The 66,883-nt window shown below is 46.9% G+C and overlaps 1 protein-coding gene across 1 annotated transcript; it reads right to left on the bottom strand.

Annotated features, from left to right (window-relative positions):
• Positions 1 to 15,262: 15,262 nt before the first annotated feature.
• LKAAEAR1 (LKAAEAR motif containing 1) lies at positions 15,263 to 30,411 on the bottom strand. Its single transcript, XM_054979194.1, has 4 exons — positions 30,348 to 30,411; positions 21,793 to 22,121; positions 17,182 to 17,304; positions 15,263 to 15,436 (listed from the first exon to the last, which is right to left on the bottom strand). The coding sequence occupies exons 2-4, from the start codon at positions 22,087 to 22,089 to the stop codon at positions 15,374 to 15,376; spliced, it is 483 nt and encodes a 160-aa protein (XP_054835169.1). The 5' UTR covers positions 22,090 to 22,121; positions 30,348 to 30,411; the 3' UTR covers positions 15,263 to 15,373.
• Positions 30,412 to 66,883: the final 36,472 nt, after the last annotated feature.

Raw genomic sequence — 66,883 nt, 5'->3', positions numbered from 1 at the left:
TTAGGTGTGAGGAAATGACTGCTGCACATGTGTAATTGCATTAGAGTTGCCAGCTCCAGGTTGGGAAATTTCTGGAGATTTGGGGGGTGGAGCCTGGAGAGGGTGGGGCTTGGGGAGGGTAGGGGCCTCAGCAGGGGAGGGAAGGGCTCTCTGCAGCCCTTCTGGTGACCCAGAAGTGACATTTTCATGAACTGAACCAACCGGTTTGCAAAATGGGACAAGTTCGTGAAAGTTTGTGGTTCGTGAAATGCGATGAATTTCTGGAGATTTGGGGGGTGGAGCCGGGAGAGGGTGGAGCTTGGGGAGGGGAGGGGCCTCACCAGGGTAGGGATGGGCTCTCTGCAGCCCTTCTGGTGACCCAGAAGTGACATTTTCACGAACTGAACAAACCAGTTTGCGAACCGGGGTAAATTTGTGAAAGTTCATGGTTCGTGAAATGTGACGAACCACAAACCACATGGTTCAGAATTTTCCCAGTTCGTGTCCATCTCTAGTTGGCAATCCTTCATAGCATACTGCTTTGCTAACTCCTCTGCATCTGCTCTTCACCATATTATTAAAAGAACACAAACCCGTTTTCACATCTCGCAACTTATTGCACCTTTCTGCATTCCTTATGCCAATACCACATAGTGATTCCTTAATGGCTGCCTCACTGTCCAGCTCTGCATAAACTCACACATGTGCATTCTTGCATTTCCTCATGAGATCTTTTGCCGAAGTCCGATCTTTTGCCGAAGTCCAATCTTTTGCCGAAGTCTGAAGTCCAAACTTGTTTGACAGATGTAAGATATCTCGAGGCTTGTTTGTTGATCACTTTTCCTCACAGCTCAATGTGACTTGGAAGGCATAGTTAAAGTGTTTTAGCTTAAAACCAATAAAATATATCCCGATGAGCCAAGCCATTTCCTGCATTGTGAAGGGTTGGTCTAGATGACACTGGAGGTGCCAGCCCTATGATTCTATGATGCTAGGATCCATTACACATATTGCCTAGAGTGCTGGAAGCAGAGGGGCACCCAAATCAGGCCTGTTGCTAATCGGCAGCATTGGGTCTGGCACAGCAAGTGGCAGTGAGTGGTGCCCCATGATGTCTAGGGTTGCCAGCCTCCAGGTAGTGGCTGGAGAACTCCTGGAATTACAACTGGTCTCCAGGCCACAGAGATCAGTTCATCTGGAGAAATTGGCTACTTTGGGGGGTGGACTCTATGGAATTATGACATGCCAAGGTCCTTTCCCTCCCCAAACCCCTCTTTCTCCAGGTTTCACTCCCCAGATCTCCAGGAATTTCCCAGCTTGGAGCTGGCAACCCTAATGATGCCAGCAGACTGGTACATTAGTGAAAGAGCAAGCGCTATTCCCCGAGTAACATACATGTTGTTAATGTGGAAGTAATTGAAGTAGTGGACTGTGCCAATGCTCCTGAGGAAGTCCGTTGGATGAAATCTGCGTCATCTGATAGCCGACCCTAGATAGGGCTTGGAATTCAGGTCGGCGTCCATTACGACATCTGTAAAAGAAAATAAAGGTGTGATAATAGTCGAATAAGGATTTCACCACTTCAAGAAGATTTACCTGTTGGGTTTATCTATTCCAGAACTGTTTCTCTGCTACCCCTGTGGAAAGACTGTGTACAGGGCGGCTCAGTGTCGGGTCTGAACCTATTTTGTATTCCAAATTTTTTTTGTATTTTTGTACTTGATGATTACTGTATGAAGCACTTTAATATTTGATCACATTAACTTGTGCAATAAGAAGTTCACTTGATTGGAATATATTGGAAAGTTTTTTTCTCCTGGTGGGGGTTTCCTCACGTGTTTTCTTAGTAGACTGGTATCTGGTGTCCATTTGGAGAAAGAGGAGAGAGTTAAGCGATGGTGAATAGCACAACTATTATTATTATGCACTCTTGAAAAAGATTCCCGAAACAAGAAATCAGCGTGCGTCCTGTTGAGCGCGGAGCGGCTTCCCCCCTTCCCCTTTGATTGCATCTGGTCTGCGGGTCCTCCCGGCTGGGGAGTGAGCTCCGGAGTGCTTCTGCTGACGGACCGTTGCAGCTCTAAGAGAAGAGAGAAATGCAATTGTCTTTTGAATTGGGAAACCTCATTTTGGACTTTATTGACTTTGGGGAAGGTGGTCCTCTCCATTCCGGTTTGTGGTTGTGCTTTCTGTTATCTATCATGTAAAAATATGTTTGTGTTTCAAATACTGACGAGTGATGGATTACTATTGTGCAGATAAAATTTATTATTGCTTTTGTAACAACGTGTCTGTACCTGCGATTATCATTCTGAGCTGTGGGTTTCTTTTCTCTGCTGTCAGGGGCCGAGGCAGGCCCCTTTACTCTTTCTCCCCTCCTTCTGTTGTGGGGGCATGAGAGGGCTGACTGGCAGAGCCTTTTCCAGGTCCAGTTTTTGCCTCCCGACCCACCACTTTTGGGAGGTGTGGCACAGTGGCAAGCCATAGCCCTGGCCCCAGTGAGAGAAGCAGGGAAGGATGGCAGCCTCTGGCTTCGCTACGGGGCACCCAGAATCCTTGGGCCAGCCTTAAACTCCCAAATACCCCTTCCCCCAGGCAAACCAGTGCTCCTGTTAAATCATGCCCGAATGCTTTAAACTACATAGGCCAACTGCCCTGATCTCGGTCAGTTCTTGCATAGAATCGTAGGGTGAGAAGGCACCTCCAGGGTCATCTAGTCCAACCCCCTGCATAGTGCAGGAAATTCACAACTATGTCCCCCCCCACTCCACACCCCAGTGCCCCCTGCTCCATGCCCAGAAGATGGCAAAACACCATCAGGATCCCCAGCCAAAAACGCCTGGAGGAAATTGCTTCCTGTCCCCAAAGTGGTGATTGGCATTACCCTGGGCAAGTAAGAAGGGGCCATGTGAACCAAGCACCGATGCAACCCTTCCTGCCCTGGGATTCCTGGGATTAGGTGCGCTGCTGCCACACATGGTGAGCCCTAAGACTCGAAAATTTGTTCTAAGGTCTGTAAGAGGATCTGTGGTCCAATGACTTCCTGAAGCAGGAAGCAGCAATGAAACCCTAAGAGATACTGGGAATGATGGCCGGGTCATCAGTCCTTACTGCTGGTACCCGTTTTCTGTTCATCAGAGTATTGCCTGTCGGATGTTTTCCCCAAGTTCATGTCGCTGGAGGTTCCAGGGATTGAACCTTCTGCATGCAAATTGTTCCACACAACCGGTGGACTGAGTGTCCCTCGGCCAATTGAAGAAGAGACACGCAAGGAGTCCTGTGAGTGAGAGCAAAACTACGACGTTTATTTAAACATGGAGGAGGACAGTAACACAGAAAGTAAAGACCCCTCTGTGCCCGTCGCTTATCGAGGCTCCAGTGGTTGTGCAAGACATTTGGTACCCTTTGGCTCATTCGCACAGATTACAATCTTGCTTCAGCTCTCGATATCAGTAGAGCTTCAAGGTTTCTGAAGTCCTCCCATGACCGTTGGGCGCCAGAAATGGGGTGCTGGGATCGCATCAAATGCATTTCAGAAGAGGGGAAATTGCTCCCACAATATGCACAAATGGGAGAGTGTTTGCTTAATAATCGCAAAAGCGCCCTTGTCAAGCGATACACTCTCAATAGGGCAGGAACTGATAACAACTCTATGGATGGGAAAGTAACAAGGGAAGAAGATGTTCTTTGAAATTATAAACAACATCTCTGAAGTGATAAGTGATGTTATTTTTTTATTTATTTAATTTTATTTTTAACCCGCCCTCCCCGCAAGTGGGCTCAGGGCGAGGTACAACATTGGTTAAAATACAACTTAAAATCAATTTAAAAACAGATAAAATACTGTGCCCCTTTTGGGGCAAACAGCGGGAGTGGACTCTCCGTACCCCTTGTAGAGGGACACCGGTGAAAGGCTCGGCTGATGGGCTAAAAATTAGCCTCCACCATATGCCTGGTGGAACATCTCTGTCTTACAGGCCTGCCTAAATGATACAAGATCCTGGCAGGCCCGAGTGTCCTCAGACAGAGAGTTCCACCAGGTTGGGGCCAGGACCGAAAAGGCCCTGGCCCTGGTAGAGGCCAGCCGAGCCCCCCTACTGTAGATGTTTCCCAGTTGAACAAAGTGCTCTCTGGGGCACATACAGGGAGACACGGTCCCTTAGGTATGCTGGTCCCAGTCTGTTTAGGGCTGTTAATTGAGAAGTATGCATGGCTAATGAGGACCAGAATTGTTCTTCCAACGTGAGACCACCAAATCATCGGGGTGGTCACTTGTACAGACGAATGTGGACCCCCAAGATGGTAATCTGTGCTAATGAGCCAAAGAGTACAAACTGTCTTGCGTGACCACTGGAAGACTGGAACCTCGACGAGCTACGGGCACAAAGGGGTCTTTACTTTCCGTGTCACTGTCCTCCTCCACGTTTAAATAAATGGCGTAGTTTCGTTGATTGTCTCTTCTTCAATTGGCTGAGGGACACTCGGTCCTCCTGTTGTGTGGAACAAAATCAAGATCTATAATAACTGACCTCAAAGGTAAATATTGATGTGTGCAGGGGAAAGGGGATGTGAGTGTATTTGGAAGTTCTCGCTCATGAACCCCAACTTGACAGATGAGTTACCAGTCACCTGGACCAACAGCTGTGTTAGGAAAGAACATGCAGTGTGATGTATTGAACACAGAAGATTTTCAGCACAAGCACTATTGATTTTGGCTACGGCCATTTGTTTCCTTCTGGAATTTCTCTGTGTTTCTTAGTAACTCATTTCTTATTTTAATCGGCCTGTTCCTGGGAGAAGTACTGGTGTACATCAAGTTCCCTTTAGCATCTCAGGACCTGCCTTTCTTGCTAACATTGATGTAGACATCTGTTTGCCAGACAGGTCCCCGGTGCAAGTGGCAAGAGGCAGAGCTCCCTTCTTCAGATACTTTGCACACTCTCAGAGGCACTGTGGGATTTGAGGCCCGTGGCATCTTAGAGACCCGCAAGATTTTCAGCATGTAAGCTTTCAAGAGTCAAAGCATCCTTCTTTAGATAGTCTGAATAAAGGAGCTTTGACTCTCAAAAGCTTATATCCTGAAAATCTTGTTGATCTCTAAGGTGCCACTGGACACAAATCTTGCTGTTTATGGAGGGATATACAAATTCAGCGTTTGGGGAACAGAGACTCCCAAGGCAGGCAGCGCGATCATGCACCAAATTAACAGCTGGGCTTAAGCGCTGCCAACGTAACACCCTTCCCTCCCATGGTCTGTTCTCTGACGAAATCCAGACTGCAAAAACTCCTTCTGGCTGTTTCTCTCTCCCTCCCCGCAAGTCAAGTGAGTGTTACATTCCAAGGGCTGGAGAAAGATTCCAGGACACAGAGCTATAAGTAGCTAATTTCGCACCCAGGGCAAGAATATAAAGTTGTGTCTCCCCCTTTTCCGTTACATTTTGACAGCAGCAAGAATGCTATATGCAGCGAAATGGAAAACAGATATATGCCCTGATGTATCAGAGTGGATAGATAAGAATTATGAATATGCCACATTAATTACTTATGAACATAGCTGAATTTTGGGGAAAATGGAAGGACTTCTTTGACTACTTAGTCAAAATTAACATTAATTAAGGTGACTTAGTATAAAGATAAGAAGATAAAACACAGGGAAATGACTAACCAATAAAGCTGATATCAGAGTTTGTATAAGTAACCAAGGAGAGGGAAGGAGAGTCAACTCATTACACAATTAAGTTCAGTTATGACCAATTCTGAATGGGGTTTTCTATTAGTTTAATTTAATTTTAAATGCAGTGCTTGTATACGTTTCGAACAAATTTCAGAAGTAGTGTTTATATAAGTTTGTATAAGTCTCAATTTAATTTCAAATGTAGTGACTGTATAAGTTTTTTTATGTACTTTCTGTTGTTATATCTTTTCTTTTAAAATAACATTTCTACTTTTTTTAAAAAGTTGTGTCTCCCTATACTTTCATAGTAGATGTTTTGGTATAAAGGCAGGGCTCATTTCGAGGGGGAACACGCAGGAACGCAGTTCCAGCAGTTTCCCAAAGAGGTTACATGTCAGGTGGCCCCACCCACCTGACTCTCAGCCATTTTGGGCCCATTTCAGCCTGGATTGGGGCCGAAACGGCCTGGATCAGGCCTCTGATGGGTGGTGGATCACTCTCCCACTCAGCAGTGGCCCGATCCTGACCATTTTGGGCCCCTTTTCGGCCATTTTCAGCCCCTTTTTGCCGTTTTGGGCCCAATTTCAGCCGTGGCCCGGATTGGGTCCAAAACAGCCAGAATAGGTGATGTCAGGGGGTGTGGCATATGCAAATCAGTTATGCTAATGACACACTTCTGGCAATACCAAGGGGCGTGGCATATGCTAATGAGTTTTGCTAATGAGTTCCTCCAGCTCTTTTTCTACGAAATGACCCCTGTATAAAGGTAACTACATAAACAACCAGAAACCAGAACAACAACAAGAAACCAGAACAACAACAAATTTATTTTAGTCACTGAGATCTGCATACGTAATCAACTAATGCTTAAATGAGTGTTTAAATTGCTATTTAAAAAAATGCAAACTTGAACTACATCAGTCTGAGCAAGTGTGATAATGACAGGGCATTTTGGAGATCTTTCATTCATAGGGTCACACCATTGGTTGGAGGAGACTTGATGGTACATAAAATACACACAAACTACATCAGATACAACCATTTTTTTAACTCTTGCACCTTTTTTGCTTTCAATGAGACAAATTCATCAATAATGGTATCAAAATTCATATTATTACCTACCTTGAGTTCTATTGACAAGATCGGCAAGTTTGTCCCATTCCCTCTGTATTCCTTACCAGATAGCATAGCAAACACCCCTGCCAGGCCAGGCCTCACCCGAGCTGCAAAATGCAGCGAAATCCCCACCCATTGACTTCACTTCCTTTCCACCACTAAAATTGGAAATTGAGTGACAGGTTCTGCTATCCTTGCAAGTCTCTGATTGGTCAATAAATTTGATAAGAGTCCGTTGACTATTGTAATGCACTATACATTGGTCTCCCATCTAAATTAACTAGGAGGCTCCAATTGATGCAAAATGCTGCCGCTCAACTGTTAGCAGGAGCGAGCAGGAGCATGAACATCACTCCCGTCCTACAGTCACTCCATTGGCTACCTATCAGTTACCATGCTCAGTTCAAGGTATTCGTTATTACATACAAAGCTCTTCATGGCCTTGGCCCAGCATACCTACGGGACCGCCTCCCTCCCTATGTCCCTCCACAGCAGCTTTGCTCATCTGAACGGGGTCTCTTGAGGCGCCAGCCTGCACATGGGCGAAATCAACAGTAGCCCGTACACGGGCTTTTTCTGTGGTGGCCCCTACCCTGTGGAACGTCCTGCCTGGGGAGGTCAGGAGAGCCCCCGCTCTCCTGGCTTTCCACAAACAATGCAAAACCAAATTATTCAAAAAGGCTTTTTACTCAGATATGAGGGAAGTATTGTAGGGAGGGGGTCTCAGATGCTTCACTAATGAGTTAAGGACCGTAGACTTCACCACTATGTTGCTCTGCATATTACTTGTTGCTTTGAATATGTACTCCTATATACTACCTGTGCTTCATGTTATCTAATGTCAGCTCTAGAATTGATTATGTTCTGTTTCAGCATTTCTTCAGCTTTGTATTGGATCCTTGCTAATGCTATATTTTTGTAAAATCCTATGACATTGTTTATGGAAATGTCCTTGACACTGTATGGAAATGTCCTGATACTGATTATACTAATTTCACACGATGCAATCCACCTTGAGTCTCAGTGAGAAAGGTGGACTATAAATGACATAAATAAAATAAAATAAATCGATCAAGCCTGCCAATCTTTCCTGATTTTAATATTCCTCTCTTTCTATAAAGATTCGGGTCCAGTAGCACCTTACAGACCGACTAGATTTCCAAGGTGGTCTCTAAGGTGCTACTAGACCTGAATCTTGATCTTCTACTGCAGACCAACTCGGCTACCTACCTGAAATGGTCTCTTTCTATAGCTTTGCATTTGTGACCAGTCAGTCCAGCTTCTGATGCGCTTGAATCTTGAATCTAATGCGCTTTAATTTGCGTTAGCAAACCAGCCGGCTGAGCAAAGCATTGCCGGATCCTACCCAGGAGAATGAGACATGAATGGAATGTGAATGCAAGCCAAGTGACTGGGCGTGATTGGCTCCTGCCTCCCCACACTGCAGAATGTCCCATGCTTGACAATAGAGGTGCTCGTGAATAACCACCTTGAACATTCCAAACTCCCCTCTTCCCACTGATTAGATCCTGTCCTGCAATAGAGGGCCATCAATCAGCTCTGATAAGTTTGCAGTTCTTCCTGGGAACATTTAATTAACCGCAGTTTCTTTGCGAAGCATCAGGAACAACCAATCTGATTTCTTTGTCACACCCTGGTAGCACAAATCAAAGGTACTCAAACCTTTCCCAGGAGGTGACCTTTAAGGTCCTTTGTCTTTATTGCCAAAGTAGTCTCCAGCCCCAGGTCCTGATTTGCCCTATAAGAAGCTGGGCTTTGTCCCATTCAAATTTTGCATTCTTATTTGGATCCAAGCGCTGTACCCGTAGAGTCTCCCTGTCATGGGCCAGTCTGGTCTCACTGAGAGTAAAGTCTCCTCAGGAGAGGAGCCTCGCGTAGCCAGTCTTGACTCCTCAGGAGAAGAGGAGCTCCGTGTAGCCAGCCCTGACTCAGCAGAAGCCGGTGATCAGGAAGAACAGCTGCTGGCTAATCAGAGTCCACAGCCGGCAGGTGAGCCAGCTCCAACACCACACCACCACCATCCTCCAGCTCCAACACCACTGGTGAAGCCCAGCCTCCAGTTGCCCAAAGTCCTCAGTCAGCAGCTGAGTCAGAGGCCCCAATGCCCTCCAGCTCCAATGCCACTGGTAAAGCACAGCCAAGGATGCCCAAACCTCCAGCCTCATCCAGAGAGCGCTGCAGACAAAAGCAGTGTGTGGAGCTGCAGGAGAGGCGGCAAAGGGCATGGCTTCTGGCCAGACGCCAGCTGCTTGTTGAGAGCGCAGAGGAGTGAACACAGGATAGCTCCCCAGCAGCTGGCTGCAAGCCCAGCCTGTCTATAAAGCCCAGCCACAGAAAACCAGGTGGTGTGGAAGCAACACATCAGAATTCTGCTCTGACCACTCTGGTGGATCTCGCCTTGCTGTGTGACCGCTGGACTGCGCCTTGACCTTGTTTTTGGATCACCCTTGCTCTTATTGGTAACTGACCTATGGACCTCTTGACTTGGCTCTTGGATTCTGGACTTTGAACTTGGTACTCACTCCTGGCTTTGGACCTGTGCTGTAACCTCAGATTGGACTTGGACAACTCTGCTTGGCCCATGACACTCCCTCTCTGAGCCTCTTCTGGTCGAGAATCCTGGCCGTTTGAAGTCCTCTTCTTCCGTGGACTACTCTGCTCACTGGATAGGTAATTATTGCCCCCCAAATCCCTGAAATCTATTCCAATTTTCACCACTGCTTTCCTAGGAATCTTGTGTGTTTGTGAGTTACCTCTTGTATGTGTGAGTTTTCCCCTTTAAATAATAATTACCCTTTGTTTTCGAAGAACACCCGTCTCAACAAGGAGCCCATAAAAATTGGTGGAGTATCTTGCTTGTTACCCTGCTCACATAGCCTTCTCCTTGTTGCTAATTCCCCCTAGTTGCAAAGAGACCATTGAACAGCCATGGACTTTGGCCCAGAAAAGAGCCTGTGCATTTAAGAAGCTCTCTCTTGCTTGAGTGTAGGGAGGAAATTGGCTTAGGTCCAGAAAAGGGTTGCCAGCCTCCAGGTGGTGGCTGGAGCTCTCCCATGACATAACTGTTGGGCTCTGGCCTTACAGAGTAACACCTGCTATCCCTGGGAGCTGTCTGTGGTGCTGAAGAACCCAACCCAGGAAATTTGCTTATGGCTGTTGCATACCTGCTTCCCTCTGCATCTCCCCTCCCCTCCATCTTTGATTCCACAGTTCTTCCCTTGTACTATGCTCAATACCTGTGGATTTTCAGCCTAATTGAAACAGGACTGATTGTTCCCTATGTACCTCTGCTATCCGCATTACAAAAAACAGTAAATCAGTGGAAAATAAGACATTTCCTGAGGTGGCTGTTACCTTTATTGGAATATAAATTTCTACAGGGTAATATCTTCACATATGCAAAAGCAACCTTTGCAAGCTAGAGATGCTGCAGATGACTGAACACTACAATTGCCTTAGTTCACTCAAGGCCGATGGCTTATCAAAAAGGGCACAGTCTACTGCTGAGGAAACATGGAGATATTGCAGAAGAGCAGCTGTACTAAACTGAAGCGACAGAAAAGGCACTGAATTCTTTGAGATGTTGGAGATGAGAAGTTGCTTTACATATTACATTGGAAAATGAGTAACTATTAAAAATCCAGCATGTACTGACATCTGTATCCTAGAAATGATGATATGCTTTTATGCATTTTGTTTCATGCGCACACTGGAAAAACACAGAGGCAGGGTGAAATCTGCCTTTCTACAAAAGGATTGCAGATTGTAAATAGAAAGAAAACAGATATGTAGGCAGTCACACCTTATGGATCCCACAAGGACAGCCAGTTTAGTGTGAGAGCCAGTTTGGTGTAGTGGTTAACAGCGGCAGGACTCTAATCTGGAGAGCCAGGTTTGATTCTTCACTCCTCCGCTTAAAGCCAGCTGAGTGACCTTGGGTCAGTCCCTGCTCTCTTAGAGCTCTCTCACCCCCACCCACCTCACAGAGTGATTTTCGTGAGGATAATAACACACTTTGTAAACCACTCTGAGTGGGCATTAAGTTGTCCTTAAATTGAATGTTAAAAAGTGTGTGGGGGGGGATGAATATACCAGTTTCAGCTGGAATGAACAGCACAGCCTCACCTGGCATAAATTTAGCTTGACATGAAACAACCAAGAAAGCATCCTTGAACATTTCAGACATGTACTGAATATAAGCAGCTGTCTTATACCATGTTAGAACGTGGGGCCAAGATGCTCAGTAATGCCAGCAGTTCTCAAGGGTCTCCAGCAGAGAAAACCTGCTATGCACGGCTTTTTTTCTGGGAAAAGAGGTGGTGTGGGTTGCCAGCACACAGGACAACTCTTGGCAGAAGGTAGTGCCCCTGGTACCACATGCGCATGCGCAAAGTACGCACATGCTCGCAGGACTGTACAATGATGTCACTTTGGGTCAGCTGGAACAAGGAGGAGTTTTAAAAGTTTAAATCACCCTTGGTGAAAATGTTCACATGGCTGATGGCCCCGCCCCCTGATCTTCAGACAGAGGGGAATTTAGATTTCCCTCCATGCCACTGGTCACATGGCTGGGGGTGGGGCCACCAACCATGTGACCATTTTTAAGCAGTGCCGGAACTCCATTCCACCGTGTTCCAGCTGAAAAAAAGCCCTGCTTAAAGGGTATTAAACTAATAATTCACCACTTTCCATATTACATGTCCTGGCATAGCATCCATTTCTATAAAGCTGACTTAGACTGCATTGCCCAGTGGTCCATTTAGCCTAGTTCTGACAATACGTTTTTCCCAGCTGGCCACTGAGCTCCTTTCTACCAGCCTTTCTTTCTCCCAAAGAATGGGCTGCCCTGCTTTGGACTCTGTGCTCACAATCGATAACATGAACTAGAAGCTCGATCACCTTCTAAGCGTGCCTTCAAAGGGGAGAAAAAGGCAATTCTTTAATTTCCATAGTGCTCAAAGAGTGTTAAAGGGTAACAAATGCTAATAAGAATATTGTCGCCTTAACCCCTAGATTAATCCCCGAGGAACTACACAATTTTAAAGTTGGCAATGAGGAAATTGAAGTTGTTCAAGATTCCTTGGCTCAATCATCAACCAACAGGGAGACTGCAATGAAGAAATCAGAAGAAGATTGAGACTTGGAAGAGCAGCTGTGAGGGAGCTGGAGAAGATCCTTAAAGATAAAGATGTCTCTCTGGGAACCAAGGTCAAGATAATCCAAACTACGGTATTTCCCATTACTATGAATGGATGTGAAAGTTGGACGGTAAAGAAAGCTGACAGGAAAAAAATTGATTCATTTGAATTGTGGTGCTGGAGGAGAGTTTTGCAGATACCACGGACAGCCAAAAAGGCAAATAAGTGGGTTCTAGATCAAATCAAGCCTGAATTCTCCCTAGAAGCTAAAATGACAAAACTGAGGCTATCATACTTTGGTCACATCCCGAGAAAACAAGATTCTCTGGAAAAGTGAATAATGCTAGGAAAAGTGGAAGGCAGCAGGAAAAGAGGAAGGCCTAAAATGAGATGGCTTGACTCAATAAAAGAAGCCACGTCCTCCAGTTTGCAGGATCTGAGCAAGTCTCTTAAAGAGAGGCCATTTTGGAGGTCATTCATAGAAATGACTTGATGGCACATAACACACACACAACCCCTAGACAGAAATTGCCAAACAGTGAACAGATTCTGTGTCTGTAGGACCATGAATTGACTGGCAGCTGTGATTTTGGATGTGAACAGGGGCCTGTAGATTCCAATCCCCTTAGGTTGCCAACACCAGCTTTGGAAATTCCTGGAGACTTGAGGATGGAGCCAGGGAAGGGCGAGATTTGGGGAGGGGACGGACCTCAGCAGGTTATAATGCCGTAGAGTCCACCCTCCAAAGCAGACATTTTCTCCAGGGGAACTGATCTCTGTCGTCTGGAGATCAGTTTTAATTCTGGGGGATTGCCAAGCCCCACCTGGAGGCTGGCAACCACACAATCTTCCTCCCAGAGTTGTGTTGCTGTGGTGGTGATGGTGGTGGGAACAGTATCACAACAGGAGATTCTGAGATTTCTAGATGTAAAGGCAGAGTCAAATAAAGGAAGGAGGGAGTGTCTGGAATAACACGAAGAATGAAGGCGAGCTCCAAAGCAGGACCTCACTGGTACTTCTGTCATTTGGGAAGACGTGGCTAAGAGTGCCGGCATGCTGTCATGGGTCAAGTTTGTCTTTCCATTGTGACACCTTGAATATTTCTGAGTCCAGTAGCACCTTTAAGACTGACCAACTTTATTGTAGCATAAGCTTTCGAGTACCACAGCTCTCTTCGTCAGATGCGTCTGAAGAAGAGAGCTGTGTTTCTTATGCTATAATAAAGCTGATTAGTCCTAAAGGTGCTACTGGACTCGACTATTTTGCAACTACAGACTAACATGGCTAACTCCTCTGGATCTTGAATATTTCTGGTTTTCATGTAGGGCTTGGCTGTTCCTTTTTATATTGCCCCCTCCCCGCTAATTTATGTATTTTTGATTATTTAATGGCATGTTGACCTATGTGCCACAATAAACCACTGGCCCTTGTGTTTTACTCCATTTCAGTCAAGCCAATGAGCATGCATATTTCTTACTAGTTCATAGATCCAGAGGAGTTAGCTATGTTAGTCTGTAGTAGCAAAATAGTAGAGTCCTAAGACCAGAGGTCATTTTGTAAAAAAAGAGCTGGAGGAACTCATTAGCACAGCTCATTAGCATATGCCACGCCCCTTGCCATCATCAGAAGTGTGTCATTAGCATAACTGATTTGCATATGCCACACCCCCTGACATCACCTATCCTGGCTGTCTTGGACCCAATCCTGGCCATTCAGGGCCGAAATTGGGCCCAAAATGGCAAAAAGGGGCTGAAAATGGCCGAAAAGGGGCCCAAAATGGTCAGGATCGGGCTGCTGCTGAGTGGGAGAGTGATCCACTATCCATCAGAGTCCTGATCCAGGCTGTTTCGGCCCCAATCCAGGCTGAAACGGGCCCAAATGGCCAAGAGTCAGGTGGGGGGGGCACCTGACATGTGACCTCTTTGGGGAACTGCTGGAACTGCGTTCCTGCGCATTCCCCCTCAAAATGAGCCCTGTTTAAGACTAACCAACTTTATTGTAGCATAAGCTTTCAAGAACCACAGCTCTCTTCGTCAGATGCATCTGACGAAGAGAGCTGTGGCTCTCGAAAGCTTATGCTACAATAAAGTTGGTTAGTCTTAAAGGTGTTACTGGACTCTTTATTATTTTCCTTCCTAGTTCAGCATCTTCCACTATGCCCAACGGGGCACCAATTAACATGAAACAAACATGAAGCTGCCTTATGCTGAATCAGTTCATGAAGCTCCGTATTTTCTAAGACCGGCATCGGCTTTTCAGGGTCTCAGGCAGAAGTCTTTCACATCCCCTATTATCTGGTTCTTTTAACTGGAGATGGTTGGAATTGAACCAAGGACCTTTTGCATTCCAAGTAGATGCTCTAACACTGAGCCACAACCCCTCCTTGAGTATGAATAGGCAGGGATGCTTGTGTGCAGCAAGAGCCACTGAGCATGTGGGCAAACACCTGCTACAGCTCCTAGAGGTAGTGAGAGACAGCTCCCTTGGTCCATGCAGGTGAGCCAGAGGCAAGGGGGACTCAGAGCAGCGCTGGCGATGTGCTTGCCTGGCCTCTCTACCTAGTGCACAAGAAGAGCAGCAAAGTCCCTTTCTACACGAGACATCTGACATATGAAGAACATGTGTTGTTGGGAGATGCAATGTTAGCTGTAAAGGGTAGTTTAAAAAGACAGAGCCAGTGGCAGAGCAAAGGCTTTCCTATACACCGGAGCTGTGTGAAGGGGCTCTGAAAGGCCAGAAGGGACATTTCAGCCCATTAGAACCTCTCCAGGTCCAAGCCCGGCTCTGGAAGGCAGCTCCAGCCCATTTCCATTCCTTGCTGCCCTTTGGTTGCAATCCCATATATTTTGAGACTGGAGAGGTGAAATTGACAGAGCCTTCCCGTAGATGAAGATGAAATTAACAGACCCTTTGAAGATCAATCTCCGCTGGCTCTGTCTTTTTGAACTACGCCTCCTGGCTAACGTTGCATCTCCCAATACTTGAAGACCACACGCCGAGGTTTCTCATAAAGAGCAGAACCACAAGTGACAAAAGGCACAGATTGGACACTTGTCTGCTTCCCTCAAGTTTTGATGGGAAATGTAGGCAGCTTGGCGGAATGTTGGACAAGTGACAGTTGAAAAGTCCATTGGACAGCAGTCAGAGAGCCAAGCTGCAAGACCAGGATGCCTACATTAATCATCAAAACTTGAGGGAAGCAGACAAGTGTCCAATCTGTGCCTTTTGTCACTTGTGGTTCTGCTCGTAGAGAAACTCTCAGAAGGGGCCGAGAGTGTCTTGTTGAGATGTCCCCAGCGCCTGGAACTGCTCCTGCTCAGAAGAATCCACATTGTTTATTGAACTGCACTGCACTAACGTTACTAAGCTGCAACCTTCCTAAATACTCTCTCTCAGCTGGTTCTCGCTGTCCATGTTCTTCTCCCTTTGTCGATCCGTGTGCAGTTCAAGGCCTTCTAATAAAAATCTCACCATTTTCATCTTCCAGTATCTCTTCAATTCGTCTCCTCTGAAGACACAGAAAAAGGAAATGAGAAAGCTGACCAGAGGGCCTCCAACCGCCCAGAAAGAATCAGGAAAATAAGTCCAAATCTTGCAGGGTAAGGGAAGAGAGAGAAAAACATAAATGAAATAATTCTAAAGGAAGTATTGTTATTACATTTCATATCTTCCTCTACTTAAACATTGTTCCTTCTGCTACCAAGACTTCCAAAATGCTTCCATGGTCATAGATGCAGAGGAGTTAGCCGTGTTAGTCTGTGGTAGCAAAATCAAAAAGAGTCCAGTAGCACCTTTAAGACTAACCAATTTTATTGTAGCATAAGCTTTCGAGAATCAAGTTCAATTGCCTCTTCTCTCTCCTCCTCTTCTCCTCCCTCCTCTTCTATATTTGACCAGTCTCTGTATCATGCATCTGACGAAGAGAACTTGATTCTTGAAAGCTTACGCTACAATAAAATTGGTTAGTCTTAAAGGTGCTACTGGACTCTTTTTGAAAATGCTTCCAGGAACTACAAACTTGTTTAAAACAAGTCCTATTTGAAATACTTACATTATTAGACAAATACATTCTTACCTTTTCCAGGTAATGTTCTAGTCTTAATTGTATAATAGTAAAGAGTCTAGTAGCACCTTTAAGACGAACCAACTTTATTGTTATTAAGCTTTCGAGAACCACAGCTTTCTTTGTCAGATGCATCTGATGAAGAGAGCTGTGGTTCTTGAAAGCTTAATAACAATAAAGTTGGTTAGTCTTAAAGTTGCTACTGGACTCTTTACTATTTTGCAACTACAGACTAACGTGGTTAACTGCTTTGGATCTTAATTGTATGCAATTGGGTCAGTTATTGAAAACTTTTATTGATAGAGTTTAGTTCTGGTGCATGGGAGATGGTAATAAAGAAGAGAGTTCATCTGGGCATGTGCAGAGAGTATTTGCATAGGACTGGGCAACCACCATCTGTCCCCTACATAACTTGGATGGTGGACTTTCAGGACAGAGGGTGTGTTTCATTGCCTGTGTTGAGGAAGGAGAACGGCTTTGGGGGTTGAGAGGTCGAGGAAAGTAGATCGGGGAAGTGACTGAAGGGAGAGGGAGGGTGGAAAGTTCCCTCAAGTCAGAGTTGACTTACGTTGACCCCTGCTAGGGTTTTCATGGCAAGAGACTATCGACATTGCCTGTCTCTGCCACTCTGGTCTTTGTTGGCGGTCTCCCATCCAATTACTAACCAAGGCCGACCCTGCTTAGCTTCTGAACGCTGACGAGATCAGGATCACCTGGGCTATCCAGACTAGCGCAGAGGGACTGGGACAAAGCAGAAAATGTTACAGGGGAGGGAGGAAAGGAATGAAGCGGGGAAAGTGTAAATGTGGCTAACCAATGTGGCAGAAGCTGGAGAAAATGGGGAGGGGAAGAGGGGGCAAGCAGAGACGGAGCAGGGAGGGAGCCAGTGAGGGAAATGAAATTCCCCCACCCCTGGGTCCTCACGGGTCCCATATTCAACCTTTCTTAAAGCCACTTAAGCTAGCCATTGCTGCCTTTTTCGCACAGGTACAACATTTCTTCCTGGGAAACTATCCGAAGGAGCAATGCCATCCTTTGTGGACCATCTGATAATGAGAGCTTTGCAGCCCATTCACGGGCAGAATTCGCACGATGCTCTTCTGGCCAGCCAGCCCCTCTTGTTTGCCTTTCCAAATTAGCTGCAGAGAGAAGAAATGGCTGGGCCAAGAGAACTGACTCTCCCAACATACCTGAACGGTGTTCATGCAGTCAGATAGTTTAGCAAGGTTCTTCCTGGGTGGGAGGAAGACCTCCAGTCGCACGGCACCTTTAGTGGTCCTCTGGAAGGAGATCAAGAAGTGGATCTCTTGTGCCTGGAGATCAAGAGGAGCCCAATAAAAGTTGGTGGACATTCGGAAGAAAAGCCCTGGGAGACCAGATGAAAGAACCATCTCGTCCCACCCCCCTGAACAGCTGGGTATATTCTTCTAGAAAGCTTACAAGCGAGATATGAAAATAACAGCTCCCCTTGTGTTGTCTTTCCCCAGTGCCTGGAATTCTGAGATAGACTGCCTCTTTCCATGGAGGTTCCATTTGGCTGCCATGGCTAATAGCTATGGTCTGTGAACTTGCCAAATGCTTATTAAAGACACTTTTAGGGCCTTCAAAAGGCAGCTTGGGATTTAAACATTAAAGTGAATTTATTTATTTATTTTATTCGGTTTATACCCCGCCCTCCCCACAGATGGGCTCAGGGAGGCCAACAACATTAAAAAATATATTAAAATCACAAAAACATAAAATCAATAATAATTTTTTAAAAAATCATTAAAATAGTCCAAGGGCAGGCTATTTAAACAAATATTGGGAGTCCGTATACGGACATAGCAGATGGCCGAGGGCAGCCCCAGAAGAAGTGGTGGTCTTAGATGGAAGAAGAAGGACACTCGCTGGTCCTCAGCCAAAGATCCCGCAGAACATCTCCGTTTTACAGGCCCTGCGGAACTGTAACAGGTCTCGCAGGGCCTAGATCTCCAGCGGGAGAGCATTCCACCAGGCCGGGGCCGGGGCAAAAAAAGCCCTGCTCCTGGTTGAGGCCAGACGAATGTCCTTTGGTCCGGGGACCACCAGGAGTCCCTGCAGGGGACGTAATGGAAGAGGTGGTCCCACAGGTATGCTGGCCCCAGTCCATGGAGGGCTTTAAACACCAAAGTTAACACCTTGAACTTGATCTGGAACTCCACTGGGAGCCAGTGCAGCTGGCACTGCACAGGATGGATATGCGCTTGGATGGGCGTTCCGGTAAGAACACGTGCCGCTGCATTCTGGACCAGCTGTAACTTCTGGGTCAGGCCCAAGGGCAGCCCAGCATAGAGTGAGTTGCAGTAGTCTAGCCTGGAGGTGACCATTGCATGGATTACTGTGGCCAGATCCCGGGGCGAAAGACAGGGCGCCAGTTGCCTGGCCTGTTGAAGATGAAAAAAGGCAGACCTGGCAACGGTCGCAACCTGGGCCTCTATTGAAAGTGTGGCATTCAAGGTCACACCCAGACTCTTCACCATTGATGAAGGTTTCGATTGTACCCCGTCAAGGGCTGGGAGCCGGGTCCCCAGCTCGATCGCCCCACAACCCAGACACTGGTTTAATAGCATTGTGTGATGATTAGAAGCGATTGAGAGTCCTGAGTTCAAATCCTTACTCAGCTAGGAAGCTAACTGGATGACCACGGGCCGGTCAGTCGCAGTCTATCTTACCTCATAGGGTCAGCAGGGCTTTTTTTTCTGGGAAAACAGGTGGTGGAACTCAGTGGGTTGCCCTCGGGGAAAATGGTCACATGGCTGGTGGCCCCGCCCCTTGATCTCCAGACAGAGGGGAGTTGAGATTGCCCTCTGCGCGGCAGCGCAGAGGGCAATCTCAACTCCCCTCTGGAGATCAAGGGGCGGGGCCACCAGCCATGTGACCATCTTCAAGAGGTTCCGGAACTCCATTCCACTGCGTGCCTGCTGAAAAAAAGCCCTGCACAGGGTTATTGTGGTGTTAATTGGACTAGAAGGTGTTGGGTTCCTGCCCCCCAATTTGAAAAGGCAGCTCAGGTCTTGCAACCGACAAGGTCAAAATCCTCCATAAGCCATTTGTTGTGTTTGGACCATGCATATTTGTACAGATGCAATCTGCTCATTGCCCATCTTTGGGATCCTGCAACAGCTGGCCGTTATTTATTGCAAACTGGAAGACCCTCTAGAGGTGCTGCTTCTTGCTGGCCAGAACGGCCTCGAGCTTGGGGCAGGGGAGGAGCACAACGGTAGCCGCAGAAAAGTCTTTTCCAAGCCTGTTTCAAGGTTACTCTCTGTAGCATATTCGTTACCGAGAGCCATAAATAGCTGCGCGGCCCATGGTTACAGAAGGAGGCTGGTTATGATATCATTTCTTTGGGGACCAGAAAAAGAGAGAGGCTTTTATGCGGCCACGCAGCTCAGCCAAGTCTAAAACCCATGGGCTGGAGGACGGCTTGGCCAAAAGGAACATGAGGATACTAGCCAATACTTTCCTCGAGGCGGTCTGGCTTAAAATAAGCAAATTCTCCAGAACAAGCTTTCTCACGGGGATTATATATGGAGAAACTTGGCCTGCTGTATGTAAACTGCAACTGTTACGCTACAGAACGGAGGGAATGTGTTGGCAGGTGTCCCCTGCTTCCAAGAAGGAGCTTGCAAAGCCTTTGGCCTCCACGGTCTGGAGGCCAAGAGAATGATAACTGCCATCTGTTCGGAGGAGGAAATTCAAGGGTATTCTGGATAGCTGAACCTCTCCTCCTACCCTCCTCTAACCAATGTCCCATTCCCACGACTATTTTAACAAACCCTTCGCCATTCTCAAGGGAAATGGGACAGTGCTAACCAGAAAGCGCACAGGCATGAAGCTGTACCCCGGAAGGTGAGACTTTGTGGGGTGGTAGCAGCGGCTCATAAGAATATAAGCAGAACCATGTTTGACCAGACCAAAGTCCAGCTAGACTAGTTTCCTGTTCCCTTTGGTGGTCAGCAGCATGTCCCTTGAGAAGCCTGCAAGCAGAGCACAGAGACAGAGACCCTCCTCTGCTGTTGCTGCATGGCAGCGGGGATTCACAGGTACACTGCCTCGGAACCTGGAGGTTTCATTTAGACTAGCAACAAAGCCCATTGTGGGAAAAAGAAAGACAAACAATGGGATCTAGAAAGGGAAGGGGGGCAGGCAGACATTGCCTCCTCCTCCGTGCCTGATCCTGGCCAGGTGAACATGGGGGGTGGGCATTGCCACCAGCTCCCTTCTTGCTCCTGGCTGGGCAAAGGCAGGGGCGGGCATTGCCACCTGCTCTGCTCCTGATCCCGACTACGTGAAGGGGGGTAGGCATTGGCACCTGCTTTGCACCTCATCCTGACTGAGTGAAGTGGGGTGGGCATTGCTACTTGTTCTATGCCTGATCCTGGCCAGGTGAAAGGGGGTGGGCATTGCCTCTTGCTCTGTGCCTGATCCTGGCTGCATGAAGGGGGCGGGCATTGCCTTCTTCTCTGCACCTGATCCCGGCCGGGTGAAGGGGGTAAGCGTTGCCTCCTGCTTTGTGCCTGATCCTGGCCAGGTGAAAGGGGGTGGGCATTACCTCCTGCTCTGTGCCTGATCTCGGCTGGATGAAGGGGGCGGGCATTGCCTCCTGCTCTGCACCTAATCCTGGCTGGGTGAAGGGGGTAGGTGGGCATTGCCACCTGCTCTGCACCTGATCCTCACTGGGTGAAGGGGTGGTGGGCATTGCTGCCACCTGTGCTCCTAATCCTACCCAAGTGAAGGGGTGGGCATTGCCATCTGCTCTGCGCCTGATCCCGTCTGGATGAAGGGGTGGTGGGCATTGCTGCCACCTGCACTCCTAATCCTAGCCAGGTGAAGGCGGGGGTGGGCCTTGCCACTTGCTCCCCTCCTGATCCCAGCCAGGTGAAGGCAAGGGTGGGCATTGCCACCTGCTCCACTCCTGGTCCCAATGCACAGCTAGAACGTAAGAGAGAGTTACTTGCAAGCGTTGCTTGCTTGCTTTAGTTTCTTATGAAGTGAGGTCAAGGTTGTGTATAGATCGGTTTCTGGGCACCATTAAGAGGACAGCATGCTAAAATCCATGCTAAAATTTCCATTCAAGGCCATTCTTTTCGCCCTCACAAGGTAAGAGCTCATCATTTATTTAAAACAGTTTTGTCTGCCTTTTTCTCCAAAGCCTAAAAGCTACATGACATGAAAATACATACAGTGTCAATTGAAATAGCATCAGATAAGCATCAAGATGCAAAGGCTGAACAAAAGCCCCATGCAAGGGACAACGCACAGTGACAACCATGGATAGAGCTCTCCACCACGTACGCGTCTAGTTCCTTTGTATGAACATCTACAAAAAGCATCTGTCATTAGGCCCAGTGGCAGAAAGTTCAAGAAGTTAATTACGCATTTTATGAAGAAGTACTTCCCTGTCTTATTCTGAGTTCTGTCCTTACAGGCTACCCTGAGCTTTAGCATTCCTTGTCTGCTGTAGCGTAGTGGTAAAGGGGTTGTGAATCAGCTCCCTGCTGGTTCGACTCCCACTCCTGCCATGAGCTCAGCAGGTGGCCTTGGGTGACCCCCTCCTCTCAGCTCCAGTGCCCCAGCTGTATTACGGGGATAACACTGACTTTGTTCATCGCTCTGTGGGTGGTATAAATCTGTCCAGGTTTATGTATAAGTACACTGTTGTTGTTGTTGTTGTTATTCCACACCATGTGAAACCTTCACTATGCTATGGGGAACGTGATGGGGTGGGAGGGGGAAGGTCAAAGGGCGTCAAGACCCAAAGACCCAGATATACTTACTCTCAAATTTTGATACTGAAGTCTTGAGTTTCGAAGGCGGTTCCGAGCCTCAGCCGCCTTGAGGATCCCAACAAGTCTCTTCTGCTCCGTCACCTTTTCCTGTTCTTCCACAGCCTTCTGGTCCTTCAGGACAACCGTAGAGAGCATGGCCTTCACTTTCGGTTCGCTGGGATCAGCAAACGCCAAAAAGCGCCTTTTCTGCTCGGGAGACATCTTCATCGTGTCGCTGGTAGGTGAAGCCTTTTTGAATCTGGTGTTGGCTTTCTTGCGGCTCATGCAAACTTCAGTACTTGGCATCTTGGTTTATCTCGGAGACTGGGAACGGGACACTGCAAGGAAAACCAGACCCTCTCAAAAGGGGAGATGCAGGGAGACTGTGCTTCTCCACTTAGGATATTAAAAAGAGCAAATAATACTTTGCGTTTGGAATATGGCTTGGAAGCAATGGAGTGTTTCCACAGATAGGTTTGCCCCCCACTGCAGAGTTTGACTTTCTTCCCACCCTCCATCACTGCTCCCATAGACTCCCCTGTCTTTTCAGAACAGCATTTTGGGCTGCAGTAGCACAGGGGAGCTGAGAAGGTTGTACTACATGGGTGGAAAACCAGTCACCTCCTAAAAAGCTCTGAGGATCCGGTCAAATGGTCAGTATCCTTCGGCTCTGCTCAGCAAATTCTAAAATCTTGCTCCAGTCCAGGGGTCATTTCGTGGAAAAAGAGCTGGAGGAACTCATTAGCATAACTCATTAGCACAACTCATTAGCATATACCACACCCCTTGCCAGCACTGGAAGTGTGTCATTAGCATAACTGATTTGCATATGCCGCACCCCCTGACATCACCTATCCTGGCTGTTTTGGACCCAATCCTGGCCCTTCAGGGCCGAAAGTGGGCCCAAAATGACAAAAAGGGGCTGAAAATGGCCGAAAATGGCCGAAAAGGGGCCCAAAATGGTCAGGATCAGGCCACTGCTGAGCGGGAGAGTGATCCACCACATGTCAGAGGCCCGATCCGGGCCATTTCAGCCCCAATCCAGGCCAAAATAGGCCCAAAATGGCCGAGAGTCAGGTGGGTGGGGCCACCTGACATGAGACTTCTTTGGGGAACAGCTGGAGCTGCATTCCTGCGCATTCCCCCTCAAAATGAGCCCTGCTCCAGTCTAACAAACCTTTATCCTCTAATGGAAGTGTTAGCAGAGGAAGAGTCTTTCGGCCGGAGAAAGGCTATTCATACTTCGCTCAACTGAGCAATAGGATACAAGCCAATGTTTCTTGAGTGCTCGTAGTAGCACACTGCATACTTGGGTTGTTGGATCCAACAGAGAATACCCAAATTCATGGAATGGATTTCTTCCCCTTCTCTCGTCCGCTCTCTGCACCCACAAAAACCAGCTTCCAAGGGTTGGGTATAGGCAGGTCAGGTTGCCTCCTTTAGTAGCCCCCTCATTGGGGGGCTGAAACAGCATTCTGCAACACCACTTTCAGCTGGGTGACTGGAAATGACGTTGCTGTGTTTCGGGATGCTGTAGGATCCCCCCTGGAACTCTATAGATTACCATAGAGTTTTGGGGAAATCCTAGAGTGTCCAGCAATGAGGTGATGTCACTTCCAGTCTCGCAACCAGAAGAGGGTTTATGGCATCACAGGACACCATTTGCTAAGTCTCTGCCACTGAGTCTTTGCCCCTTAGCTGTTAAGTGACCCAGCAGCTGAGCTGACATTTTAGCTTGGTTCTTTGTATCTCATGAGTGTAGCTACAGCATAATCCAAATGCCCCACACAGTGGGGGGCTTCCATTTATCACATCAAATTACCTGCAATCTCCAAATTCTGTGATTGGAACGCTTGGAGCGGGGAAGTGTTGGGGACGGTACGGACTGAGGCCCAAATACTAAGAAATTCTTCAAAAATGGTACCTAATGCTGTTGGCAAGCCCTCTGGAACTGTCTCCCAGGAAGTTCTCCTGTGCAAGGGCAACTGGAACAAACAAGAGCATGGAAAGAGTCCGGTTCCTAAGGGACTGTAGCACATGGCTGGATCAGGGGCAGCCACCTTGAGCACCGAGGCGCCGGGGTGGGGGGGCGCACGCACGTGCTGTGGAGTTGGTGGTGGCAGCACTCGCAGGTGAGCGGGAGGGCTGGGAAGCCGCCCACGTGCCGCCGCGGCTGCCTGCCGCACCTGGCCCACAGCTGCTATGCCCGGGTGGGAGCGCGAGCTGGTGGCAGCAGCACGGGGCAGTCTGAGCGGGAAGTCTCCCAGCCCTCCCACTCGGTTGCCCCATGCTACCACTGCCGCCGCCACCACCTGCACACAGCTGCAGGCCAGGTGCAGCAGATAGTCAGGGTGGCACGGGGCAACTGAGCAGGAGGGCTGGGAGGCCACCCACACGCCATCTCAGCTGCCTGCCATGCCAATGGGGCCGGCATGCAGAGGCATGCTGCGTGATGACGTCACACGCAGTGACGTCATCATACAGTCTGGGTGCTCGCGTGAGCGCGCATAGGGGTGGCAACAGCCCTGAAGCTCCCCCCGGCCTCAGACACTAGAAACTCTGACACTGGCCCTGGGCTGGATCATGCTCCTTGTCTTTGCACTCCACATTTTTAGAGGTTCATTTTTAACTGCTTGAAGTATGCATGGAATCTGCCCAGGCCAGGGTATTGAGAATAGGGTTAGGCGAGAGGTCTAAAATAGAAACAGAATGACCTTCTATTTTCTTGAGCTGCTTACAACTCTTCTGGGCTGCTTCGAAATGCTCAGACAGTTAGATATCCTTCAGTTTCCAGCGTCTGCTATTTTGAGTTCCAATTTCTCTACAGGCGTGAGATCAAAGGAGGCTGGAGCTGCCAGCAAAAGGCTCGCTTTCTTGGTAGGACGTAGGAGCAAAGAGAACTGGAGATGAGAGGAATTGGCGCCATTCTATAATGTAGGCTGAAGTTCTACTGTGACCGAATTCACGCTTGCTATTTAGAGCAGTTTCCAGCCTCTTTTCAGTGTGGAAAACAGAAACACAGTTTTAAATGTGCTTGTGTCAGGTTTCTGCATTGACTGATAGCCGTGTAGCAGATGGATGTATGACGGCATGTCAGGTTGCCTGACCTTCAGGGCTCATTTCGAGGGGAGACGCGCTGGAACACAGTTCCGGCAGTTCCCCAAAGAGGTCACATGACAGGTGATCCCGCCCACCTGACTCTCAGCCATTTTGGGCCCATTTCGGCCTGGATTGGGGTTGAAACGGCCCGGATTGGGCCTCTGACGGATGGTGGATCAGTTTCCCACTCAGCAGTGGCCCGATCTGGACCATTTTGGGCCCCTTTTTGGCCATTTTCAGCCCCTTTTTGCCATTTTGGGCCCAATTTTGACCCTGAATGGCCAGGATCGGGTTCAAAACAGCCAGGATAGGTGATATCAGGGGGTGTGGCATATGCAAATCAGTTTTGTTAATGACACACTTCCCATGATGCAAGGGGTGTGGCATATTCTAATGAGTTATGCTAATGAGTTATGCTAATTAGTTCTTCCAGCTTTTTTTCTAAGAAATGACCCCTGCGGACCTTTATGATACGACTGTGATGCCCACTTCCATAAAGGCAACTGCGTTAGTTTTTTGTAGCTGAACTAACAATCCTGCAGGGCTGTAAAGGGTAAGGGCTTAAACTAAGCTTGCCAACCCTTCCCAGCACCACCCCCAAATCTCCAGGAGTTTCCCAAGCCAGAATTGGCAACACAAACTTAAACAAGATGGGTAGCCGTGTTAGTCTGTCTGTAGCAGTAGAAAAGAGTACGAGCTTTCGTGAGACACAGCTCACCTCTTCGGATACAGCTAGAATATGAGTCCATCTGTCCTTATATCTTGGAGAGTGGAGTGATTTCAGATGCCAAATGACAACCCCTCTGCATACCCCACCTTATTCAATCACACCTGCTATTGTCATTTACCTGCTAGAGGGAATCTGTTAGAATTCAGATTTGTGAGATGGGTTTTGGATTTTTAGAGGCTCCTTCCTTCTTGCATATTTTAAAACATAATTCCAAAGAAATGAAATGTTTGGGAAAGGGAATGGAAGATTTCACTTTTTGTAGAGGATATAGAAAGGGAAAAAAACCCCTTTCTCATAATAGTGTAATTTTCCAAGCTAACTAACATTTATCTCGTTGTAATGCTTTGTGCTGGCTTCCAGGAAGCGGTGTCACTTCTGGGAGTGACGTCCCTTCCGGAACTGACATCATCACACATTTCCGGGAGCATGATAATACAGAGTTCCACCACCTCTTTTCCCAGGAAAAAAGCCCTACTTATAGGTGCCACTGGACTCTTGCTCTTTTCTACAAGCTTAAACAGACAGCCTGTGGATGCAAATTGCACAAGTTGTATGGCCTCAGTTTGCCATGCAGGAAAGAGGAAGGGGATTTACCTGCCATGACGCCAGCCATCCCAGCATTATTTTTTTCTGTTCTGCACAGGATCTAGAGATCTTAAGTTCAAGACCTGATCCTCCCTCCCGCCATTTTTTGGTTTTTTTTTTTTAAGTTTGCACAATATTTTGCATTGTTTTGACACTATAAGGGGTGGCTGAAAAGACGATAACCCTGGTGAGGTTTGGTATATTTAATATACACTGTAACCCTTTTTATAGCCTAACTCCACTTAAACGAACAGCTTTTATTTGAAGGTAGAGGAACAGGGGCTTAGAACTGGAAGTTTGGAGCACACTGTTAATAATAAAATATTTTGAGTAGTCCCAATGCGAGGTGAAGGGAGAAGTGAGTCTCTTTAGTCTTCAGGTTCTAACTCGTGAACTCCACAAAGGTCTGTATGTTTTGTTAAGCTTGCACACTGTTGGGGTGGTTTTGAAAATATAGGGGGTGGCTAAAGAGATGGTCACCCTGGTGCATCTGGTGTATTTAGAATATACCAAATGTGAAGGGAAGAAAGAAAGAAAGAGGGCGGGAGGGAGAGAGAGGGAGAGAGGGAGGGAGGGAGAGAGGGAGAGAAAGAGTAGAAGGAAGGAAGGAAGGTCAGAGGAAGACAGAAAGAGAAAGAGAAACACAGACAGACAGACAGACAGACAGAAAGAAAGAAAGAGAGAGAGACAGACAGAGAGACAGAGAGAGAGACAGAGAGAGACAGGGACTGAGAAAGAAAGAAAGAAAGAAAGGGAGGGAGGGAGAGAAAGAGAGAGAAAGAAAGAGGGAGGGAGGGAGAAAAAGAAAAAAGGAAGACCAGAGAAAAACAGAAAGAGAAAAAGAGAGAAAAAGAAAAAAACAGGCAGGCAGGCAGGCAGGCAGGCAGGCAGGCAGGCAGGCAGGCAGGCAGGCAGAAAGAAAGAAAGAAAGAAAGAAAGAAAGAAAGAAAGGGAGGGAGGGAGGGAGGGAGGGAGGGAGGGAGAGGAAGGAAGGTCAGAGGAAGACAGAGAAAAAGAGAAAAAGAAAAAAACAGGCAGACAGACAGACAAAAAGACTTTGAAGAGGAAACATCTTCCAGTTGCAACTGATGCCTACAGCCTGAAAAGCGGAAATCACACTAGCTGTTGCCGATAAGAAAGAGGAAATGGTTTTATGGATGATACTAGCACTTATTTCTAGTCTTCCAGCAACCTGTTAGAAAGGGCACATCTCCCTCTTGCCAATGCAGCAGAGACTTCAGTGGCTGTCTGTTGCCTCCAATGCAGGAAGAGTCCCAAGCCATCCACTGAGCTGCCTTGTTCTCAACTTGCCGTGGGCAGCTTTGAGGGTCTGATCCTCTTACAAAACTCTGCCCAGTATCAGAAACCGATTTGTATTCTTGCTGAGGCATTCAGATGGGGGATCTTCCCCCTGGAGATTCTATAGTGCAGTGCCCAGAAGCGAGACGGTGCAGCGCATGCACATCCCTCCCACACCGTATGGGCTTCCACCTCACCATCTGACTCATGGCCAAATGAGACGTGATGCTGCCCTCGAGCCTGCCATAGAGGCACCACCTCCATTTTAAATAGTTTTTAAAATGCGGCAAGGGGCCTCAGCGTGACGGGCTGATATACTCTTGTCCCATGCGCCCATGGCTTTTCAGGGCTGAAATGGCTGTGCACCCCCCCCCCCACAACAGCTTCTTCAGAACTTAAAAGGTTTGTGTGGGGTGGGGGGACAAAGGTGCCTAAGCCTGATTAGGATCAGGCCCTCACGGTACTTTTACATCACTTTAAAATGGCGGACATCTTTTCCCCTGACTGCCCTGCCCCGTTTTCTGTCCCGCTCTGGTGCCATTCCACAGTCGACCCTGTAGAATTTAAGGGTATGCCTTTTATAGGCTGATTCCGCACACGTTGGATAATGCACATTCAATGCACTTTAGTAATCGTTTGGAAGTGGATTTTTTGTTTCAAACACGAAAAATTCAGTTCCAAATGATCTCTAAAGAGGATTGGAAGTGAATTACCCAACGTGTGCGGAATCAGTCATAGTGGCTTATATATTTTACATACATAGCCAGACAAGGATGCATATTACCTCCCTACCCGTTCAACCTCTATGCAGAGTATATCGTAAGGAAAGCTGGATTAGGGCCTTTTTCACACTGCTTACCTTCACTCGCAACGACGCGAAACATCACACAAAAAATGCGGAAGCTCGCTTTTCTCGTGCGAGAAAACATGATCTTCCGCGTGTTTAGCGCGATGTTCCACACTGTTGCGAGTGAAGGTAAGCAGTGTGAAAAGGGCCTAGATCTAGAAGAAGCTGGGGTAAAAAATGGTGGAAGGAAAATTAACAATTTGAGATATGCAGATGATACCACATTACTGGCAGAAATGAGTGAAGACTTGAAACAGCTACTGAGGAAGGTTAAAGGAGAAAGCGCCAAAGCAGGATTACAGCTGAACATCAAGAAGACAAAAGTAATGACTACTGAGGAATTACCCAATTTTAAAGTTGACAATGAGGAAATTGAAATTCTCCAAGATTTTCTATTCCTTGGCTCAATCATCAACCAAAAGGGAGACTGCAATGAAGAAATCAGAAGAAGATTGAGACTCGGAAGGGCAGCTGTGAGGAAGCTAGAAAAGATCCTTAAGGATAAGATGTTTCTCTGGGGACCAAGATCAAAATAATCCAAACTATGGTATTCTCCATTGCTATGTATGAATGTGAAAGTTGGACAGTAACGAAAGCCGACAGGAAGAAAATTGATTCATTTGAAATGTGGTGCTGGAGGAGAGTTCTGCAGATACCACGGACAGCCAAAAAGGCAAATAAGTGGGTACCAGATCAAATCAAGCCTGAATTCTCCCTAGAAGTTAAAATGACAAAACGGAGGCTATCGTACTTTGGTCACATCTGGAAAAGTCAAGAGAAGTGGAAGGCCGTAGGAAAAGAGGAAGACCTAAAACGAGATGGCTGGACTCAGGGGCGGCGGGCCTATTGAGGCCAGGTAGGCGGTGGTCACAGGTGCGGGGTGCCGGAGGGAGCGCTGGAGGAAGTGCGGCACGCGGGAGCGCACGCCACAAAGCACCAGCCTCCTATCCCTCCCACCCTGCGCCGCTGCCGCCGCCAGCACAAGCCCCCGGCCAGGCGCAGCCACCGCGGGCAGGCATCTGCGGCGGTGCAGGCAACCGAGCAGGAGAGCTTGGAGGCCACCCGCCGCAGCAATCAGGCTGGCGGCGGCACGTGCGCTTCCGTGATGACGTCACGCATGACATCATCACACAGGCTGGTGTGCGCGCATGCGCACACGCGCGCACGCAGGGGCGCCCGGCCAGCCGGCCGGCTGGGAGCGTGGTAAACCCTTGCGCCGCCCCTGGCTGGACTCAATAAAAGAAGCCACGTCCTCCATTTTGCAGGATCTGAGCAAGTCTGTTAATGATAGGACGTTCTGGAGGTCTTTCCTTCGTAGGGTCGCCATAGGTTGGAGGCGACTTGATGGCACATAACACACACATATGCATTTTCTCGCATTGAATTACTGTGATTAGTGATAGCTTTTATAGTTTTATGTGTTTTTAAGACTGTGTTTATCGATGTTTTGTTGATGTTAGCCTTCCTGAACCCGTTCATGGGGAGGGCAGGATGTCAATCTAATCAAATCAAATAAAGGTCACTGTCACATCTAGTTTGGCCCTCAGATGACAAAGGGAAAACAGAGATGAGTATCAGCTGTCTGGGAGGTGTGCATCTCAGTATACTTTGCATCTAGAAGGTGACAGGTTCAGTTCTGAGTATCTCCAGTTAAAGGACCTCAGGCAGAAGGTCCCAAGGAAGGCCTGCAGGTGCCTGTCGGCATGGACAAGATGGACCAGTAGTCAGATTATTATTATTTTATTATTTATTATATTTATATCCCGCCCTCCCCGTAAGTGGGCTCAGGGCGGGTTACAACAGAAGATAAAACATACAAGATAAAATCACAATAAATGAACACAGCTTTCTAATAAAACACCTGCTCACCGTATAAAAACCATATAACATCTGACGGAGGTGGAGGTGCGGCTTAACCAAGCGTGGACAAGATGTGGTTAGGCGGCTTCATGAGTTTATCTCCTATGAACAGCATCTCAGTCAGTTCCAAAGGACGCCACCTACCTTTGGGGGAATCGGTGAATTTTTCGGCGCTAGATCAGTAGCTCTGTCAGGGTAGCTTGGCAATCCAAGGTGAGTTTCCCTGCAGGCCAAAAGAACGGAGACAGCAGGTCAAATTTTGCTTTCAGGTGTACTGCCAGAAGAGACAAGAAAAAAACACAGTTTACTTCCTCGAGGCCAGCAGTACTATAAATGCATGCAGCTTGCACCCCACCCATGCACAGAGACCTGTGTGCCCACGTAGTTCTGCAGTATCTCCCCAGGAAAGCTTTAATGCAAGATAGCCTCTTTCAGTGGCTGATTCAGGGTGCAATTAAGGACATGGAGTGGAAAGGAGACATGTCTGACCCTTAGGGAGAAATCCAACAGGGCGTTTTCCAGTGCAAGGTCTGGTGATGTGAACAACAGCAGCAAAGAAGCACAAATGTGTTAATGGGAGAGGTTGTAATGTGTGTGTGTGTGTTTCTCTCTTAAGTGTCCTGGGCTGCCTCTGTCTGGGGAGGCCATGAATTTAAAAGGGAACGTGTTCAACAGCTGAATCGACCATGTTCGACTGTGATGGTAAAACGTGAGCCGATCTCTGGGTCTGTTAGGTTCTCCGTTCGAACAGTTGTCAAACAGGTTGGAGTCCTTTCCCACCTTGAACTTTGCATGCATGGAAAAGCTGCCAGTCCAAAAAGATTGCTAGCCATTAATGTTGCTGGCAACTAAGGGCCAAGCTACACATGACGAATGACACTTGAACGGCAAGTGGATTGAGTGGAGGGCAAGTGAACAGGGAGAAATACACTTGCCGTTCAAGTGTCATTCGTCATGCGTAGCTTGGCCCTCAGTGTTTGCCTAAGTAAACACCAAATGGCAGGGTTTTTTTTAAAAAAACCCAGCATTTATTTATGATCGATTTACATGATTTTTGGTTGATTTAACTGTCTGTTTAACAGCTCCTTGCTGAGTGGAGTGGCAGAGCAGCAAGGATGGAAAGGTGGGGAGTAGAACTTCAACGGGCAGAGAACACGCGGGCGCAAAAAGCCATTTGTGCTGTACATTGGTAGAAATATATTGAAGCAACTCGCCAAACAGCCACAAGCAAATCTATAAGCAGACAAAACAGTCCACTGAAAAACCAGCTCCCTCTTTGCGCCTGGAGAACAAAGTGTGAGCTGAACTGGAGAGCGTCCAAGCATTCCTTGCTCTGGCAGGTCTTCCCCGTTCCCTGAGTAAAACTGAGAGCGGTTCACATGTGCAGGCAGTTCCTTGTTGAAATGGCAGAATAGATTGCATCACTTTTCAGACCGCAAGTAGAAGATCGCACTTGGGAATACTTGCCTGTGTTAAAACTCCCTGCAAACTGAAACCCAGCAGAGCAAAGCAAGGGGGGAAACCATGAGATGCTAGTTTTCTGCTTGTAGGGAGATGTCTCTCTTGCCTTGAAAGCCCTATGAGGTCATCATACGCCAGCTGTGATTTAACAGCACTTTCCATCTCCACCAGGGAGATGTTTAGGCAAAGGAGCATTCAGAGCTGGAATCTGCTACACACACAGTCTGCAGTGCTACAGTCTATTCTAGCACAATTTAATCGATCAATCGATCAATCGATTGATTGATTTTTAGTCTACTGCAATCTAAACTCCCCTCTGTCTGGAGATCAGGGGGCGGGGCCACCGGCCATGTGACCATTTTTAAGAGGTGCCGGAACTCCGTTCCACCGCATTCCTGCTGAAAAAAAGCCCTGTTCATTAGGAGGAAAGCTCCTTAGGCACTATAGAGGTCTCTCCCCCTCTGCAGGCAAAGTGCAGCTCGGTTGTATGTGTGTGTGTGTTTGAAGCTGGGAAAACAGTATAGGGAGAGGGTTAAGCTGCCTCCTCTTCCAACACAATCCAAATCGGGCATTTCTGTAGCTGCTATTTGCATTTTTTTAAAAAGCTCACAAATGAGCTATTCATGGATCTCAGCTCTGCACTCTGTCACAAACAACACCTGGTTATCATATTGAGACAAGAAAGCAAAACAGCAACCTAGTAAACAGTTTTTCCCTAGATTGAATGTAAGAGCATTAGAGATAAGGCTGCCAACTTTGGGCTGGGAAATCCCTGGAGATTGGGGGTAAAGCCTGGGGAGGGCAGGATTTGGGGAGGGGAGTGAGTTCAGTGAGATATAATGCCGTAGAGTTCACCCTCCAAAGCAGCCAATTTCTCCAGGGGAGTGGGGCTCTGTATTCTGGAGACCAGTTGTAATTCTGGGTGGTCTCCAGCCACTATGTGGAGGTTGGCAAACCTAGGTCAAATCGCAGGGGGTCCATTCATTATATTCAGTTGAGTTGCATCCCAATTCCTGAAAACATTTTATGGCAAAATCCAGACTGGCATTATATTCATCATGTCGTTTCCACTTTCCCCAGTTCCGCTTTTCAGTGACTGCTTTCAAATTACGATATACGTTTATTCACCTGAAATGACTTGCAGTCTCAATCAGATGATCCAGAGGAGTTAGCTGTGTTAGTTCATAGTAGCAAAACAGAAAAAGAGTCCAGTAGCACCTATAAGACTAACTAACTTTACTGTACGCATAAGCTTTCGAGAACCACAGCTCTCTTCGTCAGATGCAACCGAAGAGAGCTGTGGTTCTTGAAAGCTTATGCTACAGTAAAGTTGGTTAGTCTTATAGGTGCTACTGGACTCTTTTCAATCAGATGAGTGCTGCCGGATTGGATTAAAAATCCCATTTAGTTCAGCATGGCCAAATGCTGCCGCATAGTGGTGAATTAACTGGACTGCGAGTCAGCACTCTGCTGGTTCGAATCCCACTCCTGCCGTGAGCTCAGTAGATGGCCTTGGGGAAGCCACTCCACTCAGCCCTAACTCCCCAGCTGTATTGTGGGGATAATAATAACACTTGACTTTGTTCACCACTCTGAGAGCCAAGCTCCAAGAGACGAATCACATGAGGAGCAGGTGAAGGGAGTTGCAATGTTAGCCGGGAAGCTGAGTTTTAAAAGAGATCAGAAGGCTTTGTCAATTTCTCTGTCAGTTTCACCTTTGCTTCTAGGAGGCAAAGAGGAAATTAACAAACCCTCTGAACAGCCATCTCCCTGGCTCTGTAGAGAGGGGAAATCGACAAAGCCTTCCGATCTCTTTTAAAACTCAGCTTCCCAGCTAACATTGCGACTCCCTTCACGTGCTCCTCCTCTTGAAATTTGTCTCTTGTAGCTTAGCTCTGAGAGAGGCACTCATCTGTCTAGAAGAGTGGCATATTACACTTGTTGTTGTTGTTATACCTCTGGAAGGCTTAGAAACAAAGCTTAACACATAAGGTCTCTGATTTTACCCCATCTCCAATAACTAGGTGACCTTGGGTCAGTCACAGCTTTTCCAAAGCTCTCAGCCCCACCCACCTCACAGGGTGATTGTTGTTTGGGGGAATAAGAATAACACACTTTGTAAACCACTCTGAGTGGGCATTACTTTGTCCTGAAGGGCGGTATATAAATCAAATGTTATTAATAGCCACCAATGGATCTATTTTCCACAAAATGGTCTTTTAAATGCCTCTTGCGAAGCTAAGCTAGTAACCATTACTACATCTTGCAGCTTAGAGTTCCACAAGTTGGTTGTGTGTTGTGTAAAGGAACACTTTTCATTGGTCTGTCCTGAATTTGCTGCTCATGAACTTTCCTGGATGTCCCCCCCGCCCTGAACAGATCTAGCATTATGGGAGTAGGAGAGAAACTTCTGCCATGACCAATGTAGGGCAAGAGGGTGCCCCATTCCACTTGGAGCAGTGCCTTGACTTTCCTAAGAATTGTTTGAAAAGCAAGAGGTAAATGGGTTATGCGCAGGGGTCATTTCGTAGAAAAAGAGCTGGAGGAACTCATTAGCATAGCTCATTAGCATATGCCACGCCCCTTGCCATCACCGGAAGTGTGTCATTGGCATAACTGATTTGCATATGCCACACCCCTTGACATCACCTATCCTGGCTGTTTTGGACCCAATTCTGGCCATTCAGGGCTGAAATTGGGCCCAAAATGGCAAAAAGGGACTGAAAATGGCCGAAAAGGGACCCGAAATGGTCAGGATCAGGCCACTGCTGAGTGGGAGAGTGATCCACCACCCATCAGAGGCCGTTTCGGCCCCAATCCAGGCTGAAATGGGCCCAAAATGGCCGAGAGTCAGGTGGGAGGGGCCACCTGACATGTGACCTCTTTGGAGAACTGTTGGAAATGCGTTCCTGCACGTTCCCCCTCGAAATGAGCCCTGGTTATGTGACAGGGAGTTTATTCTAAAAAGAAACTCCCTGTCCCTTATTCTAAAGGAGACTGAAAAGGGAAAGGACAGTAAGGTGGGGCTCCATCCCCCTGCTTACCCACAATTCTTCCTGGTTCATGGTGGATTTCTTTGACAGCATAATTACCAATGTTGAGCAAGGAGGAAAAAACTTTAGCTACTATGACTATGAGCACAAAAACAGTTCAAAGATGCTAAAATGCTCACCAATCTATTTCATACATTTAAATCTTGTCCTTCCTTCAAAGATCTCAGAGGAAGGATACATGTTTCGTCCCTCCTCTGTTTTATCCTTACAACAAGCCTGTGGGATAGGCCATGAGCTTAGCCAGAGGATTCTAGAAGTGCCTGTCAATTGTGATGACACGTCACTGTTCATCTCTTTGAAGCCACACCTGGAAAACCAACAACCCCACCTGGGGAGGAAAATGGGCTACGATTCTGGCTGTTATACTGCTAAGCATGCAGGCAGTGTGGTGTAGTGGTTAGAGTGCTGGATGAGGAACTGGGAACGTCCAGTTCCAATCTTCACCCTGTCATGGAAGCTCACTTAGGTAATACACATGCTCTCAGCTTAGCCTACCTCACAGGGGTGATGTGAGGATAAAACAAGGGAAAGAGGAGCCAACTGATCTTTGGGGGAAAGGATTGGATTTAAATTGTACAGGGGATTAAAAATACACAGACTGATTCCGCACACGTTGGATAATGCACTTTCAATGCACTTTATCAATCGTTTGAGGTGGATTTTTTGTTCCGCACACAAAAAAAATCCATTCCAAATTATCTATAAAGAGGATTGGAAGTGCATTATCCAACGTGTGCAGAAAAGCTCAGCTAGTTAATACAAAACAGGAGGGGAAAAGAAGCCTTAGACATTCCTGATTCATTAATCCGGGGAGAAAAGTGAAGTCTTGTGGATGCGTCCCCAGAACTGGAAGACACCCAAACTAAGCTTTCTTGTTTTAAAACACAGGGTGTACTACACTTAAGTATTCTTACAGTCTGGGGATTTGGGAGTGTGTGTGTGTAATGGTGTGGCTAGTGTTTGGCCGTAGATACACGGGTGAGAATTGTCTGGAGAGGATCCGTTTGGAGAGGAGGGAATTTGATACGGAAGGAATACTATTTTATTGGGATCTTCCTCCTCCTCCTCCTGCTCTATATTAATATAATTCTTTGCATCTATATAGTACTCTTGTGTCCAATATTTAGCGAGTTGAGGGCCAGCTTAATCACTCCTCTGCTTAAAAATATGGAACTACCTAATATGAGATCCCACGAGACGTGGTTATTATCGGATACAAATGATTCCGTTACCCTTTCCTTGGCAAAATATACAGGGGCAATAATTATATCTCAGAGAAATAATATTAAGTAAGGTTTTTCCCATTTTAACTTTTGCTTAAGGCGATAGCTGTTATGAGCAATACCAGGTAGGTAGGTAGGTAGGTAGGTAGGTAGGTAGATAGATAGATAGATAGATAGATAGATAGATAGATAGATAGATAGATAGATAGATGGACGGACGGACGGACGGACGGACGGACGGACGGACGGACGGACGGATAGAACTCTTTGTATCAAAGCACGTCACATAACAAATTATCACAATCATTCTGACAACATCCCAGCACTTATTTTTATCCCCATACGCAGCACATTTTTTGTTGTTGTAGGAGGTATGTGTTGTGGGGGCCAGAATATCCAGTTCAACCAATTGTGGTTCCTTCTGCAAGTGATCCCTTAATTTAAGTTCACCGTAACGAATTTGTTGGGTATATTTTTAGAAGCTCTGTCAAAATTTGGATCTGGAGATAGAACAGTCATCACTCAGTAAGCCCAGGTATGTGCATACTCTTGCAAATAGCCTTGGGAGGAATGTTGCCCAATGTGCCAATCTTTAAAATTATTATTATTGTTGTTGTTGTTGTTGTTGTTGTTGATATTGATAATATCAATGTCAATGTCAATGTCAATGTCAATGTCAATGTCAATGTCAATGTTAATGTTAATGTTAATATTATCTGCTCTCTCTGTAAATGGGCTCAGAGCATTAAAATAATAAAATACAGTAGCAATACATTTGGGCTCCAACCCAAATTGCTATCCAAACAAAGAAATTGGGCTAACAGAGTAGAGGGGTCAAGAGCCGGCGTGGTGTCATTTCAGAGCCAGACCACGAACTGGGAGACTCAGGTTCGAATCTTCCTTCTGTCCTGGGAGCTTGCTGGGTGACCTGGGCCCAGTCACACTCTTTCAGCCTCACCTACCTCACAGGGTCGATGTGAGGACAGAATCAGAGAGGAGAACTTTGGGGTCGCCATTCGGCAGAAAGGTGGTGTATAAATGAAGTAAGTAAATAAACAAGAGGGAGAAAAGAAAATGAAACTTCCAGGATGGTGTTGTTGGAGTTTGAAGAAGCAAGCTGCCCTCCTGCCCTGAAACTCACCCCACCCGTTGTTTCCCATTTTCCCCACAGCTGTGCCCGAATCTTACCTCTTCCGCACCTCTCTGGGCCTGTTCTGGCTTGGTTGCATGTCCCAGGATTTAAGTGGACAAATGTCTCCATGGCGATGTGGCTGCCAAGCGCTGTAAACAATGGGAGAGACACTCCCCCTCCCCATTGGCAGGGAGGAGAGAAAGAAACACAAATTGTGGCTGATGGATCAGGCTGGGGGGCCTACCGTTTGCAAATGTCAGGGCTTTCAGATCCCAGTGTGAGGAGGGGGAGAGGAAAGCAGTCACCCCCGTTTAATAGTCGTTGTGTAGTATTTGGGCTTGGCCCCCAAAGTTGTTTCAGTGTTGGGCGTCAGATCCTGAACATGGGAAATAATAAGGAAGAGAACCGATTCAGAAATAACATTTGTTCGTTTAGGATTGCCCGCTGCAGGTTGGAAAATTCTTGGAGATTTGGGAGTGGAGCCTGGGGAAGTGGAGTTTGGGGAGGGGAGGGAACTGAGTGGATTGTGATGCCATAGAGCCCCCCCTCCAAATCTGCCATTTCTTCCAGGGGCACGGATGTGATTCATTCTTGTGGCCCCTTCTTACACGCCCAGGGCAATGCCGATTGCTGCTTTGGAGTCAGGAAGCAATTTTCCCCAGGCCAGTTTGGCTAGGGATCCTGACAGTGTTTTGCCATCTTCTGGGCATGGAGCAGGGGTCATGTGTGTGTGTGTGGGGGGGGGGGGAAAGGAGTGATAAATAAATCATGTATGCCCCAGACACCTAATTAAAGGCTGTTAGTAGAGTCTATCGTTTGGTATAGGAAGCGTGATTATAGGTGGTTGAGAGCTGATTCTGCGTGTGCAGGAGAGAAAATAATAAAAGCATACACTTGCTTTATATTTAGAAAAGCAATGAGAGTTCTTTATCGTAGGAACTCCATACTCTGATGGGAAAGGAGAAGACACAGATCCTAACTATCTAGTCAAAGGATGGGCATGGATGCCAGGACAAGGCCTGCATCCATGCTGCCAAGATGGAGGGAGGAGAAGGAGAGAGCTGTTGCCTGGAACAATGCCAGGAAGAGAAGAAGCGAGAGGGAGGAAGTCAGGAGGAGGAAATCCTGAGAATAGTCATCTACATATCAAGGGACAGTCAGAGCAGTAAACAGTAAAAAGAGTGCCCTGACCTCTCTATCTTTCTAACTCTTTGGTTTATCCCCCTCTTAAACCTGAGGAACGGGACAGCACGGAATCCTCCTCTTCCAACAGGTAGTTGTGAATTTCCTGCATTGTGCAGAGGGTTGGACTAGATGACCCTGGAGGTCCCTTCCCATCCTATGATTCTATGATTCTGCAGTTAGGAAATCAGTTATAATTCTGGGAGATCTCCAGGCCCCACTGGGAATCTGGCAACCCTCCTTTCAGTGTAACCCTAAGAGGCTTTGACTAGATGCTGGAAAACATAAAACGGGGAACAAGAAGTGGGAATGATATTCATGTTGAAACACACAAGTTTTATAAAGCGGCCGAGGATGCATTTCTTAAAAGAAAAAATTAAGATAATAAAAATAAAGACCTTTTCAACCAATGCACTGGAGTGCTTGCTGTGAGCGAATGGTGGTGGTGGTGGGGGGGGGTCTATCTGCCATGGACTGCCATCCCCAGAACTGACAGAAGCCTTCTATAGTACACATGTGGAGAATAAATATTTGGAGGAAGGGAACAGGAATGGTGCTTGTGGAGACCAAACTACATGTGTGCATTCGGAAGCCTGAACGCAGTAAGAACCCAAGAGCACTGCCGGAAGAGACCAATAGTAAATCCAGACACGAATCTTTTTTTTAAAGGGGGACAACTAGATGTTTCTACAAGGTCTACAAGGTTGGAGGTCAAAGCCTCCTCCTGCTGTCACATCCCTCCCAGCCCTGGAAATCAGAGGTATGTTGCTTTTGATCATGGAGGTTCCATTAGTTACTGTGGCTCATAGCCATTTCTAGACTTCTCCTCCATAACGAAGTCTATCCATCCTGTGGAAGTGAGTCCCTCAAGTTAATTCCTCTCTCGATGTAGATATGGTGGCTGGGCAAGTATCAATAGATGTCATCTCACTTCTCTTCTCCACATGTTGAAGAACGTTAATTAGGTAGCCAGGATTGATTGAGGTACCTTTTGAAGTTGGGGTGCCATTCCCCCACCTGGGGCAGGGGATCCCCTGCTCCCTCCTTCCCCCCCGTGCCCACTTACTTAGCTGGCGGGGGGATGCGATCCCTGGGGTACCCACCCAGGGGGCGTGGTGCATCCCCCAGGCAGCACGGCGTGCTCACGCACCCACAGCAGCCTGATTCAGCCAGTTGTGCCCTGCTGTGGGCCCGTTTCGGCCCAAATCATACTCCGCAGCAGGCCAATCCAGCCCTTGGTGGGCGAAAGAGCGCTCCCAGGCTGCCCTTTGACCCACGTTATGACATCACTTCCCAGAAGTGACATCATCAGGCAAAGCTGGGAGTGCGCATATGCTTTGTGTGTGCTCAAAACCAGGAACCCAGGGCAGCAGTGAGGTAAGTGCCAGGCGGCTCCCACCGCAGGACCCGGCAACCCGACTTTAAAGCATCGTTTCCATGGTAAAATCCAAGTCAGGTATTGTGTAATGTATGAAAAGGGGTAACTGCTCAGATAGTGGGAAGCATTTGAGGGTCAGTGAACAGACACTCGTTGATGCATTCACACCTGTAATAATGTACTCTGCAACCTTCATCAAGGAATAGAAAGACGTGCCCGTCAGCGCTCATGTTCTCGTGCTACGGGCCAAACGGCATGTTCCAATTTCTAACAAGTTGGGTCCAAGTTCCCTAAATCCCACAGCAGCTGCAGAGAATGACTTTTAAAACATAAATAAGGGCCCTAAAGGTCTCAGAAACCCTCTGCGGGGGGGGGGGGGGAGAAGCACTTCCTTCCTCACATGTCAAAACAACTCTGGCGGGGGAAGTTATTTCTGCATTTTTGCTGCTCCATGTGGAGTATTCTGTGCACACAGAGCAGCAAAAACAGGGAAATAATTCCCCCGGTGCTGTTTTGCGGTGCCAAAATGGCTGAGGGGGGAGGCAGGAGTCTTTCCTTCTCTTGTGGTGGTGTTCTGAGCCCGAGCATGCTGTCTTTTAGTTTTTAAAAGCCATTCTCTGCAGCTGCTGTGTGGCTGTGGGGAACCCGAGTTTGGCCTTTGGAACACAGACCCAACCCGTAAAAAATCTGTATGTCGTTTGGCCCTTAGCATCACAGTCTCAGCACATTCTTGCACATTTTTTATCCCCTTCTTCCTCATAACCCTGTGATGGGGCTTAGGCAGAAGGAGTGACCGCTTCAAGGCCACCCAGCGAGCTTCCACTGTAAGTGGTTGGCCCGGCCTCCGCCATTTTAATATTCCATATTTATTTCATATTTCATATTTATGGCTGCTAGTAATATTAAAAATGTCCAGTCCTCTGGAGTAAAATGGCTGCGGTTTGGCCAACAGAGGACCTCTAGCAGTTGCTGAATCCTGCCCGGGAGACATGGCATGGATGGAATGCCGCAGAGGAATGCGGGGTGATTAAGCGGCGATTGGACTTGCTATCTTCCTGGCCTCGCCCGTGACCAGAGCAACAAAGGACTCGCAGCGTCACCCCACTTAGCACATTCCTTCCCCTCCTTCCGTGATGAGATCTCCTGTCCGTGACTGAGGAGCTAATCAAATGACATTCATATGTATAGACAGTTGTTCCTGGCACAATGTATCCCCTCTCTAAAAATACTTAACCTAGCTCCGGCGTACTTCATCAGAAAAACTCTCCTTTTTGTGCAGCATTAGAACTAGTTTTGCATCTGCATTCACACACCCTGGCAGCTATCAATCGAAGTACTCAAGCCTTTTGTCTAACCCAGGAACTAACCATTGGAGTCTTTGTCCTAACTGCTAGGAGGACTCTCCTCTACTTCAGGGCACATTTTACCTATAAAGGTAGAGCTCTGGCCTCATTCAAATCATGCAAGCTTTCTGGCTTCTCCCTTAGGGTCACTTCCCTAAGCCTCTTGCTCTCTTGTCTGAGGATGCTGGCGTTCGAAGCTACTCTCTTCCTCCATAGACTGGACCCCTTCTCCAGGATAGGTAGATATATTTACTCCCTCTCGCTATCCCCAATTTCTGGCTACATTTCCTAGGACTCTGTGTGGGTGTGTGATTGATTATTTTCCCCAGTAATTGGTGAGTATGCTCATGAAGTTCTTGTGTTCAATAAAAGTTATTGTTTAATATTAAGCACCAGACTCACTTGTTCTATTGTCGGAAGGGACCTGGTATACAAAGGGGATCGATCCCAGTTACCGGCCTCTTGCATAGCCGTTCTCCTTGCCAGCTAATTCCCCCATAAATCATATTTATTGCAAGGAGACCATTTCCGGTACCACCACGGCAAAGTGCAGATTTGAATCTGGGTCTACTAGAGCCTTGAAAAGGACTCTAACCACTGCACCACACTACCTCTCACCTGGGCCTGCCTCCCCATCACACATTACCAACGGATCTTCTCCTTTTGCTGTATGCTGCGGCCAGTTATGATGTTGGGTTCCCTGACTGTGTGATGGCTCATCCACCACTGCTTTAAAAATCAAGAGGGTTTGGGTGCAAGAGATTGCAGGGGGAGAAGAAGCCATAGTTAACCTACAGTGGTTGAATGATATCTTATAAGTTGGAAAGTGTGGGAATGGCAGTCTATGTGCTGCATATGCTTCTATGGCTGTGCACTGGGGACAACGTGCTTCTTTGTACTCATCTACTCAGATAGAGATTAAAAACTACAAGGCTGAAGTTGAGGAGTGATAATACAAGGAAAGGTAACACGTATTGTTGCCAGTAGGAAAGACTGAAAGATTTTGTCCTCTGGAAAATAGTCTTAATAGCTAATGTGGTTTAGGAAAGTATATGAATTTCAGTTGATATTGTTGTGCCTTTGAATAAGCTATTTGTCCTGAATGGAATCGTGGTTTTGATAAAGGCTGACAGTTGAAAAAGAGGAATACCCCGGGGGCTACCCGTCAACTGACAACAGAACAGAAGTTCTAAACTTTACTAGTTTAGAACTGAAGGCACTTTATGACAAAAGTTTTAACTGCAGAAGTTCAAGGCTGAAGGCAATTTAAACGTTGGTTGGTTGCCTAAAATCACCATGGACCTTATTTCTTGTGTGTGGCCAGGGCTTTTTTTCAGCTGGAACGTGGTGGAACGGAGTTCCGGACCCTCTTGAAAATGGTCACATGGCCGGTGGCCCCGCCCCCTGATCTCCAGACAGAGGGGAGTTGAGATTGCCCTCCGCGGAGGGCAATCTCAACTCCCCTCTGTCTGGAGATCAGGGGGTGGGGCCGCCAGCCATGTGACCATTTTCTCCGAGGGCAACCCACTGAGTTCTGCCACCTCTTTTCCCAGAAAAAAAACCCTGTGTGTGGCTGTTGTAAATATTGGACACAGAACACTTTATAGTTAATTGTGATCGTTTGTTCATGTGTCTTTAAATTGTTATTTTGTGGGCTTGCGTGGGAGTTATTGTATGAAACACTTTGGCTAAACCTTGTTTCTAATTAGCCTGTTTTCACAGTAGGTTGTTTATTCTGCAAGGAAAGGTAACACAGCATCAGGCAAGAGAAGGGATCGACAAGGGATGGCGGTTTAACAGGCGCCAGAAAACCAGGGCTGTCTATCCCTGGTCGAACGCACCCCTGAGTCCATGACCAACATAGCCAGTTCATGTTTGTTTATTTGGGGGTTTTTTTTTTGCTCAAGCTATTCAGTACTCAGCTCCCCCCACCCCACCCGCCTTTCCTAGTCTTCTACTCCTAATAGAGGAAATACATTGTCGATCGGCTAAGTGCAGTTTCTAAGTGGGGTTTGAAAATGGATGTCATTTTGCTGGAGAGCTCTTTGATTTATATGAAGAGGACAAGATAGGACCTCGCTTCCGTTTCTCTTTGATTCGGCTGGCCTTGCTGGGAAATGCCAAGGACTGTACAATTCCTGCAGTCCTGTCTGAGAGCACTGGAGAGGTTTCTAGGACCTGGGAACTCTGTCTTCTACAGCCCCCACACCACCACCCTGTGGCGGGGAACAATGTGGGCCGTTGCTCCGTGCTGCAGAGGTGCATCTTCAATGGGAAATATGTAACAAAGAAAGCACACATTTTGTAAACCGTGCTTTTCGTTCGTGCAATGGCACCTTAGAGCCATCCATCTCATTCAAGACTATATTATATATTCAGTAGAAAAGCGCAAGAGTCTAGTAGCGCCTGTAAGACTAACAAAATTTGTGAGGGTATGAGCTCATGTGAGTCTCAGCTCACTTCATCAGATATAGGTAGAATGTCATTTGTTTGTGCTTCCACACATGTATCTGAAGAAGTGAGCCATGACTCACGAAATAGTAAAGAGACCAGTAGCACCTTTAAGACTAACCAACTTTATAGTAGCATAAACTTTTGAGAAACACAGTTATTTTCGTCAGATGCATCTGACCAAGAGAACTGTGGTTCTCAGAAGCTTATGCTACTATAAAGATGGTTAGTCTTAAAGGTGCTACTAGTCTCTTTACTATTTTGTGACTACAGACTAACACAGCTAATGTTGTTACAGGTGCTACTGGACTCTTGTTCTTTTCTACTGCTACAGATAGACTACCACGGCTACCCGTCTTGATCTATATTATATATGATGTCTAAAAGGCATACAACATGAGTACACCATTAAAAAAACCCCCACATCTACAACTTCCACAACCAAAAGAGGAGAACTGAACCCACGGACAAAAATAAAGCACAAAGCAATATGCCACAGCAAAATCGGGTATGCTCGCTCAGGTCCACTTGCTTTCCTAGGCTCTTTAAAAGAAACCTGCTGTGTCATCTTTGCGGGTTTGCATTCTATGAGTGTGACTCAGCAGCAGAGGCTGAATTCTGTATTCAGCTCTGGCTCCTCTTCCTACCGGCTCCGCCTTATTAATGCAAGGTCGGACAGCACTGCCTGTACTTTCCACATTCTGCTGTATTTCTCCATTTGGGCAAAGGGCAAGCGATAAACTCACGGTTTAGTGACCAAGATGGATGACCAAGACAGAGGTGCCAGCACCAGATTGTATGTTATTGTGTTGTGCTCCACTCTGAGCCTGCTTGCGGGGAGAGCGGACTAAAAATCTAATAAATTAGCAGCAGCAGCAGCAACAAGAACAACATCAAGAACAACAACGACAACAGCCAAAATTGGGCCCAAAATGGCAAAAAGGGGCTGAAAATGGCTGAAGAGTGGCCCCAAACCGGGGCGCTGTTGAGCAGGAGAGTGATCCACCACCCATCAGAGGCCCGATCCGGGCCATTTCGGCCCCAGTCCAGGCTGAAACGGGCCCAAAATGGCTGAGAGTCAGGTGGGCGGGGCCACCTCTCATGTGACCTCTTTGGGGAACTGCTGGAACTGCGTTCCTGTGCGTTCCCCCTCAAAATGAGCACTGGGTGATAGTCTGTAGCAGTAGAACAAAATTTGTGTCCAAGAGCACCCTAAAGACCGGTAAAATTTTCCAGGGCAGAAGCTTCCATGAGTCAAAACTCACTTCTTTAGATACAAAGAATGAAAATTCTCCAGTTCTTATGACCTGGATATAAATGCTGATGGATCTTCATTTTCCTTTGTATCTGATGAAGTGAGCTTTGAATCGTGGAAGATGCCCCGGAGAAAGTTGTTGGTTTTTAGGGTGCTACTGGACTCAAAATTTTGTTCTAGGTTCTTAGATGTGTTTGAAGCACTTTTCTTGTTTATGTGATAATCATGTAAGGCTGGCCAGTGTTATTACCTCCTTATGGTCATTGAGGATGATTCTTGGGCTTTTCTCATGCGTTTGTGGCAGCAGTGGGATTTGAAATTGGCATTGCTTGGCTCCTAGATCAAGCCTGTTTTAAATGTGAGGCTGGCAATACAAAATAACTCGTGGGATTTTTTTTTCTTGCAGTGTCTTGTTTCTGCTGGGCTGCTACTTGTTTAAAAAGGCTCTGTGTGCTGCCTGTATCCTATGGATAAAAGTTTCCTGTAGTGCAAAAAAGGGAAGGGAGAATTAAGCAAGCCCATTCCACTTTCTTATTAGTTCTCTATATTTCAATTTTATTCAGCCTTCAAAGTCAGCTGGAGATGATTTATCCTAAATATTGACACGGGGAGTTCTGTTCATTTACCATTTTTAGCAGCAGCAGAGATTCAAGTTAAATAAGCCCGACTCGTAATTCCCCGGCTGCCAACATTTGGGAAGACTTGCAAATGACACAGGCAGGGAAGCCTAAAGTCCCATCAGAGACAACTGAAGATTCTGTTGCAACAATTCATATCATTAACTCTTGCCAGGTGTCCAGTTTTCACCCGGAGAGTCCAATATTTTGTGCGATTGTGTCTTTTACCGGAACCTTGGTAAACAGGGATACAACATCAAAAATGACAAGTATGTCCTGTGGATTGAGTTTCAGAGAACTGATTTTGTTGATGAAATGTCCTGAATCTTTGATGTAAGACGTGGTTTTTCCAATGTGGTCCTGTAGAAGATTGGCCAGATGTTTAGCTAATTCATATGTCGGTGAACCAATTGCACTCACGATGGGTCAGAGTGGAACTGAATCCTTATGAATTTTAGGGAGTCCATATAGTCGTGGTGGCTGTGCTTCTGTCTTGCATAGTTTTCTGTGCGTGTCAGGATGTAGTGAGGAATTCTTGATCAGCGCATAAGTTAGCCTGGTGATTTTGCAGGTTGGCTCTCATTTTAGTTTTTTGTAGGTGGAAGGGTCCAGGAGTTCCTTAATCTTCCTTTTGTATTCCTCTGTTTTCGTGACCAATATTTTCTTGGACTGTCTGGGGGGAAATGGAGTGAAAATACTGGACATTTTTTGTGTGTGTATGGGCTGGTGGGGAGGAGCGACTGCTGGCTGAGTGAAGCGATGTCCTGGGCATGCACAAGCTGGTGGCAGTGCCAGGAGGCCCCCGCTGAAGCGAGCAGCACCACCTCCCCATCCTCCCCCTCCCCCCTTCCAGGAAGCACAGCCAGCCAATCAGTTGCTGCTACTGGAGAAAGTGCAAGCCCAGGGCCATCGAGGAGAGGGGGGTCTCACGCTCCACCTTCCTACCTCCTCTCGCTTCCCCCCCTGTGCTTCCACAGCCAGCCAATCCGCTGCTCTGCTCTGCCTGAGCACATGTGTGCCACATAGGATGAGCTCACGCTGTGGTGGTATTATGTGCTTCACAGCTTGTGGCTCAGCCTCAGAGTTGGAGGGAGTGCCGTGCGAGTGAAAGCATTTTCCTCAGTGTGGAGGGACACACAGTGATGGAGGAAAGGTGCTGCCAGCTGAGAGGCATTGCTACTCCCCCGAAGTAGACAGTAAGTTGTCCCGCTCATCTCCGCTCGCTCTCTATAGCACTCACCTTTTCGCTTACCGAGACTGTCTCCTCCCCCCCTTGTTTACAGGGCCCTCACCTGGGGCAGAAGAAAAGATCCTGTGGCTGGTTCATTTTCCCAGCTAGCCTTTGGATAACAACAACAACATTCGATTTATATATCGCCCTTCAGGACAACTTAATGCCCACTCAGAGCCAAGCTACAAGTGACGCCTTACACAGGTTGGACACTTGTCAGCTTCCCTCAAATTTTGATTTACAGCTGCAAGAAAAAGAGCTGGAAAAAGAGCTGGAGTAACTCATTAGCATAACTCATTAGCATAGCTCATTAGCATATACCACGCCTCTTGCCATCACCGGAAGTGTGTCATAAGTATAGCTGATTTGCATATGCCATACCCCCTGACAGCACCTATTCTGGCTGTTTTGGACCCAATCCTGGCCATTCAGGGCTGAAATTGGGCCCAAAGTGGCAAAAAGGGGCTGAAAATGGCTGAAAAGGGGCCCAAAATGGTCAGGATCAGGCCACTGATGAGCAGGAGAGTGATCCACCACCGGTCAGAGGCCCAATCCAGGCCATTTTGGCCCCAATCCAGGCCGAAAAAAAGCAACCTGATGTGACCTCTTTGGTGAACTGCCGGAATTGCGGTCCTGCGCGTTCCCCCTCGAAATGAGCTCTGAGTTGGGGCCATGCAAGTGAAACAAGTTGGGTGCTCAAAGGCCTGCTGTTGCAGGAGGAAGGAAGTGCAAATCATCAGTGATCCAACTGTCCCTATTCTTTTTCTTTCGACTTCTTTGTTGATAATTTGGGCAACAGTTTTGACTCCCCATTTTCCTTGATGGGTTCGTAGATTGATTTATTACATTTTTGCAAATCCTGCCCTTCCTCCAAGGAGTTCAGGGAAGAACAGATGAACACGTGAAGGGGCCTTAGACCCTTGGTCCATCCAAGTCAATATTGTCAACTCAGGCCGGCAGCTGCTCTCCAGGGTCTCAGGTGGAGGTCTTTAAATCACCTTCTGCCTGGCCCTTTCAACTGGAGATGCTGAGGATTGAACCTGGGACCTTCTGCATGCCAAGCAGATGCTCTTAACGTAACATTCAATTTATATACCACCCTTCAGGACATCTGAGCCCTATTATCCAAGTTCGGTCTCAGCTCATCAGAGCTTGGGCACTAAGCTGAGTTGGCGATGGTCAGTACTTAACAAAAACAACATTCAATTTATATACCGCACTTCAGAATAACTTAACACCCACTCAGAGTGGTTTACGAATTTTGTTTTTATTATCCTCACAACAATCACCCTGTGAGGTAGGTGGGCCTGTGAGAGAGCTGTGACTGACCCAAGGTCACCCAACTGGCTTCAAGCGGCAGAGTGGGGAATCATCCTGGCTCTCCATATTAGAGTTCTGCCGCTCTTAACCACTACACCAAACCGGCTCCCTCTTCTACTGAGCCATGACCCCCTCATCCAGTTTATCTTCACAACAACCTATTGAGGTATGTTAGGCTGTGTGTGTGAGACCAGTCCAAGGCCACTGAAAATCTATCAGAACTTCATCTCATAACATCCATAGCCCTGTAAGTATCTTAACACCAACGGCCTTTATACCCATCAGAGTCACCTGAGGTCACTATTTAACAATAGCAATAGAGAACCAATTAATGGTAACTGCACTACAGATGCCAACAATACCCTATGCTATATACTTGTCTAACAGATGCACTCTAAGGGCTGAAATAAAGATTTAGTTGTTGAAAACTCACTACCTGCGGCTGTCTCGGAGTCCCAAAAAACTTGCAAATCCTTCTGCCAGCACAGCTACAAGCTGTTGTAACATTTCGGGGGAGGGGAGGACAGGATTTGAGTCCAGTGGCATCTTAGAGACCCACAAGATATTCAGGACATAAGCTTTCGCGAGGCAGAGCTCTCTTCTTCAAACACTTTTTCATACACTGAAGAAAGGAGCTCTGACTCTCGAAAGTTCACACCCTGGAAATCTAGTTGGTCTTTAAGGCGCTACTGGACTCAAATTTTGCTGTTCTACTGCAGGCCAACCCGGCTACCCACCTAAAACTATCTTTGGGGATGGGAGTCAAAGAAACATTGGACATCACTGTAGTAAAATTTAAAAGTTCTTATAATATCATCTTTTCGGTTTTTTTTCAAAATGTTTGCTCATTCTTCCAATTTATTTTTGTGAAGAAGTGTGTGACTTTGTTGATTGGAAAGCTTTGGTGTCAATTTCATCTCCCTTGTTTTTTCCTCATCCTTTCTTCTTTACTATGGTTTTTTGAATCTCATGCTGCAGATCATTGTCTCTGCAGACAGAAAAGCTTGTGTGTCTGCTTGTCAATTGCGTGTCTTCTATATGCTCCTTTCTTTAGGCTCTTCCTCCCTCTGACTACTTTGAACTCTCTACTTAGACTGTTAGGTCCCTGGAAATCTAGTTGGTCTTTAAGGTGCTACTGGACTCAAATTTTGCTGTTCTACTGCAGGTCAACACAGCAGACCTAAAACTATCTTTGGGAGTCAAAGAACCATTGGACATCACTATAGTAAAAAAAAAAAGTTCTTATAATATCACATTGTTGGTTTTGTTTCAAAATTTTTGCTCATTCTTCCGATTTATTTTTGTGAAGACAATATTTGTTTCCCCCCCCCATTAGTTTCAAAAGGAAAAACTTCGAGGTGCCCGCTTCGTATGTCTCTGACTCTCTTCCCTCCCTCTGGCCTCTTCTTGTATTGCAAAAAGTGTGTGACTTGGTTGATTGGAAAGCTTTGGTGTCAATTTCATCTCCCTTGTTTTTTCCTCACCCTTTCTCCTTTACTATGATTTCTTGAATCTCATGCTGTAGATCTTTGTCTCTGCGGATAGAAAAGCGTGTGCGTCTGCTTGCCAGTTGTGTGTCTTCTATATGCTCCTTTCTTCAGGCTCTTCCCCCCTCTGACTACTTTGAACTCTCTACTTAGACTGTTAGGTCCTGTGAGAACTAATTAAACAAATTGCATTCACTTGTGCATTCATTTGTTTTTTGGAACTCTTACAAACATAATGAATGGGTCTTTTCAGCAGGTTTTTCCCCCCGTGCTACTGTTGGAAAGAGATTGCCGGGCTAGATGAACCTTTGGCCCAATCCAGCAAAGCATTCCTCATGCTGTTAAGAAGAGAGAGAGAGAGAAAAAAGTGCAATTCCATATTGGGTCAAAATGTTTTCAAGCAAGGAGCTGTTTTTTTTTTCTTGCATGAATTGGTAGTGGGAAACCAAAGCTATTTCTAATTATAACTGCTCGACCTATTTCAGTTGTTGAAAAAATATGTGTTTAGGACTCATATATTTCAGAAGATTTATTTCATGTGTAAAAATCTGCATGGGTTTATTTTTTGGCATACTGATTTTTGTGCAGAGGAGTTGCAATGCTTAACGTTTGCGTGTTACATTTGGGGTACATTTGTAATAAAATGCTTATTTATAAAAGCACAGTTTGAACAGACCACAGAAGCAAGCAGCCATTAATATTAGTCCCAAAGAGACTTCAGCACCTTGAATCCTAAACTCAGTTCAAGTGAGACAGCATTGTACAGTGGTTAGAGCATTGAACTGGCATCTTGGAGAACCAGGTTCCAATCCCCACTCTTCCATGGGTGCTTGCTGAGTGACCTTGGGCCAGCCACACCCTCTCAGCCTAACCTACCTCACAAGGTTGTTGTGAAGATCGCATGGAGGAGAGGAGAATGGAGTATACTGTTTTGGGGAGAAAGGTGGGGTATAAATGAAGATAAATAATTAAATGAAGTGGCCAGCGAAATCCAAATGGTTGCATCCAGGTCTTTGGGTGCAAAGCCTGAGAAGCCAAAACTGGGGATTAGAATCACTCTGGCCATTGTACTTTGGTCACATCATGAGAAGACTCATGACTTTTCCAGATTCTTTGGAAAAGTCAATAATGCTAGGAAAAGTGGAAGGTGGCAGGAAAAGAGGAAGACCCAGGGCTCATTTTCAGGGGGAACGCACAGGAACGCAGATCCGGTAGTTCCCCAAAGAGGTCAGATGACAGGTGGCCCCACCCACCTGACTCTCAGCCATTTGGGGCCCATTTTGGCCTGGATTGGGGCTGAAACTGCCCAGATCAGGCCTCTGAAGGGTGGTGGATCACTCTCCCGCTCAGCAGCGGCCTGATCCTGACCATTTTGGGCCCCTTTTCAGCCATTTTCATCCCTTTTTGCCACTTTGGGCCCAATTTCAGCCCTGAATGGCCAGGATTGGGTCCAAAACAGCCAGGATAGGTGACATCAGGGGTGTGTGGCATATGCAAGTCAGTTATGCTAATGACACACTTCCGGTGATGGCAAGGGGCAGGGCATATGCTAATGAGTTATGCGAATGAGTTCCTCCAGCTCTTTTTCTACGAAATGACCCCTGGGAAGACCTAAAACTTGACTCAATAAAAGAAGCCACGTCCTCCAGTTTGCAAGATCTGAGCCAGTCTGTTAATGATAGGACGTCTTGGAGGTCTTTCATTGATAGGGTCACCATAGGTTGGAGGTGACTTCATGGCACATAACACACACAGAGAATCACTCTGGCAATTGCGTATGACATCATCTGAATCCTGGCAACAGCCAGGAGTCCTGAGAATACCAAAGCAGGAAGAGGGCGCTTCACTCAGCAGAACACTTTTTACTAAGGCAGCTGCAGTTTATGCACAGACATCTAGGATGAGACCCCAACCCTCTCCTCTTAGAAACTATCCCTGGGTCTACTGGGCTGTGCAAACTACTGCATCTTCTTCCTTCTCCAGGTTTTTTTTTTTACTGTAGGGTGGCGTGATAAGTCTAAAAATTAACTTGTTCGCCCAGCCAAGAGAGCCATTAGGAAAGAGTTCTTTATAGATGCATATAGCTTGCCCCCTAGTGGTGAGATTAAATACAGAGCCAGAGGAGTTAGCTGTGTTAGTCTGCAGTCGCAAAATAGTAAAGAATCCAGTAGCACCTTTAAAACTAACCAACTTAATTGTAGCATAAGCTTTCGAGAGCCACAGCTCTCTTTGTCAGATGCATCATCTGACAAAGAGACCTGTGGTTCTTGAAAGCTGACGATGCATCTGACAAAGAGAGCTGTGGTTCTTGAAAGCTAGTGATGCATCTGCCGAAGAGAGCTGTGGCTCTCGAAAGCTTATGCTACAATAAAGTTGGTTAGTCTTAAAGGTGCGATTGGACTATTTATTAAATACAGAATTTCCCCAGTTTCCCACTGAAAAACAAGTTGGAGCCCCAGACCTTTCAGGGGTTTAGGGTCTTTGTCAGCCCCCCTAAGGCAGTATTAAGAAACATTGCACCACTCATTGCTGCTTTACTCATTTAAACCGACTCAAACTTTCTGTTTGCCTCACTGGAAGTCATGTATTTTGGGGGTTATGTCCTTATCCCTAATGCCCAGACTCCAAACTAAATCTGCAATTTCCACCAATTTCCCCTTCCCACTGCAGACCCCACATGGTCATCCCTCAGGGTCCCCTATCCCCCAGGAGCAACATTTTATAGAGATCATTGGGCTGCAGTGGTGTGTGTTTGTGTTATGTGCTCTCAAGTCTCCTCTCACCTGTGGTGACTCTAGGAATGAAAGACGTGCAAAACATCCTATCAATAACAGACTTGCTCAGATCTTGGAAACTGGAGGACGAGGCTTCCTTTAATGACTCAAGCCACCTCATTCTGCGTCTTCCTCTTTTCCTACTGCCTTCCACTTTTCCTAGCATTATTGACTTTTCCAAAGGATCTTGTCCCACCTTCTTCACGAATCATAGAATCATAGGGTTGGAAGGGATCTCCAGGGTCATCTAGTCCAACCCCTGCATAGTGCAATACATTTACAACTACCCCTCCCCCACCCCCAGTGACCCCTGCTCCATGCCCAGAAGATGGCAAAATACTGTCAGGATCAGGCGCACTGTCAGGCGCATGACTGAAGATACGAGCGCCGCTTTCCAGGTTGTAAGAATGAGTTCTTAATGAAATGGCAACTGATACTGTGGACTAGACCCATGCCCCTGAGGAAGTCCGTTGTTGGACAAAAGCTGTGTGATCTAATGGCCGGCCCCAGTTTGGGCTTGGAAGATTTTGCCACCGTCCACTGGAACATCTGTGAAAAGAATTAAAGAGACAGCAGTTAAGAACTGCATAGAAGATTTCCTACATTTCTAAAGGACTTACCTACTGGATAACTTTTGGACACTCTTGGATTTGTCACATATTGGGGTGAACTGTGTGTTGTTCATTCCTTGTTGAATGTACTGAGATTGTATGCTTGTACTATGATATATTGTATATGAACGGTTCTAGAAAATTAGCGCTTGGGCACTTCAACTTTGATGAACGATTCTCTTTGTTAACATTGTTGAGTAGTGTAATTACATTCCTCCTGGTAAAGCAGGCGCCTAGAGATTCCAAGGTCGTTTCTAGCTCGGAAATGCATAGTTCTGTGAGATAGACTCCTCCTGGCTAGAGGGCCTGGAGAAATAACAGTTATAATATGGAAAGAACCTGGCTAAGGAGAGAATACATCAAGTTAGCATTAAACATTCAATATACTGTGGCATCAGTGACATGACAACCAAACGATCATGGCATGGCTGTACACACACATGACACTAACCCTGCCAAGGAGAATAAATGTTGCTGAGTTTTCATGTAGCACTAGCAGCCAGCAATCTCCATCTCAGAAGAGGCATTCCTCCCAGGCTGGGAGGGAAGAGGAGATGCCTCTTTCGATATGGTCCCTGACGGCTGTGTCTTGCTTTCTTCATTTTAAATTACATCTTCAGTCCGTTCAATTGATTGGCTAAAATGTTGCAGTCAAATTTCAACGTTTCTCCAGTTAAGCCTTGCTTTGTGATGCCCCTTCCTATCGAGGGGTGGTGGGTTGCAAATGGAGACACGGGGGGAAGGGGGCTTAGTTCTCATTTGTCTCTGAAATGCATCCCTCCTTGACGCTTCGAATCATAGAATCATAGGGCTGGAAGGGGCCTTTAGGGTCACCTAGTCGAACCCCCTGCACAATTCAGGAAATACACGACTACCTCCCCCCCTTCGTACTCCCAGTGACCCCTGTTCCATGCCCGGAAGATGGCAAAAAACCTCCAGGATCCCTAGCCAAACTGGCCTGGAGAAAATTGCTTCTTGACCACACAGTGGTGATTGGCATTACCCTGGGTGTGTAAGAAGGGGCCACGAGAACTATGCCCTGATGTAGCCCTTCATGCCCTCCCTTTCATGATCTGCCCAGGTTCACAGAATCAGCATTGATGTCAGATGGCCATCTAGCCTCTGCTTAAAACCCCCCAAAGAAGGAGAGCCCACCACCTCCCGAGGAAGCCTGTTCCACTGAGGGACCACTCTAGGTGTCAGGAAGTTCTCCCTAATGTTTAGCCGAAAACTCTTTTGATTTAAATTCAACCTGTTGGTTCTGGTCTGACCTTCTGGGACAACAGCAAACAACTCCGTGCCATTCTGTATATGACAGCCCTTCGAGTACTTGAAGATGGTTATCGTATCACCAGTCACATCAGCAGAGGAGAACTGAGTGTTCCCATGACGGTGGGAGCGGAGGAATTCTTGAAGGCTAGCTACTGGGCAGTAGTGGAAGGGGACACTGGTGAAGGATCTTTCATAGACAACAGCAGTGTCACTTCAGCTAACCCTGGTTAATACTCTGCAGAATTAGTTAATGGTAAACCACTTCTACTAATCTCTTACCTTGAAAACTCTATGATGGGGGCCAGAGAGAAGCAGGAAAATTACATTCTGCCATTGGAAAATTTAGTCCGGTTCCATTCCATGTAGCGGACTGCTTTGTGGTTACTCTGTGGTGAAGATGGTCAAAAAGCATGGTCAAGAAGCATTTAGGCATTGTCAGTTTTTATGGTCCAAGGCTGAGTGCCATCTACGGAAACAAATTTAGAAGCTCCACCCTGACAGTCTTGTGGCTGCGTTATTTGGTTATTTTTAGTTTGTTCTAAATTCGTTAACGCTACCCGTTGGCTCAAAAGCCTTGTGAGGTGGTTTTAGACAGATAATACAAGACATGAAATTCTGTTGAAAAACGCTCCACTCAAACGAATGCGGAATAATAAGTGACACCACAGGCTGAAAGCTGAGGGAAGAAAACATGCCTTTACATTCCTTCTAAAAGCTGCAAGCATCTTTGCAGGCCTTACTTTAAGAGCAAATTCCAGAAGGAAGGGCCACAGCGGAGAAGGCATAGTTCCTAATAGAAACAAGCCTCCTCTCTTATACAGAAGGCACTTGACTGCAAGAGAGACAGCGTGGTGCAGTGGTCAGAGGTGAAGATTTGACCCTTTTCTGCTCACCCGACATATCTTTGATTTTCTTAGGAGTTGATCCCCAATCACTGAAATTGGTTTGGGTATGGTTCTTCCGCATGTCTTCCCTTTCTTTTCATTTTTATAGTTGTGGAGTCAGTTTAGTCAGTTTTGTTTGTTCTGCACCCCCTTTGGTATTTTTGCATATGTTTATAACCATGGCGCAGAGTGGTGAGCTGCAGGACTGCAGCCCAAGCTCTGCTCATGACCTGAGTTCGATCCTGGTGGAAGCCGGGTTCAGGTAGCCACAACAAAACAATGGCACTTCCCGTACTGTAACAGTAAAACTAAAGAGAACCCTCACGGGAAGGAACAACAATTACAAATTAATAAACAACTCTATTATAAGTGCCCAAAGGGCCATATGTATTTCTTATATAAATCAATCAGTGAAATGACCAAATACAATTTATACAATGACTCTTCCTTAAACTTAAAAAATACAAAGGTCCAAACAAAATGTGTTCTGTGTCTTCTTTAAATAAAGTAGCATTCATGCACAGCTATGTCCACACATGGTAAGGGAATCCACGGCTGCACACCCAATCTGGGGCTGGCTGAAAAGCTCAGATTTCGTATAGAATCTTCCTCAGGGGCGTGGCCAAACGCTGTGTGGTAGACCCTTAAACACTGTATCAATTATTCACTCCCGGACCTGAGCAGCTGTATCTTCTTTTAGCAGGGCGGCTTTAGAAGACACAGCCGCCCTGCTAAAAGAAGATACAGCTGCTCAGGTCCGGGAGTGAATAATTGATACAGTGTTTAAGGGTCTACCACACAGCGTTTGGCCACGCCCCTGAGGAAGATTCTATACGAAATCTGAGCTTTTCAGCCAGCCCCAGATTGGGTGTGCAGCCGTGGATTCCCTTACCATGTGTGGACATAGCTGTGCATGAATGCTACTTTATTTAAAGAAGACACAGAACACATTTTGTTTGGACCTTTGTATTTTTTAAGTTTAAGGAAGAGTCATTGTATAAATTGTATTTGGTCATTTCACTGATTGATTTATATAAGAAATACATATGGCCCTTTGGGCACTTATAATAGAGTTGTTTATTAATTTGTAATTGTTGTTCCTTCCCGTGAGGGTTCTCTTTAGTTTTACGGGTTCAGGTAGCCGGCTCAGGGTTGACTCAGCCTTCCATCTTTCTGAGGTTGGTAAAACAAGTACCCAGTTTCCTGGGGGTAAAGTGTAGATGACTGGGGAAGGCAATGGCAAACCACCCTGTAAAAAGACTGCCAAGAAAACGTCGTGATGCAACGTTCCCCCATGGGTCAGTAATGACTCAGTGCTTGCACAGGGGACTACTTTTACCTTTTTATAATGTTATATCGACATAAGGGTGATTTTTTAAAAAAAAGATTATTCATGAATACATGGGTAAGTCAAGTCATAGCTGACTTATGGTGACCCCTGGTTTGATTTTCACTGCAAGAGACTAATGAATGAATCCTTTTCACTGTTATTGGGACCATGTACAAAAGTACAGATCTGGGAACAAATATCAAGAATATCTGGCTCATCTTCTAAAAGTCAGGGGTCCTGGATCTAGCAATGAAAAGAGCTGTTATCAACATTTCTTTACCTTTTAGCCCTGTGGTCTTCAACCCAGGGTGAGGACGCTTGAATGGGTCACAGAACGTTACTTGCTGGGTCCTAGATCAGCCATTTTGCTTCCTTTTTGGAAGTGGTATTAGTCAGATAATGGTGTTGGAAAGTGCCATCAAGTCATTGCTGACTTATAGCACCCCCTGCTTGGGTTTTCACAGCAAGAAACTAACAGGCGATTTGCCATTGCCTGGCTCTGCAGCCCTGGTCTTCATTGGAGGTCTACCATCAAATTACTAACCAAGGGCAACCCTGCTTGGATTCCGAGATCTGGTGATATCAGGCTTGCCTGGGCTAACTAGTCAGGGCTATCTAGTCAGGGCTAGATAAATAATGGAGGTGGTGGAGAGTGCTATCCAGTCATAGCTGACTTATGGTGGCCCCTGGTGGGTTTTCATGGCAAGAGACTAACAGAGGTGGTTTTCCATTGCCTGACTCTGCCAAAGGCATGCCGCGTTATCTTAACCTCCCAGTGGGAGGGGGGGGGACCCAGAACTTACCCTTCATCACTTCCCAGGTGTTTCTCATGCATGCACTAAGCCCACATTTGCTTCCACACCTGTGTGATGATGTCACTTCTGAGAAGTGATAGCATTGCGCAGGAGTGCACATGCGCTTCTCAGTGGGCCAATTTGGGCCCCAAATGGGAAGTGATATCATTGCACAGGTGCGAGAGTGCACACATACTTCTCAGCAGGCCAATTTGGGCCTCAAATGGGATGTACCATTATCATGCAAGTGCATAGAGCATACACTTCTCAGAGGGCCAATTTGGGCCCCAAACAGGCCCGATTTGACCCATTTGGGGCCAAAATTGGCCCGCTGAGAAGCAGAGAACTCTTAGGGGTGGCACAAAGAGGTCACTTCCACAGGTGATATCGTTGCGCCACCCTGAGAGCATGCTCAGGAGGCTGTGTTCCCTAACCTTCCCCTCCTCTGCCAGTCAGGTGAGTGGAAGTAGGGGGCAGAGGGTGGGAGAGGGGATCCCCTGCTCCCCCTGGGGAATGGCATCTCTACTTTACCATGATTCTCTTCCTTGGAGGTCTCCCATCCAATTAGTAACCAAGGCTGACCCTGCTTAGCTTCCAAGATCTGACGTGATCAGGCTTCCCTGGCCTGTCCAGGTCAGGACTAAACAAAAAATACAAGACATAAAACGCAATTGAAAAACAGTTCACTCAAACAAATGCCTGCAGCATAAGAAGCATCACGGTAAGCTAGAATCAGATGGCAAAGTCTGGAATGAATTAGTCCTTTTCACTCCACTCAAACTCTATAGCAGATCGTCGAACTCAGAATCGATTCTGCAGTTCGTTCCGAACATGAGCGGAGACCTTGGGCTAAATGAGGAGACAGGGAGATCCAAGGGTGGCCCAAAGGCATCTCTGAGCTCCCCTGAGTCCCTTTCACATGTGACCACCTAAGAGCTTCATATCCCTGACCAGGATAGCTCAGGTGAGCCTGATCTTGTCTGATCTCAGAAGCTAAGCAGAGTCGGCCTTGGTTAGTAAGTGAATAGGAGACCTCCAATGAAGACCAGGGTTGCAGGGGCAGGCAATGGCAAACCACCTCTGTTAGTCTCTAGCTGTGAAAACCCCAGTAGGAGTTGCCATAAGTCAGCTCCAACTTGACGGCACTTTCCACCACCATTATCTATCTAAAACTCCTTCCAAAAAACAGGCAAAATGTCTGATCTATAGAGACTAGACATGGGCACGAACGGAAAAAAACCCTTGAACACCCTGTTCATTGTTTGTTGCCATCCACGAACAACGAATAACGAACATGGATGAACATGAACTGTTCCCGGACATGTTCGTTGTTTGTTGTTTGTGGGGGCCAGAACCCCCCCCCCAATCCCCCCACTTAGCCCCCCCTCAAACCCCCGTACCTGACCATTTAAAGAGTCCTTTAAACTATCAGCTGGCAGGCTGCAGGGGGGGAATCCCCCTTGCCACCTGCCAGCTGATAGTTTAAAGGGCCCTGTCCTGGCAAAAACAGCAGTGTCTGCTGGCAGCTACTTTGAAGGGTTACCAACTGACCTTCCCAATGTCCAATACCCACCAAATTTGCAGGGGACATAGTCCTCACTGTCCTCTGACAACCCCCCCAAGTTTCAGAGAGATTGCATCCTGGGAAAGACATGATCCACGTCTCCCCATTGGCTGTCATTTTCTCTTCACAGTGGCAAAAATGGGACTCTCTGCTGGAAGTATTTTGAAGGGTTAAAGCCAGAAGGAAAGGCAGAAGGAGTTCAGACAGAGTTCAGTCCCTGCCTCCGGTTGCCAAGGGGATTGATTGCAGGTGCCAGACTGTCTGGCTTGACGAACGGCTGCCGAAGGCAACCAACGAGGCTTGCAACGACCACCAGTTCGTTTAGGATGGGGCATCACAAACAGCTTGTTCGCAAACCGCAGATTGGGCTGTTCGTGGGTTTTTTCTGTTCGTAATGCTGTTCATGCCCATGTCTAATAGAGACTTAGGACCCAGCAAGTAGCGTTCTGTGACCCATTCAAGAGTCCCCACAGTGCTAGAGAGGAAATAAATGTTGGGAACAGCTCTTTTCATGGCTAGGTCTAGGGACCCTGACTTCTACAAGATGAGCCAGATATTCTTATTTCCTCCCTGATCTGTAGTTTTGAACATGGTCCTAATAACACACTAGTGCTCAGCTGTTGTGCTGGACCTTTTATGTGGACCAACAGGGATTCCTATATAATCACCACCTATTCTGGCTGCTGCATCAAAAAGGAAACAGCACCATCCTGACGATTATGAGACATAAAAAGCCAGAACGAATAGCTTTTCTTTTCTTAGCTCAGCAATCTTGGAGCAGCACACTGCAGTGCCGGCTATAAACAATCGCTCTCCTCTGTAATTTTCATAAATGTAAACTTATAATTTTGAAAAAAAGAGAAGACTTTGGTTATTCACAACATTTCTCCTATTTAAAAGAGCAACAGAATTAATGCAGTGTTATTTGAAGGAGGAAAAAGAGAAAACATCCAGCACTCTTTGACATTTCGTTTTATGTGTTTCTTTGCTGGATGTTTAGTTGAACAGTATTTTAAGGGCTTTTTCATAACATTAACATGATTAATAGATATCTTGGTAAATGTATGATTTTTAGACAAGAGCTCCGTTCTGAAAGAGCAGCACAATACATTTCCTACCAGCTCAAAATGGCCAGTAGTCAATAGAAAAGAAAGGGGGGCTGCATTAAGACAAAATGATGGAGAAAAAGGCAAATGGTGCAAAGAGAAGAATCTTTAATGTATCTATGACCCAGGGCTTTTTTTCTGGGAAAAGAGGTGGTGGAACTCAGGACCGCACAATGACGTCACTTTGGGTCAGCTGGAACAAAGGGGGGGGGAGTTTTTTAAAGTTTAAATCGCCCTTGGCGAAAATGGCCACATGGCCGGTGGCCCCGCCCCCTGATCTCCAGACAGAGGGGAGTTTAGATTGCCCCTCTAAACTCCTCTCTGTCTGGAGATCAGGGGGCGGGGCCACCGGCCATGTGACCATTTTCAAGAGGTGCCGGAACTCCATTGCACTGCATTCCAGCTGAAAAAAAGCCCTGCTATGACCCCAAGAGGATTTATAATAACAACAACAACAACAACAACAACAACAACAACAACATTCGATTTATATACGACCCCCTATATACATTAGACTCTTTCCTTTGCACCAATTGCATTTAGAGTGCATAATGCATGATGATCAGAGCAAGGCCCTCCAACGTGGTCCTACCTCCTCTATGTTCAGCCAGCCCCAGAGATTGTCTGAAAGGGCTATGTAGACCAAGAGTTGGGCCTCTGCAACCAATGGGAAAACACAGAAAAGGCGATGGAAAATGGGGAGGGAGACTGAGGGATATACAAAGCTGCCTTTGGGTTGCCAGCCTCCAGGTGCAGTCTGGAGACGTTCCATAATTACAACTGATCTTGTATCTGATGAAGAGAGCTGTGGTTCTCGAAAGCTTAGGCATCTGATGAAGAGAGCTGTGGTTCTCAAAAGTTTAAGCATATGATGAAGAGAGCTGTGGTTCTTGAAAGCTCATGTTACAATAAAGTTGGTTAGTTGGTGCTATTGGAGTCTCTACTATTTTGCAACCGATCGATTTATATCAATTCCTCTGGAGGAAGTGGTTGCTTTAGAGGGTGGACTCTGTGGCATTATAAACTGCTGAGGTACCTCCCCTCCCCAAACCCCAACCTTCTGAGACCCTACACCCAAATCTCCAGGAATTTCCCAATCCAGAGTTGGTAACCCTAGCCTTCTACTGAGTCAAACCAGTGGGCCACCTAGTATAGTGTTGTCTACTCCCAGAGGCAGCAGCAGTTTGCCATCCTCTTAGGCAGAGAAAGGTCTTTCTCAGCACCTGAGATCCTGTGCTTGGCAAAGCCGGGGATTGAACCTGGGACCTCAGGGGTGCAACCAGGTGCTCCTCTGCTGATCCACAGACCCTCACTGGTGAGCGTGCTGAAGCACTTAAAAGAATTCTAGAAGGAGGTTGAATGAGTTGTTTAGTGGTAGAACCAGGTCTGGGAGTAGGTCCCCTTACGTTCCCAGTGGAAGGGGGGAGGACTTGGCACTCAACTTTCGAATGTCCGTGTGGAGAAACGCCGTTCTGTGTGTGGAGTTAACTTTCTATGGGCTGCAGAGGGGAGGGGCCAGTTCTGGAGTGGAATGTGATTGGCGGGAGAGTGAGTCAGTTGGTGGAGGGGAGTTGGAAGTGGGCAGTTGGTGGCTGGAGAGTGGAGGGAGAGATGGCTCTGAGGGGAGAGGTAGATCTAGTGTAACCCCAGGTATCAAAGGATTGTGCCTGCCCTACACAACATCTAATTGGGGCATGAGGGAGATAGAGTAGGGGTTTCTTTTTAGGTTGTATTATTCCTTCCATTCAGTGTATTTGCCTGTGTATACTTAGAAGTTAAATGAGTTTTGGAATTTGTGAAGGAAGAAAGCTCTTCTGTTCCACATAGTCCCCCAACCGTTTCGGCCCACTAGCAGAGGAGGGGGGTTAGGAGGCTGTCCCACCTAATCGGGACCCCATACAGGAACAGTGGTGGCAGCAACTACCCAGAGACAGGAAAGGGAGACAGCCCCTTCAGGTGCCTGGCCAGAGGCGGAAAAGAGAGGGGTAGGCAGAGTGGGGTCTACCAGTGGGAGGAAAGGCCCCGTTTTGCCACAGTCCTTGAGCCCAAATTGGCTCGGTGTGAAGCACCGAAGCGCTCCCGATGCCTGCGTGATGATGTCATTCCTTTGCGCTGTTCTGGGAGTGTCCGGGTGGTTCTTGTGAAGAACACTTTGTAGCACTTACTATGTTCCAGAATGAAACTATGCATTTTTTGAAGAACTTTGCTTTTGTGCAGGAGGCTCTTGAGAAAGATCTTTGAAAAGAGGCAATAAGCGAGCCGGTTCCTCGTTGGGCTGAATCGCGAGAACCTCTGCAGCAGTGCCTAAGGGCTTTTTCTTCCTGAAAAGAATGAAGTGTTTACATAATTTCTGCACTTGAGCACTTTACGGACTTATGACTTTTAGCATCAGGAACGAGAGTGTTTGATTATGTGTACTAGATTCTCTGGTGGTCCATCATTGGTACTATAGTAATCTTTATTATTGCATGCGTCACTTTATGAAATATCAATAGGATCATGTTGTTTGGACTTGAGAGATTACAACATTTCCTGTCCTGTATTATATTATTTTCATTAATGCACTTGTCAGTTTATGAAATATTGGTAAGGTGATGGTGTGTAACATTTGTATGAGACTTGAACTTGTGAAATTATAATTTCAACTTGTCTTTCTTAAGGATTCGGTTTATTGAATTATTCTCAGTGTGATTAATTTTCTAGTTAGACAGTTGTAGGGGGGGGTTCTCCATATTTTGATTTCTCATTCTATAACTCTCTTTTTTCTGTTGTCTCACCAAGCGACAACCCTATCTAAAAGCCTCGGGCCGTCTCATCACTGTAAAGAAATAGAGGAGCAAATGGTGTGGGCCAAACAGAAATCTGTGCCATGTGCACATGTGATTATTTTCCTCCTCTTTCTCATTGAGACTCAAACTGAGACCTCTGATCAGCAAAGTAATAGGACTAGGGTTATGGACACCGCCAGTGCCAGGGTTTGTGGTGCCTGCGGCCACCCTCCCATGGCCAGACTGCATGATGACATCATCACGTGATGACATCATCACGCAGCAAAGCCGGGCCCATTGGCTGGTGGGTGGCTGGGGCCTTGTGAGGAGGCTGCCCGTGCTCTTTACGCCGCCCCGGATGCCTGCCATGCCTGGCCCACGGCTGCTGTGCCCGGCTGGGGGCATGTGGCGGCGGCAGCAGTGTGGGGCTGGCTGGCTGCAGTAGCAGCTGCAGGCCAGGCACACCAGCTCCGTGGCGCATGCCTCCGCCCCTGGCACCCCCTCTGGCACCCCCTCTAGCCCTGCGGTGCCTGCCTCACCGCCTCAATGGTGGCGCCGGCCCTTGTTATGGAAATTTGAAAACAAAGCATAAGTATTAAACATATGTTAATAATGCTAAAAAGTGGAATTACATGGGTAGAGAATGTAATGAGAATTTCTCTCTGTCCACCCCCCCACCAGCCACCCTGCCATATCAGTCCTAGGCATAATGATGGCTGATCTAAAACAAAGGACTGTTCTCCATTTTAATGGTGTTCCTTGTGACTCAGTGGACACACAGTCTCTCTACACATTATGAAGTTCCTAGCAACACTCAAGTGAACTTCATTTCGTGTGTCCCCCCTCCAACTTTCCATGCACTTGCTCACACAGTCACACTTTAATTTGTTCCCCATGAATACATTCACACTTTCGATATCAGTTCCTCCTCAACTGCTAAAAGTACCCCAGCTTTCCCCACATCCATTCACTGAAATGCAGATCTTGACACTTTCTCACACCTCAAAGAAAGGCAAATTGGCAAGTTAAAGGATCCTCCAGTACTTGTTCTTGCAGTGAAAACAGAGCTGAATTGGTGCTCTGCCCTCCAGAATCACTCACAGATGTGAATACACAAAGGGAGCTCCCATGAAAGCAGCATTCACGTGCGCCAAGCAAGAACAGCCTGCGTGTGAATCAAGGACTACAGATACAATCCGGCACTTGAGCGTCCCTAGGTACTTAGTAACATGTAGAGAGACTTGCAGTATAGCCAATAGGAAGATCGAGGCCTTGGCTGAGATTTTTACTCTTTAGAATCTTCCCATCTGTTCCCTGGAAACAATCATTCCGTCCCTGACCCCCACTAATCATCTTGATGGAATCAGGAATGCAATCGGTCCTCGGATGCCGTTAAGAGGGTTTGCTTGCTTCTCAGCCGGAGGTACTCACATACAATTGACTCTGTGCAAACAAGTGCCTTGGTACTATTATTAGCAAAAGCTCTGAAGGGTTCTTAAGAAAACAAGTTCGGAAGGGAAGCGAGGGACACACAGAAGGTGGCTAATTCACTGGAAATGAGTGGGATTTAGGAAACGTACCATGAAGTCTGATTTCAGTGGGCTGAAAAGGGTGTAAGGGCTGACAAGGGTGTAACTCTGCTCAGAACTGCATTGTTAATTACCCCCGGCATCAAATGGGAGGGAAAGAAAAGAGGACCATGAAGCTGGGCACGAGAGTGGGAAGATCGCCGCTCCTGCTATCTTCCATCACGACAGCTTCACTCATGTGTGGAAAGCCTTCGGAAGGGAATATATGAGATTGATAGCTCCCCTTCGTGTGCACCACGTCCTCTGTTGTATCCTCCACTTGTGGAACAGCCTCCCTTTGGAAGCCAGGCATTAGACTTTCAGTGTTCTGGGCATGGAGCAGGGGTCACTGTGTGTGTGTGTGTGTGTGTGAGGAGGGGAGTAGTTGTGAATGGGCAGGGAGTTGGACTAGATGGCCGTGGAAGTTCCTTCCAACCCTATGCATCTATGACTCCATGATTTATGATTCTATGCTTCTGTGATTCTGTGATTCTGTGATTCTATTCTGCAACCGGTATAAAACAGAAGAGTCCAGGAGGACATTTCTATACACCGCATAGGGCTGTAGTGGGATGGTTGAGGAGGATGTTTAACATAAGAAGAGCCATGGTGGATCAGAACAACTAGTCCATCATTCTGTTCATACAGTGGGTGACCAGTAGGTGACCAGTAGGCTTGCCAGTTCCCCGCCGGGAGCAGGGGATCTCTTGATCCCACCTTCTCCCTGCTCCATTTACCTGGCCGGCAGGGAGGCACGGGCCTCCTGAGGGCACACTCCCAGGGCCTCGATCCAGCCTGATCCGGCCCGCTTCAGGCCCGAATTGGCCTGGATTGGGCCTGAATCAGGCTGCTGCAGAGCGTGGGAGCACTCCCGTGATATGCAGTGGCTGAATCAACGCCGATTCTGGGTGGATGGACATCGAAGCAGGTAGGTGCCAGGGCTCCTACCTTCCGCTGGAAGGACAGGGGGACCTAGCAACTTTAATGACCGGCTGCCTCTAGGAAGCCCACCAGTAGGTGGACTGCAATGACATCTTCCACCTATCCTCCCCAGCAACTGATCTGAAGAGGCTGATATGAAGTACTTCTGGTATTGGAGGGAGTAGATGGCCATCATGACTAGTAGCCATTGATAGCCCCATCCTTCATGAATTTGTCCACTACCCTTTTAAAGTCTTCCAAGTTGGCAGGCTTTGCTATATCCTGTGGCAGTGAGTTCCACAAGTTAACTATGGCTGTGTGAAGAAGTACTTCCTTTCCCCTGTTTTGAACCTCCCACACTTCAGCTTCAGTGGTTGGCCCTGGGTTCTACTATTATGATGAGATACGGAGAAAAACTTCTCCATGTCTGCTCTCTCCACACCACGCATCGTTGTGAACTCTTATCATGTCTCCTCTTACTAGCCTTTTTTCTATGCTAAAAAGCCCTGAGTTTTTAACTGATCCTCATAGGGCAGTTGTTCTAGCTCCTTGATCGTTTTGCTCGCTCTTTTCTGCACCTTTTCAAGCTCTACAACATCCTTTTTCAGGTGCAGTGGCAAGAAGTGTACCCAGTATGCCAAGTGTGGTTTCACTGTAGATGTGTAGAAGGGCATTATGACAACAACAGTTTTATTCTTTTTTCCTTTTCTGATTAGGGCCTACATGGAATTTGCATTTTTCCCAGCAGCTGCATACTAGGTTGACATTTTCATTTAACTATGCACTACCACCCCTAGACCGTTTTCTCAGAGCCTCGCTACAAGTGACATTTTACACGTGAAGGACACTTGATCATTTTCGCAAGTCTTTCTGGGAACTGAAGTCCCTCTCCCCCACCCTTTTTCCTTCTGTTCCTTCCCCTCTCTGTTAGAATGGCTGCCTGAAGAGACAGAGAAAGCCTACGGCAACAGCAGCTTTTGCAAATCGTCTTGCTTGGGGGGGGCGGTGCTCTGGAGAAAGCTGACATGTCGGTGAAGTCCTAGTGTCCTTCCCCTCTCTGTTAGAATCGCTGCCTGAAAAGTCAGAGAAAGCCTGTGGCAACAGCAGCTTTTGCAAATCGTTCCTCCAGTCACAAGCCTGCTCTCAACGATCTTTGGGGGTGGGCAGCTGCAACTTTCTCCCTTCCCTGGGCGTCCTGCTCAGTTTCACTGACATGTCAGTTTTCTCCAGAGCATTTCCCACCCACCCCCAAGCAAGACAATTTGCAAACGCTGCTGTTGCCGTAGGCTTTCTCTGTCTCTTTAGGCAGCAATTTTAACAGAGAGGGGAAGGAACAGAAGGAAAAGGGGTGGGGGAGAGGGACTTCAGTTCCCAGAAAGACTTGCGAAAATGATCAAGTGTCCTTCATGTGTAAAATGTCACTTGTAGCGAGGCCCTCAGTCTGCCACTGCCAGCTCAGATCCCACCAGCGAATATGTGAAGTTGGGATTTTTGCCCCGATATACAAGACTTTGTACTCGCTCACATTGAACCTCATTTGCCATTTTAATGCCCGTTCCCCCACTTTGAAGAGATGCTTTTGGAGCTCTTTGCAGTGGTTTTGTTTTAACTACCCTAAATAATTTGCAGTGCAATCCTAAGGAGAATTACTCCATTGAACTCAATGGGCTCAGACTAGAGTATCTCTGTTTAGGATTGCACTGTGGGTGCCATTCAAAAACTACTGACCCCTTACACCAGGTCATTTATAAATAAGGTGAAAAGCACTGCTCCCAGGACAGATCCCTGAGGTCTGCAAAACCATGCACCCTCCTCTCCCCGATAGGCACAGCACAAACAATTAAAACTTATCATCAAATACATTCCAAACAGCCCAGAGAATTCACAGCTTTCCCGCGCAACAACACTCTAGCATAATATCAATTTCTAGTCGCTGTTGGTGCAAAGACGGAACT

Source organism: Eublepharis macularius, chromosome 5 (genome assembly GCF_028583425.1).
Source record: "Eublepharis macularius isolate TG4126 chromosome 5, MPM_Emac_v1.0, whole genome shotgun sequence".
NCBI lineage: Eukaryota > Metazoa > Chordata > Lepidosauria > Squamata > Eublepharidae > Eublepharis > Eublepharis macularius.
This window is presented reverse-complemented; position numbering and strand designations above follow the sequence as displayed.

What these genes read in the sequence shown, in the direction of transcription:
- LKAAEAR1 (XM_054979194.1), bottom strand. Translation starts at nt 22,089, where the DNA reads ATGCCAAGTACTGAAGTTTGCATGAGCCGCAAGAAAGCCAACACCAGA. An exon ending in TTCAGTATCAAAATTTGAGA is followed by an intron (nt 17,305 to 21,792) that starts GTAAGTATATCT and finishes CTTGATCTCCAG; the next exon opens with GCACAAGAGATCCACTTCTT. An exon ending in ACTGCATGAACACCGTTCAG is followed by an intron (nt 15,437 to 17,181) that starts GTATGTTGGGAG and finishes CTGTGTCTTCAG; the next exon opens with AGGAGACGAATTGAAGAGAT.